Consider the following 72,089-nt stretch of genomic DNA (forward strand, 5'->3'; position numbering starts at 1 on the left):
CGTATCTGGAATCTGAAAATCACACGTGCTTTTTATTCTTCTTCTCTTATGAAGATTCAACAATAAAAATCCCACTATTTCTTCATTGACAAAGAAGCTGATGAGAATCCATCTCAGTCATATAAAGCACCAATGAGCCAATACAAATTAACTGGAGGGAAAGTAGTTGATTTGTTTTTGATTAAGAAGAAAACTGACCAAAAAAGTATATACAATGAGTGATGAAAAGAACACTTGTAAAGTCATTTGTTGTGTCTTGTTGTTGTCTTGAATTATTTTGTTTATACTTTCCTATTGGTTAATTTTTCTGCTTTAAAAACGTGTCATCATTCTTGCTTTGATTTATTGATTTATCAGTTTATTGTATTCCAGTTCTCTGGCATATAAAAAAGCTCACTACACTGCATAACATCTCTGAATCTAGCTCTGTCTCAGACATTGTCAAAGGCATATTGCTCATGTTGGATCCGACAAAAATATATGGCTGTAACTGTGTGACATATCACATGATTACAAAGCAGAGCTAACAGTTGTTCAAACTCTTCACAATGAAAACAGAGCTATAATCTAAAAATCTTCATATGATTTCAGGAGCAGTTTTATAGTCCAAAATCTGTAATCCTACAGAGAATTTCCTATCAATTTGGATTCTCCCATTTCTTTTAAAACCTTGAAGCTGTAGCGTGTAGTTTAAGCAAACCTGCAAAACTGTGTTAAACAGTACATTTTATGGACTTGCTGTATGCTGGGAACTCACAAGGAAGTCTGACGTCCTCTGAGCTAGGAGCTTCACAACCATGGCTGCAGGATAACAGGTCACTCTAACGGGTCACTCTAATGGAATCTACACATCATCTTCACAACACAGAACAGTTTCTGTGATCTTTGTTTGATGCACATAAACTTACGATTGATTAAAAGTTTCTTTTTTTAAAAGCTTTTATTAGATGAGGAAGAATTTTTAAAATTCTGAAAAACTGTTGCTCGTGGCACTTAATGACTTAACGACTGTCTGGTGAAATTACTGCAATAAGAAAATGTTTTATCAAGGTGAGCTGGCTGCATACAATAACAATGAATCTGTAGTTTGAGAACACCTCGCTGGAGCAGTTTTTTCTGTATCATAACTACATGCAGATTAGAAAATTCTAATAACAGAACCACAAGCAAATAAGACTTGTTCCCCTGCTCACAGAGAATTAACACAATCCCTACCAGAGCTTTGTGATCTTTCTGCTCTATTTGGGGAAAATGAAAACTGGAAAAGAATCCACACACAGTAGAAAACTCTACCACTCCTTAGTGCCCTATCCAAACCTCTCTTTCTTTCAATCACTGCCTTTTAGAATCCAGCCTCCTAACTGTTTTGTGGAAAGGAAGCTTCTGAAGCAGTGGTAACTGAAAAGATATTTTCCTCTGATCCAGCTGTTACTCAGCTACTATCTAATCTCTGTAGCTAGTAGATGGGGAATATGTTTTACTAAACAAACTGTATGTAGCTGTTTTCTTGTGTGAAAAACAGTAGGATTAAGTAGAGATGTTGAAAGCACTCTGCTATTAACAATACTGATCTTGCCTAAATGTAATTAGCCTATTAAAAGCAAACCATCATTTTAACTTATTGAAGTATATGAAAGAGATCAATTCCAGATATGTGATTTGGAGCTCAGCATGAAACAAACTCAGGAATTGAGAGCTCACTGGAGTTTCTGCTCCAAGGCGTTCAGATCATTTAGTAAGTTACTGCTTGCCTCAAGGTACTCAGTCACAGACAAACTGAAGAACATTCAAACTCAGAATACTCTTCTGGATCAGAATTGGTGCAAAAATGAAAGCATAATACACAAATACACAAAGTGATTGGAGATAGGCCATTTACTTTTTCTCTGATTTCAGTACTAAAAGCAGTTAGTTACTAGTCTTAAAAGGTGTAATTTTTCGTTTGCTTGTTTTTAACTGCAAATCCTTTTTATCCTGGGTTCTGGGTTTCTGAGGTCTGGAAACAAAGATGAAGCTTGCCTCTCCTCATTGTCAGGAGACATAATCAGATCAGAATATCTTCACAGAAAAAACAGGAGGCTGTCTGAACAGATTCATATGTGACAAAAAGAAAAAAACAAAACATTCAGAACTTCAAAGTTTTCTTTATTAATGATGGAGACAACAGGGAACTCAAAAACCCACTTGACCATCAGAATCAAAACTGACATTTCAAGAATTAAAAATCAGATTTTTTTTTTTTCTGTGAACTCACTGCTGAGTCACTGAGACACATAAGTATGGCACCTCTTTATTTTTTTCTGGTTAAGTCAGCTTTTTAACCCATCCACTTGATTTCATGTAATGGCACTGAAAAGGGAATAAAGAACACAATTGTATTGTGACCAATCATAATTTTACCAAAATAAGTTTTGCTGCCTTTAAAATAATAAAGAAGTAAAACATTAGAGTAATGGTAGCATGCAACAAGACAGGTGAGACTATTATTAGCACAGTTAAAAATGAAGCTAAAGCATTTTTGGTGACGTGGCTCAATAGCCCATTAGGGCTAATATGGTCTCATTTAATAATTAATAGTACAGTAACCAATTTCACTAGAATCTGTCTGCAGCAGGCTGTGAAACTGATGAAGGAATGTACCTTCAACCATTCAGGAAAACCTATAGGCAGAATAAAACAAAGCTTCCTGGCCTACTGGTCAGACAAAAAAAAAAAAAAGATTGTTTCCCATGTGTTGTGCTGAAGCCACACCACAACTCTTCAGATTTGCATTCCACTGAAATGAGACTTACAGTCATCTAAAATTAACCTTCTTTTGCCATTTGCAGGCACACTGCATAAATATTAATGTGTGAAAGCATTCCATTTATAATCAGTTGCCAAAACTTGGCATTCGCACCCCCACTCATATCCTCTCTTGACAGTCCACTGCTAACCTCACTGGCAGGAAAGGAGCAAATCGGAAACCTGCTGAAGACAGAAATGGCGCTTTGCTCACATTCACATCACTTTTCTTAATTCAATCCTCTCTTTGCGCATCTTCTGCTACTCAGTGTGGCCGATTCTGTTGGGATGTGTATTCCAGAGGCTAAACTAAAGTCTAAATGTCTTTGAGGACACAAGTGCAAAAAAGCAGCATATGGTTGTTCTGAATGTGAGACAAAGTGCAGACAAGACTGAATGGCTGCCGGAAGCTTATCAACATCTCAGTGTTGGCCATTTGTCCTTGCTTTTTGGATTGAGAATGCTTATGTAATGTGGTATCTGTGTGGTGGTATCATACCAATGACAGCTAAGAGTCACCACACTACTTTCTCACTCATCATCCTCAAAACAATGAGGAGATGAAAATGTGATAACTCACTGGTTGAGATAATGACTGAAAGATAGCACACTAATTATCATTGCAAGCAAAAAACACTCAGCTTTGGGAGATTAATGTATTTTATTGTCTATTGCTAGAAGACAAAATGAGTGAGAACTAAAATCAAACTACAAACACCTTTCCTTCCAACCATCCTCTCTTTCCTTCTCCCCACAGCTGCACTCAGTCCATAACACTTTGTTTCTGCCACTCCTCCATGGTCACTCTCTGCTCCACATGGAGGTCAACCTTCCCCAGATGATCTCACGTGGCCTCTCCCAGCGCTGCTCCAACATGGCTCTGCACCATGGGACCCACCCTTCAGATACTGCTCCAGCACAGCCCCACAGGTGGCAGCGCCCTCAGCCCTCCTGCTCCGTGCACTGCAGCTCCAGCCCAGGGCTGCTCCTGTGGGAGTATCCATGGGCTGTGCTTCCATCAGCCCTCATCCTCTGCTAGCTGTGGGCTCCTCCATGGCTGCACATGGAGATGTGTTCTATGTGGTGCCCACGGGCTGCAGGTGGATGGCCTGCTCCTCCATGGGCCTCTCCTGGGCTGCAGGGAACTGCTGCTCCGTGCCTGGACCACCTCCTGCCCTCCTCCTGCGTTGACTGTGGGGGCTGCAGGGACACTTCTCCCCATCTCTCACCCCTCCCAGCTGCAGATGTACAGCACTGTTTCCCTCTCTTCAGTCTGCTCTCCCAGAGGCCCAGTGTTGCTCACAGCTCAGCTCTGCCCAGCAGCAGGTCCCTGTTGGACCAGCTGGAGCTGCGCTGCTCTGCCATGGGGCACAGCTGGGCGCTGCATACCTGAGCCCTGCAGCCCCTCTGCTACCACAGCCTTGCCATATGAACCTACTACATACTGATGGATTACTAAATATAGTAGGGTAACTGAGTAAATTTTCTAGAATTTCAATGAGAAGCAGCAAAATGAAAGAAAAGGGAAAAAATATTTTCACAGGATCAGACTGTAAGCATAAAACACAGTAAGCAATCACTGAGCACCAAAGGAATGCTGCCTTGTGAGTGAAGAAAAAAATGAAAATGCCTTAAGGTATGAGAAAAAAAAAGGAAAAAAAAAAAAAAAAAAAAAGAGGTTGATTTGGTAACAAATAAGGGAAATAGGGAAATGTCACAGGCTGAATGGATGTATTGCATTGGGAAAGTGGGCTCTATATCCTCTCCATCCCAGTCATAATTTTGTGAGTGCTGCCCCTCTGGTTCCCATAGCTCATGGTTAAATCATAGAAGCACAGAACTGAGCCACTCGAGAATGCCCACCATTCCAGTAGAGTTAACAAGCGATCAGGAAACTGCTGGATACTAGCACATCCAAAAATGTAATACAGAAACCTTCAATAATCAGAGCAGGCTGTGCACAGTGCAATCAAGAAAGCTATGCTGATGGAGTAAATGCAATAATTGAATTAAGTTGGCTTGTTTTCTTGTTTGTTTATTAGTTTTAAAAAGAAGGAGCATACAGAAGAGAGGTTGAATATTCCATCAGAATGAGCCAGGAGTTTGGAGTTGAACACAGAATGAGAGAAACACACAACGGGCCTGAAAGAATAGTTCCAAAGTCATAAAGGGATGACTACAACTCTTTAATAAAGAGACCCGGGAAAAGGGGAAGATCCAGCCCATCCGGGCCAGAGGCTGATAATGATGATTATGCTGGGGAATCAGAAGCAAAGCAGTTACTCATCACAATATGCAGTCTTGCAAAATTAGCTCTGTAATATAGACAGCCATGCAGAGAAAACCAATAGCTTGGCCAAACATTTAATTGTAAGACTGTGGTAAAAATGGAAGAGCAAGGATGTAAATGCAAATTGTTATCACAAAGAACTGAAGTCCCAGACAGACTGAAGCAGTAACAAAAATGACAGTGCTTTTAAACAGAGATTATCTCCACCAAATCATAGAATCATAGAATCATAGAATCACTAAGGTTGGAAAAGACCTAAAAGATCACCCAGTCCAACCGTTCACCTATTCCCAATAGCTCCTACTAAACCATGTCCCTCAACGCAACATCCAGTCTTTCCATAGAATCATAGAATCACTAAGGTTGGAAAAGACCTAAAAGATCACCCAGTCCAACCGTTCACCTATTCCCAATAGCTCCTACTAAACCATGTCCCTCAACGCAACATCCAGTCTTTCCATAGAATCATAGAATCACTAAGGTTGGAAAAGACCTAAAAGATCACCCAGTCCAACCGTTCACCTATTCCCAATAGCTCCTACTAAACCATGTCCCTCAACGCAACATCCAGTCTTTCCATAGAATCATAGAATCACTAAGGTTGGAAAAGACCTAAAAGATCTAAATCCTAAGACCTAAGATCTAAAAGACCTAAAATCAAAAGTAAATGGAAAGAAAACAGCTAATAACAAACACCAATGAAGTGATGCTAGTATTTAAGTAAGAATTGGTGTTTACACATATGTATTTGCATGTAAGAGTTGACAGAGCAGTGATTTAGATGTGATCCTTTGAAGGAAGAGAGAGAAGGGGGACGAGAGGAAGTTGAAATAATCAGATGTTTTGCTGAACTCAGAGTCACCTAACCTAGTCATCCACATTGCTACCATAATTCAAAATGGCAGGAACCTCTTATGGTGACCTGCCACAGCTGCAAGAATCTTAAAAGTCCCTTTACATCCGATAGTTACCATTTTAATCATCTGAGAGACCAGTCATTGTACAAATTGTACAGTATTGTACAATTGTATAAAAATTCAAAGCTTAGCAGGTTAATATGTAACCAACACTTAAAGATATCAACAGGCTGTCCTCCAACCTTCACAAGTTATCACATCCCAAGAACAGCTAGAATGCCTTATAGAAAACCCGTTGCTCTGTCTGGATCCCATGTACTATAGTTTAGAGTCTTAATATTAAAAGCTATTAGTGTAATTATCTCCTCAATTAAATATTTGTTTTATATAAACATGATTTTTAGAAAGGCTTTGCTGACACAAACATCTATTTTAGACGTACATATATTCAGTCTTACATTTGATTTTTTCCAGATAAGAAAAGCTTGTTACAATCCAATTTTAACTGTGTTATGTGGTGTGGGATAGAAATACCAAATGTACAAGTAGGCAGCACACAGTTAAGTTTTATAGGCACTATTACTATGTGCTGAAAACTCATTGCAACAAAGTAGTAAGGATGAACTGAACTGTCAAAACACTCATATTTAAAAGAGTCAAGAAGAGGACGTGGGGAACTGTATATCCATCAAATTCACTTCTGTACCTAATAAGATCAAAGAGAAGACCCTCATGGAAATCGTGTTAAGGCATGTGAAAACTAGGAGATGACTAGGGACATCCAACATCGCTTCAGTGAGAGCAAATCATGTCTGACTGACTTGGTGGCCTGCTACAACAGACAGCACTGGTGGATGTTCCAAGGTGATATACCTGGATTTGGGCAAAGTCACAGTCACAGTCTCATAAACATCCTTTTTACTAAATTTGAGAAACATGGATTTGATTGATGAGCTGTTCAGTGGACAAGGAATTGACTGCATGGCTGCATCCAAAGAGCTGCACCAAGCTGAGTGGTGCAGCTGATACTCTATAGAAGGAAGGGATATCATTCAGAGGGACCTTCACAGGCTTGCGAGGTGGGCCTGTGCAAACCTCATGAAATTCAACAAGCCCCAGTGCAAGGTCATGCACCTCATTCAAGGCAATCTCAAACATCAGTACAGCCTGGAGAATGAATGGATTAAGAGCAGCCTTGCAGAGAAAGCCCTGGGGATACTGGTGGGTAAAATCCTCAACATGAGCCAGCAATCTGCACTTGGGACTGCAGTCCCAAAAGGCTACCATATCCTGAGCTACATCAAAAGAAGCATGGCCAGCAGGTGAAGGGAGATGATTATCCCACCTGAGACCCTGCATGGAGCACTCCACAGCCCTGGGGCCTCAGTATAAGAATGACACGAACCTGTTGGAGTGGCTCCAGAGAAGGTCCACAAAAATTCTTAGAGAACTGGAGCACCTATCCTTTGAAAAGAGGCTATGAGAACTGGAGTTGTTCTAGAGAAAAGAAGAGTTGGGGGAGAATTTAATGCGGCCTTCCGATACTTAAAGGGAGCTCACAAGAAAGATGAGGAGAAAATCTTTATCAAGGATTGTAAGGATAAGGGGCAAAGGTTTTAAACTAAAAGATTTAAATTAGATATCAGGAAGAAATTCTTTCCTATAAGAGTGGTTAGATGCTGTAACATGTTGCCCAGAGTAGCTGTGGACACCCTATCCCCAGAAGTGTTCAAGGCAAGACTGGATGAGGCTCTGGGCAACCTCATCTAGTGGAAGGTAGGGCTGGAATTGGATGGTCTTCAAGGTCTCTGCCAACCCATACATTTTATGATTCTATGTTTTTTTCAAGTTCCCTGTTTTCAATAATGTACTAGTCAAATTTTAAACTAGAAGTAGTTCTTTCATTTGTTCCCTTCCTAACATTCATCCCTGTCTTGTACCACTTCTCTGTAATGCATGCAGTCCTCACCTACTGCCAGCCAAGTTTCCCTTTATATGGCTAACTATTCTGACCTTTTCCTTTTTTGCTAGTTTTAAATATAGTGCTACTACAGCACATTCCAAATTGGTTCCTTAGTGCTTCATTTGATGTTCTGCTTTCAGTCATATCCTCCGTGTCAGCAATACAAGTCTGGAAGCACTTCATTTCTTATTGAATTAATAATCATACTGAGTTAAAAAACAATTTTGAACCACTTCCACAAACATACCTCCAGGCCTTTTGTCCAGTTAATGAATTCCAGTCAATGCCTGAATAGTTAGCATCTACCATAAAGATAACTTTGTCCTCTAATGTGATTTTGTCCTTTGTGCTATGGGAGTGCCAGAAGAAAAGCATGATTATTATTAAACCCTAGATGAAAACAATTTGAGAATTCATTCAAACCTTTCTGAAACTGACACACTAAAATACTAAACTAGATGAATAATTTCAAATTTAAGAAGAATTATGATGCAGATTATTTAATAAACCACATTCCACCTCAAATTTTTTCACAGATGAAACTCACCTAGAATGAAGACCATCACAAGAGCATTACACCACTTCAATAATTATAATAGTGTATTTCACTCTTGAACGTTACTGTAGTAACTGAAATGGTGTTTAAACCATTGGAGAATCATTGGAGAGTGCCACATGGCTCTAAAAGCATTTTCTCTAAACAGTAACTGTATTTAGAATGGCAGATAATTTAATGGGTCAGATATTGTTACTCAAGCTAGGCAATTTATCAGTGACATCAACAGTGGGATTGAGTGCAGCGTCAGCAAGTGTGAGGATCACACCAAGCTGTGTGTTATGGTCGACATGTTTGAGGGGCGGGATGCCATCCACAGGGACCTAGACAGGCTTAAGCAATGGCTCAGATGAACCTCATGAGGTTCAATAAATCCAAGTGCAAAATCTTGCACTTGGCTTGTGGCAAGTCCTGCTATCAGCACAAGTTGGGGGATATAAGGACAGAGCACAGCCCTGCTAAAAAGGACTTGGGAGTACTGGTGAATGAACATGAGACAGCAATGTGCCCTTGCAGTCCAGAAAGTCAACTGTATTTGGGGCTGCATCAAAAGATGTGGTCAGTAGGTCGAGGGAGGTGATCCTGCTCCTCTACTTGGTGCTGGTGAGACCACTCCTGGAGTACTATGTTGAGTCCTCATAGACATGTCTATGAGCTGGGGCTGTTCAGCCTGGAGAGGAGAAGGCTTCAGGGAGATCTGAGAGTGGCTTTTCAGCATTTAAAGGCAGGCTATAAAAAGGAAGGGGACAGACTCTTTAGCAGAGTCTGCTGTGGCAGGACAAGGAAAAATGGTTTCCAACTTAAAAATGGGAGATTTAGATTGGATATAAGGAAGTTTCTTACAGTAAGAGTGGTGAGGCACTGGAACAGGTTGCCCAGAGAGGTGGTGGATGCCATCCTCAGAGGCATTCAAGGACCTGCTGGCCCAGGCTCTGGGCACCTGATCTAGTTCTAGCTGTAGATGGCCCTGTTCATTGTAGGGGAGTTAGACTAGATGACCTTTAAGGGTCTCTTCCAACTCAAAATATTCTGATTCTACGAGTTAATCCAAACAATAATTCTCAATTTACATAATAATCTGTTGTTCTGTCTCTAAAGCCTGAGAGATGTGATCCATTTTATGCTGCAACTGAACAGTACCACACCACCATCTATTACTGACTGTGAAAGGGCAGACTGTTGCCTCTGAATCATACAGTAACAGTGAAAAAAACAAATCCAGTTAAGTATATTATTTGAACAATGTGAAGCTGGTTGTCAGATAATGATCTGTTCTAGTCCATCGCCAAGTCTGGCTTGGTTTGTATTCCTACCGATCCATCGTGTTCCCATTCCAATTCCAGTCTTTGTTTCCCTGGCTGGAGGAACAAAATGGATACAGCACCTGGTAGCCTAGATGGAATAACCCTAAGCAACAGCCCACACGTAACCTGAACTCCCTAAGCAAATGGGCTTTATGATAATCAAGCCTCCTATTAACACACATGTCCTTTTGTTAGTATTTCTCAATCACTTTCAAACCTTTGCTAAATTACACTAGATTTGAGCTGTGGTTTAAAGTCTCAAGGTTACTGTACTCAAAGAGGTTTTGTGAGTATCAGTAACTGGTTAGAAGAGTCAGAATTCCACTCCTTGTACATGTTGTGTCAGCCACTTGCTCAGTGTGCACACACACTGCCAAACCAACCTGAGTGTGGCATTTGTTTTTAGTTTTTTTACATTTTATCCTTGAGAATGAAAAGAAGAGTTTCAGCTGGCACTTTAAAAAAATCAATAAGGAATTATGGACAGGGTAATTCCTAGAGATTATAAAATCTTTGAAATCAATGGACCTAATCTGCAACTGAGACCCTTAATCCTCAGGAAATATCCTGCACCTCAGTACACATTTCTAACATCAGCATACAATTCAAATTCTTACTCTTTGTTCTAAACAATAAACCTTTGTTGTTAAATAAAATCTTAAATACAAATACTGTTGTTTTCCCCAATTCTGTACCTGATTAAAATGCTACAGGAAATTTATCTTATTAATTCTTGTAGTTTGGGAGATCTGGATCAAACAACTGACTAAAATTTCATCCAGCTGGCTACAGCATGTATTGAAGGGATAAACTCGTTACCCAATAGCCAAAAAGGAGTCTGTCACACATCAAGAAAGACCAGTGTTATATTCCATTCTCTCTGCTGATACTTTGACATCATGACAGAGCTCAAAGCAGCACAATTCATCCTGCTTTTGGGATAACATTGGTGGAAAGAGGTTGTGAAAAATGAAACTTGTCCTTTTTCCTTAGACACGCACACACACAAACAAAAAACAAAAAACAAACAAACAAACAAACAAAAACCAGTTGTGTTTAAGTTGTGACCTAGTTTGATTCACCATACACAGTTCTGCCTTCATTGGAAATTTCAGTTCTTCTCATGGTCAACCTTGTGAAGCAAATCATCTGTTACTGCTTGTATTGGCAGAGAACTACGGCCTATTTTTAAAGCAGCTCTGGTCATCCATGACTGCTCTGCGTTAACTTATGCAGAATACAATAAGCTGCATAGCGAAATTAAATACATTTTAAATCATTAACCAAGTAATTCTCAGTTCTCTCCTGAGACATACATAACAGTGTTTCCTTAGCCCCATTTCAATGTGAAAAAAGAGGAGAAATAATGAAATCAATAAGCCCCAGCACTGTGGCAAATCTGTGGGATGCTCACCACTAAGACTTCAGAATCTCCTGATTGCCAAGGAAAAGCTCTCTTCCCAACCCATCTTGGTCTTCAAGCCAACAAAACTAGCAGCTGCTTGTAAAACAAGCTGAAGGACAGAGATAACAACTTCTGAATGCTACATGAGCAAGGGATTGTGGTGGCTCCTTTAGTAATATAAGCCAATTGTTTTCTTCTGGCTCTGTCACCTTAAATGGGATTAGTCAAGGGTTATGTGGGATTGTGGAACTAGCCTTTCACTCCTGAAAAATATAAGTTCAAGTATAGGAATGGGTCAGGAATGAAAATCAGTTTCTTCCATGCCAGCCTAGTACTTTCATGTTAGAAAAGCACCGCACAAATTGGCAGAAGATTCCCAGAAGCCGAATAGTAACAGTTGCTTGTATGGAAGTATACAGAAAAAGTAATACATGCTTACACTGAACAATACAGAAAGTGGAATAGGTGGCATGGTTAGAGATCAGATGGCTTTGAAATGTTGACACTGAATCAGAATCAAGAGAACAAGGTTTTGTTTCAGCCCTGCTAAAGCTAAAGCTCCTCAGAGTGATCTTCAGCAAGAAGGACTTAAATCTTTAAACACCTTGCAGTCAAGTATCTGATCTAAGCTGGTCATAAAAGCTTGCCTACAGTTTCTGCAGAATGACTGGCACAAGGTAATGCATTCCAGATATTCAGTGATAATAGAACATGCACTGTCCTTTGGAATCACATTTCTTTCTCTCCAACTCTCTCCCTCCTCTCTCCCCACTCTGCTACAGCTCTCTCCACAACTCTCTCAATTGACATAGAGACAAGACAGATGACAACCTTACTACTTAGTAGCTAAAGAGAAATGAGAGCATCCTTCAGTCTTCACTTCTTTGTTTTGCCCAATTTATTTAGATTGAAGTTTTGAAACCAGAAAACTCTTTCTATTGACAGTTCATGACATAAGGATTCTGTTATGGGCCATGGAAGATCTATCCGAAAGAAATATCAATAAATTACTGAAAATTAGATGACATCTCATTTTATGAGCAATTTCTGGCAGGTACAAAAACGGGTTGGAAAATTATGGACAACAAAATGAACCTTTCCCCACTATTAGATTTGTGTCTAAAAATATTAACATTATGCATTGAAAAAATGAAATTTGCACTGAAAATACAAGTAAATCTCTGTTTCTGCAAAGACAGACTCTCCTTTCTTAAAGAGATACAAACTTTTCTGTACGGGCTCACAGTAAATCAGCAGTGAAAGAAAACAGGGATTCATTTAGCCAGTGGTATTGGGACTTGAAGTAGTTCAAACATGTATAGACAAATATTTAAATTAAAAAAAAAAAAAAATTGGATAGTAATGGAAGTGATGCAGGAGCCCAAACTCCAATATCAGCCATGGTGTACACTGTGAAAATGGTCAACTCAAGCTGATATAATTAATAGTAGGAACTGGGCATTTTAGTTCTAAGTGCCCTTCGGTCTTGTTGAAACGTGTGATAACATAACAAGCATAGCAGAACAATTTCTTCTGCTACTCAAAATTCAAGAGATGTTGCCTGCAGGAACGTCTGTCTTCTGAAATTTCATTCCTGTTCATGAAGAGTTTTTATTTCTGCAACCAATTAGAGATAAGTCCCTTCAAAAAAATCAAATCAAGACAACACAGAAAACAAAGAGCACAAAGGTATCTCTAGGAAGCAGCCACTTGTCTTCAGAAAGGGGAAAAAAAGGCAAACAAGAGAGCACAGTCTCTGGCTGCAGAATGATTCATGGAATATTTTGACCAGCAATTCCCCGTCTTAGCCTGCGGCTCAAATACAGTTTGATTTAGGAAATTTTTAGGATTGCTTTCAGAAATAAACACAAAACATAATTACTTTTCCTAGACTAAGAATTAGAAGAGAAAATCCCCAAACTTAGTTTGACATGGAGTGCTTTCTTCCATCAGTTCCATTACTTCCATTCCTTATTAACTGTAACAATCAATCTGTTTAAAGATGTATTACACTTCAGGAGATAATTTAGTTATTTAAAATGAGGTTTCTAAAATGCTAAATAGGAATATCCACTGTGTATTTAAGGCAGTTTAAGCAACCATTCAAAAAAGCAAATCAGACTTGTTATAACTCATCTTTATATAGGTAACACTGTATAAGAATTCCAACTTATGCTGCTGATAAAAATGAAGAGAGTGAGAGCTCAGATCAGATGAAGAACCCGCTTTTCAGAGATGCCGAGGCATTTGATTCCTACCTACCTGTTTTCGCACTGTCAAATGCCAGGGCAACCACAAAGGACAGACTGTTATTACACAACCACCAACACTTATTTTATTTCACATTTTGCAACTGGTTCATATTTGAAGCCAAGTTCAGACCATAGCTTTCTAATTTTTCTCTCAATCACTTGGCAAACTATAAGGAACTATAAAACAAAATGAACAATGATAAATAACAATTGTGTGTGGCAGGGAAAAATACAAAGCACTGTTCTTGGGTGGACAAACTCAATACCTGGAGAATGCCAGGAGTAAAGTCCATCTTTAAAAGTCACATTTATGCTCAGGGACAATTTAAGCATTTAACAGTTAAAGATAAATTCCGTAGTACTAACACACAGATAACAAAATGGTACATTTCTCCTAAAAGCACTTATATAGAACCTGGAAAGATGCCCAGAAAGAGCCCGAGGCATGTAAACCAATGATAATATTTGTATGTTCTCCAAAATAAGACAGTGCCTGTACTGCCTCATCAATAAGGCTAGAGTGGTGCATCGACAATGGGCACTGACAATAACAACATCCTGAAAAAGTAAATTAGAACAGAGGTAGATAAAGAGAGACACTATCATGCAACAATTCCTTTTACAGGAAGACTACTAGTCACTGGAGAAAAAAAAATGTTGCACTGATGAATACAGAAAATGGGCATTTCCTTGGATAAATTTCTTTTTACATTTCAGAAGGAAGGAAAAGAAAAATCAAGTAAACTGCTGCTTACTCAAGAAAGTCTGTTCTGTCAAGTGTGCAATTACTTTCCTCTAGCAATGATGGAACTGCAAAATAACTATTCAGAACTGATACTTCTCAGCAGATAGTCCTTCTCTGGTTCAAGCCATGAAGCCATGATAACTCCATCTGTACTTTAAAAAGGATCATGATGCTTTATGTACTTCATACTGCCTACATTAAGTAGAAAATATCTGAGGTATATATTTTTTAAAATCACTGCAAATAAGACTGGTGTAAAAATCTACATGAGCACTCTTATCTTGGTTCCAACCAAGACTACATTTAGCAATACATTTAATCAAACAACAAAAGACTACTTTAAGTTGGAAAAAGAAGTCTCCAGAATAATTTGTAGTATTTTAAATAAAGCAGGGCACACTTGTGCAGAGGTAAGTCTCAAAGAAGCAATGTGCCATAATACATTATGTGCTGTTAGAATAGACAGAAGCTTGCCCCCTGGTTTTTGCAAATAAACAGAGGCTGGCTATCTCAAGATCCAATTCCTGAAAAATGATAGGGCATACCTCTCTCTGTGATGAGTGAACACAAAGAGGCAGAATGCAGTTACCCAGTAGCTTCTTCTGCAGATGCTGATCTTCAACATCATTATCAAAAGTGGGGCAAAACTGGAAGCAGAAGGATCCAATTGCCCTGAAAATGATATAAAGTAGGACACAAGATGCTTCTCAGTTATGTTTGCTGTGAGCAGCCCTAATTGTCAGCACATGATGATAGCAACACTGTCAGTGGCGCCTGGTATCTGTGCCAGCCATGCTGGAAGCCAGACACAAAGGCATGCAGGTACGCCCTCCTTTGTATCACACATCTGATTCTTACTGTTTATTTGATGCAAAGGAGCATATGGCATCTGCCACTGGGGGACTTCAAATCAAACTATACATTTCAAACTTGATCTCCAATAGAAGTCCATCTGTGCCCCACTGAATACTCCTGGAGCTTGAAAGGAGAGATATCTGAAATGCATGTTTTCCAAAGCTTTGGTTGGTTTGGAGATATCACATTGCATGCGCCACCTGTAACTTTTACAGTCATTGCCACCTGCAGGCATTGTCCTTAGTTTTAATCTGCTAGACTTTTGTTCAAATGCAAAGCACAAGGCCTCTACAAAGTGTTTTTGTGGATGTTTTTTTTCACATCTGTAACCCAGATGCATCACCTTTATTAATTATAGGCAAAGCTAGTCCTATAAATTAAACAGGACTGCTTTATCTTCATGATGTGAATTTCCCAGGCCATGGTGCATGTCATTAATCATATATGCACCAATTTCTTTCATAGTGGGAGGGGCAGGAGTCTCACACAGCACCCTCAAGTCAAGATGGCCTCATAATGACAAACAGAGGAGTGGAGATTATAAATCAAGAGACTTGCAAGCCCAGCACCACCAGTTCTCATGCTTTAATGCTTGAATAAGTTTCAGTGTTCCTACTGCACATCAGCGAGTACAGGAATATACAAAAGTCTAGGTCAAATTTGACATTTTAGTATTAAATGTAGAGAACACAGAAAGTTTCATAGAACAACGAGGAGGAATTTACTGTGAGCATGACAGCACAGGAACAGGCAGCCCAGAGAGGTTGTGGAGTTTTCTACTCTGCAGATATTCAATACCCATCAAAAGCAGGGGGCTGGACTCGATGATCTCCAGAAGTCACTTCCAACCCCTGCTGTTCTGTATCCTTACAGCTTACTGTGCGTAGCAATGGAGCATGGAAATCACAGGCGCCGGGGGAAATCCCGCCTGGGAGCGCTGAGCCCGGCGGGATCGGCAAGGGGAACGGGGCTTCCCAGCCTTGACACACGGCACGGAGTAAAAACCCGCCACGGAGAGAGGAGATTCACCACAGCGGAGGCTGAGGGAACCGGAGCTGGGCGAAGCGAGCGGGGCTCTCATCCTTTCAGCGGAGTTAATAAGCGCGGCCACCTGCACTCGCTGCCGCCTCACAGCCCCCAGTGCGCAGCGGTACCCTCTCTCCCCTCTCCAGACCTCACCCCGGGCCGCCGCTCGCGCTCTCGGCGGCCGCCGGGCGCCGTGGGCGTGCGCCAGGTGAAGTGCCCGCCCCCGGGCCGTGCCCAGCCCCCTCGGGGCTCCGCTTAGCCCCGCCCCGGACCTTCCCCGGCGACTTCGGCAGGGAGCGGGAGGGGCAGCGCGCGCGGCGGGGCCCTTAAAAGCCTTCCCGCCTGTCCGCGCGTCCAGTCAGCGGGGCTGCCGCGCGGTCGGCGGGCGTCAGCGATGCTGGAGAATGGATCTCTGAGGAATTGCTGCGACCCGGGCGGGCGGAGTCACTTCGGCTCGGCGGAGCGGGAGGCGGCGGCTGGAGGCGCCCCGCGGCCCGCCTGGGTGGTGACGGCTCTCTCCAGCGTGCTGATCTTCACCACCGTGGTGGATATTTTAGGTAACCTGCTGGTCATCGTGTCCGTCTTCAAGAACCGCAAGCTCAGGAACTCAGGTAAGGCAGAAGTGGGAACCCGGAGCCGAGCGGGCGCCCTGCTCTGAGGGGAAGAGCCCGTCTGTGGGGCTCAGAAGGTCTCCTTCTGTCCCTGCGCGGACAGGAATGTGTGCGGGACCTCGGGCGCTCAGTGCGCTGCGGGTCCCTCCGGGCTGTGCTCTGCTCTAGCGAGTGCGTGTCATTGCGAGGCTCTTAATGAGGTACTGCTCGCTCCTTGTGGAGCTGCTGCTGCTGGGGGATCGATGTCACGTTTTAAACAGTGCTCGGAAGTACGGGGGGAAGAAGGAACTTGCCCGGAGCACTGAGGTGAGGCGTGTGGGAAGTGGAGCTCCGGCTCCGGACTGCCCGTTGGAGCTCGCCGCGGTCCTTCACGAGGTTGTTGTTCTATGCTCATGTGCCCTCCGACTAAAATAAAGTATTTTCCTTCTTTTTGAGTCATGTCTGTAGTTGTTTTCTTTTTTCCTTTATGTGCTGGGAAGTGGCTTTTTGTGCTTTGTGGAGCTTCTCATCTCTGCTGGGCAGGTTACACCTGCCTCCAACCACAACACTGCCAATCATACCCCTCGGGTTTCCCTTTTCCCCTCCGCCTTTTCTGTCAGATCCACGCACAGGGCTGTGACCTCGAGGTGCCCACAGCTCCCTGAGTAGGCTCTCTGAGGCATTCTGATACCAGGTCCTAGGAAAATGACCAGATGATCTCCTTCTGTGTTGTCTGCCCCCTGTTCTGGGCAGCAAAACCTTGCTTTGGGAGCTGTGAAGCCAGATGCACAACTGTATCATCTTGCATCTGTCCGACCTCGTGCCTAGCAGCTGCTTTACGAAGGGGAGGAGGAACTGGGTAACTGGGTGCTTGAATTTCCCGGCGTTTGGTTTTTTTTTTTGTTTTTTTGTGGATCACAGTTCCTTCAGAATTCTACATGCGGTGTTTCAGCATCTCCTACTACCTGGAACGATGCACTCATTCACCCTTATTTTTAATTAAATAATGTTTAAAGATCATCATTGTAAAGGAACGAGACCTCTCCCAAGGGAAGAAATGGGGAAGGAGCTGCTATATGCACTGGGTTCAGCGTTTTATCTCAAACTGCGTGTTCTGGAGAACTGAGTCATTATCGAGAGCAGCAGAGCAGTACCGAGGTGAGGACAGCGATGCCCGGTGCTGAACCGGGAAAGGGAGCACCGCCAGAGCTTCCCTTCCCCCGGTCCGTGCTCGAGGAGGCTGGCGATGGGACGTGGAGCCGGTCCCAGAAATCAACTCCCGGCCGAAAGGGGAGCAAGAGGGGAATTTCCTCTGGACTGCTTCCTTCACTCAATGACAGCAGAGGGAGGAGTTGGATGCTTGGAAGAATAAGCTTCAAGATGCTGATTAAAGTGCTCCATGTTGTCTGAAGGCTGATGAAATAAGACAGTCTTCTTATCTGAATAGAATATATACTAGTTTATTTCCTTTTAGTGTCATCCTTGATGTGATATCACTGACCCTGTTTCATTGATTTCTTAATCTTTGATAAGTATCCTGAAGAACAGCAGGGAGTTCCTTTAGTGTAGTCTTCATAAAGTTAAATACCTTAAAATTGCCAGTCTCTAGCTTTGCCATCAGGGAGGGATGTGTCTTGGGGATAAAGCTGAAAGGAGATAAGTTGATAAATGTTGTCAGAAAATTTTGTAAGTAGTGAGCAGAGGCAGGGAACAGTGCTGTTGGAGGAGTGGTGGAGAGAATGGGGAAGTTGTGGAGGACTGAGGCATTGCTCAGGAGCCCTCAGACAAGGAAAGATGTACCAGTGAGTGGACCTGGGGCTGCTCTTTTCTGAGCTGACTAGAAACATGCCACTACTAGCAGGATGTGGGGATGTGTGGAAAAAATGGAATGGTGAGGGGAAAAAGACATGATGAATTAGTCTTGTCTCTCTATGACATTGCATATTACAACGTGAAACCAGTAGAAAACCTGTGGGCAGCAGAGAAAAGGTCTAGATGACTGAAAGAAAAAGGAGTGATAGCACTGCAAATGCTTGATTCTCCCTTGAAGTAGCTAATGAGAGTGATTCTTCAGGAGGGGTGAGAGTAGGGATCTTTCAAATAAGCCACTGGTTTATAAGGAATAAATTAAGCAGCTCTAACCATTTCTATAGTACAAATAGTAATCCTCTATTCAGAGAGCAAACGAAGGCTTTATCGTATTTTCAGGACTTACCAATGCTGTTCCGTTCAGTGATTTACAAAGAAATCTGATTATTGCAAATGATTTAATTACACACCACTCTCCTGAAAGTTTGGTCAAAAGCAAATCTATTTTTCATGCTGATATATATATATATGAGGCACAGAGTGGAGTGGAATGAAATGACCCATTAACCTTTAGGTTGGTGAATGTTATGCTCAGCAGAAGAGAAATAGAGAATGGTTAGGACTGATGTTCTTAGAGTTTGCTCATTCACTCTTAAACAGTGGGAATGTTGCCAGCTGTACAATGGAAAGACTGTTTCATGGCGCACAGAATCTTCTCTCCTACATTTAGATTTGTTTTTGGAGGAGGGGGAGAATTTGTGCAGGCTCTTCCAAGTAGTGCATAGTATAATTGGTATGAATCAACACGCTTGTCTTCTTACATAACTGCACCCAGCCTTTTTGTGAGAGGCTGAGCAATTTCTGATCTCTAAAAGTGACTGAATTTACAGAAATTAATGCTTTTATAATTTCTAATTTTAGAGAGGAAGTAACTTAGTCCAACACTAGAAAATGAAAGAAAACTTTGTATGTCAGAATGAAATAAATTAGCCTTTCTATTTGACACTGTGTGTTGAATTTTCAAAAGTGACTATTGATTTTGTCTTCATTTAAGTACGCCCAATTGGAGGCAGCTTTTAAAGCACTAAACTTTTGCAGTGCTAAAGTTCATGTATGCTAAATAGTCACTGCTGAGCGGTGAAGCATCCTGAGGGTGTATCCAGTCACTGAAAATCACTAGATGCTTTCAAGAGTTTTGGTATGCTTTTGTGTAGGCATAGCTCTAACCACAACATTATAGCTGGAGTAAGAGCCCAGCGTGATAGAATTCAGAGGGGAGGAAAAGACAAGACGTCTCTTGTGGGAGGGAGATAGAGCAACCCATTTGTATTTCGTTGGCCTTAAAACTGTGCAAAATCAGTGGGAAATGAGAATTAGACGCATTAACTCAAATACCATTTCAAATAGTAGTGAAGATTTTGAGACCCTTTTGGTTCAGAAGAAGACCTAATATTAACCTTGGTGTGCTGCCAAAGAATGCATTAGCAGAAAGTGATATTTCTAGTATGTTTTGTCAACCCACTTTAATCTCTTCCTTTACTACTTTCTTTTTTTATATATAACAACTAGCACAGCACAGTAAGATTGATTCCCTTTCAAATCAAAACTCATGGTATTTTTCCCACGTGTGAACGTAGCTGCACTTGCATGTTAATTAAATTCAATGAGTGAGTTTGTGTGTGTGGCTCTAGAGATGGACATGCTACTCATATGCATAGGCACTGGTACAAAGTAAAACATTCCTGCACATAGATTTGTAATTTTGGAACTCGTCTTTCTACTAAATAAAAATATCCAGTAATATAATTAAGTTTTGCACTCTTTTTTTCCTTGCCATTTTCTTTTCTGTAGACTTCACATTTCTATCTGTGATATTGTTTTCCCCATTGTTACATGCTGTTTTCAATTATTCTTCATATCTTTGGATACAGCAGTTCAAGTTCCATGGGACAGAGGACAGCCATCTCCTCAGGTGGAATTTATATCTTCTGATTTTAGAAGACTACAGTGGAGATACCCATTTCTGAGCTTCTTCCTTTGGCTCCCTTTAGAACTTAAGAAGAGAAGTAAACATTTTTGGGGTACAATTCAGCCAACTTATTTTTTGGCATCTACATTAGTTTGGCATGATTCAGACCACAAAAGTGTTTATTTCTCTCTACTTAGAAAGAATCTGGAGGAACAACCTCAGCGTGGACATTAACCTTGTGGTAGGGTGAAATAAACATAAGAATTAAAAGTCATCATGTAATTCTTCTAGTAGCTTGCTCAGTTACATTTTTAAATTTGTACCTTTTTCCTCACTGCCAGTCTGCCAAAAGTTCCCATTGATCCAAATAAGACTGGTACAACTTAAATCTTTCCTGGGTCCTGAAACCACCTGGAAAAGTTGGCTTTGAATGTCAACACTGATGCTGAAAAGAATATATTTTGATGAGCAAAACATGGGTGCTTACTGTTTTTGATTTCTGATAGGACCCTGCCTAACAGAACATCTCTGCTCCTGACTTCTAGAACTCTGGATCTTAGCCCTGAAACTGTGAGTGTGTGTGGCTAGCAAGCCTTCACGTTCTCTCATATCCAAGACCTTTAGCCTTGAAGCTGCTTGGTACTGAACAATTCATGGGGACATGATTTCAACATTCACAGAAGTTCATCGAACCCAACACTTTGGACAGCCTGGTCTGGTGGTTGGCAACTCTGCACATACCAGGGGGTTGAAACTAGATGAACATTGTCATCCCTTTCAACCCAGGCCATTCTGTGATTCTCAGTATAATAATTCTGTAGTTCAAACTTCTTTTAAAATTTAAGTTTTTGCTTATTTGCTAATTTATAGTGTGTACAGTTATGGTATAAATGACTCTTCTTGGTACAGTAACTCACTAATACAGCTCATCTTTTTCTTCTGTATGTTCAGTCCCTGCTGTTCCTTCAGCACCTGCTCTTGTGCCTCATACTATTATAATTCATTCACTTTCCACTCTTTCGGTCCTCAAGAAAAAACAGATCTTGACATTTCCCTATATACAGGGAAATACAGGGTCTCAACTTTGCATTGTCACAGCACATTATTTCTCTCTTGTGTTCTGTGACCTAATACTTCTGAATCAAAGTTATTCCAATGAAGGATATCTCTGATACAATAGTTTTCTTTCATCTCTGTCCAGGCAATGGTAGTAGCAGACTGTGTGATACCATGGCAAATAGGCTCCCAAAGCTAGATCAGTTTAGAGCAACTTCCCAGGTACAGAAACTCTAGCTTTTATTAAGTAATTATGATCAGATTTGTACAGCCTCTTTATATTAGCTCATATTGAATTTTATTCCATTTTCCTTTACTTGCATCTTTGTTTCTTCTTTCCTACCAAATGTTGCTTCTATAGTTTTTCCTGCAGTTGAGATCTAAAAGTGTAGAGATTTCTTGATCCGTTCTTCCTCTCCGGCTTACTCCCTGCCTTAATTTCAGGTGCCATGTTAGCACCTAGTCTGTGATAGACAGATGGATCTTCCAGAGGTGAACTGGTAGAATTTTATTTTTTGTCATTACTCCCTGACTAATTGTTAAAGTTATGGCAAAGTTCATGCAAAAGTTGCTGATCATGCAATAAAAATGGAACAGCAGTTGTACTGCCATCACAGTAAGGAAGGGGGAAGTGGTACTAGAGGTGGGACCAGCACAGGTGCCAGGGAATCATGGCAAAGCTGCTCATCTGAGTGCAGCTCTTCCCTCCTGGGAAGAGTTGTCTTCCTGAGAGAAGAATGAGATGCCACATTCAGCCCCTTCTTAAATATCCCATCTGTAAATTGAAAGAACTACCAGCTATTCTGTGAATATTTGCTTTTATCTCCCTGAAATATCCAGTGCAAACACACCCTCAGAGACAATTAAAAGGACCTCTCCCTGCAGCTGTGTATGCAAATTCCTATGTGTCTTAGCAGCATTCCCTTTATAGCCAGCTCTCTTCTGGACTCTGGACATGCTTTTCCTTCTCAATACTTGCTGATTGCATGAGGCGTGACCTCTGCAGTAAAGCTCTATTCTTGGGTCAACCAGCAGAATCTCTTCAAGGATTCATGATGCTCTTTGATACAATCAGCCAATGAGCTAGAAGATCAAATCTACTCACAGGGAGCCAGCACAGCTCATTTTAAAAGGCTGTAATGTTTTTAGCTACTCTTAGTAGACAGATATTTACCCAGTGGCTTAAACCATTCTGTTGAGGATATTATAGGAGACTGTTTTCAGCTCACTGAATCAGTGACAACCTATTCTCTGTTTCTAGAAGTAAATCCTACTCCTATTCCAACTCACACTTCATCTGAGTAACAGAATATGTTCAGGTATGCTCCAAATTTTAGCTTCTTATAAATTATCCTTTGCAAGCAAATACTGCTGTTAAATACACTGCCTTGTTCTCAAGAAAACATATGAGAATAACTACATTATGCTGGGCTAATAAAACTAAAACTGGTTTTTTGTTTTTTTTTTTTTCCTTAGTGGAAAGAAAGAAAGAAAGATTATGGTAGTGCATTCTGAGCAGTTGCTCTGATCTTTAAATTTCCACCTTGATATGTGCATGAAGTTGATTTCCAGCAAAAGCTGATGAAAGTATGTCTAAATTACCGTGGGTGCAACTTTGTTCTTCTTCTTAACTACTCTTGTAGATCTGATATACTCTTGTTAACAATACTGGTAAACAGTGAGCTTTATCAGTCAGTGTTTTCCTGACCTGAGTGCAGATCTTGACATAACAGGAGGTAACATTAGCCTGAACACATTCAATGAACAACGTTCTTGATTGCTAGAATCTATATTACTGGGATTCTCTTTTAATATGTTACTAATTATGTATATATTTGATTATGTTTTTTAATGTACGCTGCTTAAATTATGTCTAGAGAAAAAACATTCTTCTCACAAAGTTACTCATTTTATTTGGCCACTGTTCATGGACTTTAACTGAATTTAACTTCAATTTTCAGTATTTAAGCACATATACGAAGACTATACCAATATTGCATCACTTCCACAAACATTATCTTCTTTCTGCCATTTCTGTCACATTTTTCACGTCACATCTGTCATTTGTTTTGTTAGACTGTCAAATTTGCACAATGAGGGCAACAACAGCTGCCAGGAAATATCACATGCAACCACTGGATTTGGCAGTCTGACTAATAAGATAGGGAAAATATCTGCTTAATGCATCAACCTTGTAAATATAATTATGTTAACAAATTACAAGTTCAGAGCTAACAGTGAAGGGGAAAATACATCCCTGCAGAAAAGACAGGAACCTATAAAGAATATCCTCATATCTCTAAGGTTTGCTTACACTGCCTGAAATTCTCAGCATCCTCTTGTACTAAAAGCAATTAATTTTTTCCAATTATCTCAGTATACACAACATTCAATTTGAGTTCAAATAATGAAAAAGACCTTACGTCAAATGGCTATCACCTACGAATATTTTTTATCTAACCAGTCTAGGTATTTTTATTTCCTTCTGCCTCATAGCTTGGACTGTCTTTATTAGAGTAAAAATAATCTACTTTACTGAGTATTAACTGCATAATGAAAAACCTGTGGGTATATAACAGCTCACAATGTGCAGATCCTGGCCCTGGTGATGTTCACCAACATTAAAGTCTTTGGTACTCTTTTATCTTATGTTCTTAGAAGTAGACAATTTTATTCAGTTTTCCACTGACAAGGATTTAACTAATCCTATAAACCATTTCTAAACACATGAAGGACAAGAAAGTAATTGGTAGTAACCAGATTGGATTTACAAGAAGCTAATTATGCTTATCCAATCCTGGTAGCCTTCTACAAATACATGATTAGCTTGATGGATCAGGTGAGAACAATAGCTGTTGTCTACCTTGACTTCATTTGGAATTTTGAAACTCTCCCATAACACCATCCTAAGACTACCTGACAAGGTAGGGCTTAGACAAGTGAACAGTGAGCTAAATTGAAAACTGGTTGAATGACTGAGTCCAGAGGGTTGTGATCAGTTGCACAAAACTCAGCTGCATACAAGACACAAGTGGTGTCCTCCAGGGTTTTTTTGGGATCAACACTGTTTAATATCTTCATTAATGGCCTGGATGATGAGACAGACTATACCCTCAGCAAGTTTACAGTTCAAGAAGATCATCAAAGTAGCATATGGAAAAGCGTTCTGCAGACTGGGTAAGTTGAACCTATCTTTGAATATCTAGATAAGGAGGGAAATTCTGACCCTGCTCAAGCCAATGGGAATTAGTTTTCAAAACTCTTTTTGTTAGGATCTGGTGCTTCTTCCTACTTTCTATGCAGCTGTCTCAACACTGTTCCCTGCCTCCCAGGTAAACTTTGTTGGCCCAAATTCTCTGTTTGGCTCAGACCATTATGTCTAGTCAGAGATTGTCCAGATTCTGCTGCCATATGGAATATGAAGACAGAATCTTAGTCAAAACAAAGAAACAAAGTCCCACCTGCTCTAATCTGACCAAGGAACTCTCTCTCTTTGTTAGTGACCATCTTTTTTCTACCTACTTGTTGGCAGATATAATTTTAAACGCCCCCTGTTATGCAGTGGTTCAAGTAGAATCCTCGTCCATGTGCAAAATCAACACAATCTTCCCCCTATTCCCTTGCAAAAAAAGTAAATCTGCTGTATATCTCTGCCTTATTGGAACAAGTTGCCCACAAGAGCCTGTTGAGTATCCACGGTTGAAAATAGTCAAAATCCAACTGGACAGAGCTCTGAACAACATGCTGTTACTGACCCTTCTTTGGGGTGACTTGGACTAGATAATCTCCAGATATCTCTTCCAACTTCAATGATCCCGTTGTTATATTCCCATGTCTACCACCCTTCATTTAACTTGCTCACCAAATCACAATTCAGCCTGAAGTGAGCTTTTTCCAGTCTTTTTGCAAGACTTACTGGTTCAGAGGGAAGAGCTAAATTTAGGAAATCATCATGACATATTTTGTTTATATTAAGTTGAAACACAGACCAGACAATGCCTTGGCAGAGCATACATGATCACTTTCTTTGAAACACTTTATTTATTCATCTATTTAAATGTTGTTTACAAACCTATGAGTATCATTATAAGATGAATCATGCAAGTGTACTTTACTTTAAGACCTTGTTTCTAAAAGAAGCAGATGGCACAGACTGACAACAGCTTCTGAAGACATTCAGCTCCATACGCATGTGCAGTGATGAGGCCTTCTAAAAGCTAAGAACAAAAAGGGTAAGACTGAAAGATTCATAATGGCTGTGCTCACCAAGTGTCATCTACTTACTTCTTCCACAAAATAGGAAACAGGGAGGAAAAAACAGAGATTTAAAAATAAAAAATAAAAAAGGAAAAAAAGGCTATTAGGAAGGGACTCCAGAGAATGTTACAAGCATTGGCAGCTTTTCAACCTGCACAATCTCAATATTGATGTTCCCAGGTGCTGTATTTACCACATTGTATCAGGTACCATTTTAAATAATTGCAAGACTGTCTTTGGATCCCCAACATGTCTGGGAGGGATCCCTTACTGTATGGAGCAGCAAAACTGGTTTATATGTACATGCTTCACTGCTGCTCTTACTGGTTGTACATCTCCCACATGCTGAAAATCCTTCACTGGAAGTCCTGCAGAACAGTTTAACTCATGATGTCTTCATTTCCACAAGGAGAAATCCCAACATTTTTACTGATTAAAATGCCTTGTTCTGTTTAAAGGATTTACAAGACTTAACTAAAAAATGCACCTTATCATGGCTAACTAAATCTCTTGACTAAGAAGAGCTGAATATCTCCCTTAGTCAGCAATAACCTCTATTTTATTCATTTGAAATATCTGATGAATTGTCTAAGCAACTGTGACATTTTCAAATTATATTAATTATATTTCAGATTAGTATTTTTAGTTTTTTTTCTTTTAAATTTAATTAATTCCCTAATGAATATTAGCCAAAACCATCAATCAGCTAGACAAAAATAAATGTTTTTTTTTTTTCACATTACCTATACATGCATAATTCAAATTTCCGTCCTCCTTTTTAAAAGAAAGTAGAAGTTATCCTAAGAACTTGAGCAATTTTTGTTGCTTTAAGGGAGAGAGAAAAAAACATTTTTATGTTTACATGAATTTGATACAAATTCAGGCTAACAACATTTAGCAAAGCAGTTATTATGTGTTTACTGAGCCTAAGAGTTTTTGGGAAGGTAACAGAAGATGAAGCAGCCTTTCATAGAATTGTAGAATGGCTTGAGTCGGAAGGGACCTTAAAGACCATTCCTGCTGAGGGTAGAGACACCTCCCACTATCTCAGGATGCCCAGGGCCCCATCCAACCTAGCTTTGAATGCCACCAAGGATAAGGCCTCCACAACTTCTCTGGCAATATGTTCCAGTGCCTCCCGAGCTCATACAACACCTGCCAGAACAGAATTAAGTTTTGTCCAGAGTTTTCAGTAGTGCAATTCCCTTTCTTTGTTTCCATACACCAGCCCTTTATAGTTAATCTGAATAAAATTTTAATTTTAAGGGTTGTATTTTTTTGTTTTTAACGAAGTAACAGTCTACAAAATGCTACATATTTTGCTTTTTGTATATGGAATGCAATAGAGTGTTGAGAGACTGAAAAAAAGAAGTATGTTATTAGCAAAAAGGTTATCTAGCAATTTACAGGATCCAACTAGATTGTACCCTTACTGTCCAACAACTTTTCATTTTGGCCCCTTTTTCAGCAGCAAATGACTTTTTATACTTGCAGCTTTTCCTATAGGTTTCCTATTCTCCCTCACTTGAAGCAATCAACAGTTGTGATTACTTCAAGTGAGAAAAATTAAGCTGATGCTGTGTACTGATAGATACAGGAAACACAACTCCTTTAAAGTACTAGTGAAAAAACAACAGTATTTTGTTGTTATTCAGTGATTGTATTCAGCAATTGGAGGTTTTTAAGCTAATTCATCAGCCCACAGCACTCAGAATAAGTCTGTCCTCTGTCTGAAAACCTATGGTCACCCTTGGTAATTCTCTTGGTAACTATGGGGGCTTTTCCCTTTCTCTGACCACCCCAAAGACAATATCTTTCAGTGTAAGGGCAGTAGTGTAACAGAACTTCACCACTATGCTTGCTGCATAGCACTATGCTTGCATCAATTGCAAGTAGATAGAAATGCAGAAAGTTATTCACCCTTCAGACCTCCTGTATGGGAACTGCAGAGTCCCAGCCTGAACCTCTGATTGATCACCTGAGGTGAGCAGTGAGTCAGCCAGAGGAGCACAGGTGAAGGCAATTCAGCTGTGCTGCTGCAAGGGGTGGAGCCTGGCTCCACCCCTCCTAGACCTATTTAAGAGCTGGCTACCACTGGGGAAGGGTCTCGTTCGGAGATTTGCTCTGCTGGAGTTTTGTAAGTGAGCCCAGGATAGGGGTAAGCTTTCTATTTATTCTCCTTTTGTTATCATAATCTGCTTTGCCCACCTCTCTTGTTTATTTCATAATTATAACATCTTAATATTCATTGATTATACACCTTCTGTCAACAAAAATGGTCTGGTTGTCCAGAGCAGTGGCTGGTAAGAATCTGAGTGAAGATGGTGTACCATACCACCTCAGATCAGTACAATACAGGAGATGTAGAGGAAGTTTTGCTTCCATCTAGTCTCACTGAAACTTAAAGACCTCTTCATAAAAACAGTTTTATTGGTACAGACCAAGGATGTAGTTAGCCTCATATTTTTTCTTTACCTGTAGATTTACTGACACTCATGGTAAAAAAACTGAAAATAGAACAAGCACATATGATATTTCCTGTGTTCTCTCTTTTTTTGCTTTCAGCTCAGAGCATTTACTGAATCTCATGTGTCATCTTTTTAGTGAATTTCCACTTCAACTATTTTCTCAATCATTCATTTAAGGCAGGTAAACCTTTTTGCCTCCTTGAATAAGAAGTTCTACAGGTTTATTGTCTGTTGCAGCAACCACCTGTCTGATTTGAATCCCATTGTCTTTGCTTAATATCTCTAGCTCATCTATTGCCCCATCCCTCAATACCAGCACCCCAAATTGTGTCACTTTGGAGCAGTGTGCTGGACAGGCTCTCACTTTTTTGCAAAGTATGCCTTACAGAGATGGTATTGTCCAGTGCAGAATAGTAAGGCCCATGAACCTTGCGTTTTCTTCCAAAGTAGTTTTCTGGGGAGATCCTCTGCATCTGTCTATCTTAATTTCAGATCTTTTAAATCAAAATACTTTGTTATTTTAAGACAGACTTATGAGGAGCACTTTACAATGTAAGTGATAACCTGCGCGTTCTGTTTCAGGGTGAAATTCTTGACCACAACCTAGAGACACACATGAGCTTAGATACACAGAGAAACCCAAGAAGACCAGAAGGGCTGGTGAGTAGGGCGTTTTGCTGGGACTATGAGAGACATAGGCTCAAATCCTTTTACAGATAAAAGGTCTTCTACCATGTCACTGCCCCAACTACTAGGCAACAGCAGGTTCTCTAGAAAAGACCGTCATGCATCTTCAACTTCCCCTTTTCTCTTGGAAAAACTCATAGTACCAGGAAAGTTCATTAAGTCTCAGAAATCATCAGAAACTCTAAAAATACTTATAAGCCCATAAACATGCTATCTGAGTAGCCACCAGACTTTACTTTGGAAGAAGGAGCCACTTGCTTTTGCCTTCTGCAGTTAGACGGTGCGATTTATTGTCTCTCGTTTGGCAAGCGCACTAGGTGGCAATAGAGAGTCACCATCGTCTGTGTTCAGCATGAATACTTTCACCAGAGGAAACCACGGTTTAGCTCTATTATAAATCTAGAGGTAACAAATCTGAAGGCTTTACAAAGTTCTTAACAGCACAGCATTAAAAACGTTTTTTGAACCTGGGATTCATGACAACAAACTTAAAACAGATGCCAACTATTCCATGTTTAACAAAACAAAAAAAACCTGAAGCTTTGCTCACTAAGGTATACATATATCAAGTTGCCAAGCACACCAAAGTCACAATCTCAAAAACGTATTAAAAAACAGCCCTTTTCAGCAACACTATGTTGAATGGATGTCCGGGGGAGGTTCTTTAGTTTGAGAGTGGTGAGGTGCTGGAACAGGCTGATCGGAGAGGTTGTGGATGGGGCCCTGGGCCACCTGGTTTAGTACCAGATCTGGAGGTTGGTGGCCCTGCCTGTGGTAGAAGGGATGGAACTTGACACCTGAGACCCACAGCCTAAAATTCATCTCCTAAAAATGTAGCTTCCAGCTTCAACTCTATGTTATAGGCTAGAAGACCAGGATCTGTCCCAGTCCAGCATTCTGCTAGTCACTAAGCTACAGTCTCAAGCTCCCTTTTACATTCTGAGCTTCTAGTCCTGTGAATCCTGTACTTTGCATTGGAGTTTAAGAAAGGGATGTACAAAGCATTCTCCACTAAGATATCTCAAAGTGAGGTATTTGTATCATTTTTTTCTTAAAATGAGGTATGTTTCTCCTCCTGCGTAATTTCATGGTGCTTTCATCCAGAAAACGGATGAGTAGGGTGTAAGCCCTCTTTAGTCTGTACTCCAGACTTTGAAAACTGACAGGAACTGAGACTTCTGATTTTCAAGGGTGTCTAGGCCTGAATTTCTTCTGAACAGAAAGCTCTCTCAAAGCCAATAGAGAGCTTCACAAGAAAAGGATAACTCCTATAGTAAATATTCCCTTTATGCTCTGTGTATAGTACTTCCAGTGACAGTAGATAATTTCCTTTAAACCTAGCACAGAATAACTCAAATTCACCAAACTCACCAAATATTTTGTACAATTTCATAGAACATACATTCCTAAAAAGAAATAATCTGAATGTTTAATAGGCCAAAGATTCAGCATCAATTCATCATTTACAGTACTTTTTTTTTTTTTCTCAGCATCTCCAAATACCTCCTTTCTGTCCCTTTCCATTGCATCTGTCTTCTATATATCCCAGAAGTGTCTGAAACAAAACAGCAAAGGAGTTTGTCAATGCTTTTCAACAGCTATATTCAATGAAAACCAAAATCCATCTGGCACTCTCTTGGAGCATTATGTGAAACCTTCTGTTAGTAACACATTGCTGAATGTTAGATTACATTAGTATGTTTTATCAAAGAATACCCGAGGTTCTTGCTTGTAGTGTCACAGGGAATCCAAATGCAAAAGACTTAATTCTGTGCTTCACCTGCTACTAGTGTCCGCTTCTGCTGGCTTCATTCCCACTGACACTGAGTGGATTTACATCCAAATTGGGCTGCCAGGACATGTTCAGTTCAGTGGATGAAGATCTGTCTGGATGGCTGGGCCCAAAGGGTAGTTGTGAGTGGCTTTCAATTGGGTGCTGTTCACCCATGGAGTTCCCCAGGCCTCAAGTTTTATTTTACTTTTTTTTGTCAGTGGTATGGATGAGGGGAATGAAGTACACCCTTGTTAAGCTTGTGGGTGATACCTCATTACTCGAGAGTGTTGATCTGCTTGAGGGTAGGAAGATTTTGGAGAGGGATATGTATAAGCTGTAGCCATGGGCTGTATCCAGTTGTGTAGTATTCAACAAGGCTAAATGTCAGGTGCTGCACTTGCATCACAACCACACTGTGCAGAATGATAGGCTCAGGGCAGAGTGGCTGGAAAGTTGCCTGGCAGAACAGGACCTCATGCTGTTCAGATGGATGAACGTAAGCCAGCATTGTGCCCAGGTGGCTAAAGAGGCCAATAGCAGTCTGGTCTGCATCAGAAATAGTGTGGCCAAAAGGACAGGATTGCATACTACACTCACAAGACTGCACTTCAAGTGCTGTGATGAGTTTTGGTCCCCTCACTACAAAAAGAATTGGAATTGCTGAAACGCATTCAGAGAAGATTAATGTAGCTGGTAAGGGAAGAAGAAAACAAAAGTTATAAGGAGCAGCTGAGGGAAGCGCGATTGTTTAGGCTGGAGAAGAGAAGGCTGAGGGGATGCCTCATTGCTCCCTGCCTGAACCTACCTGAAGGAGGTTGCAGTGAAGAGGGTGGTGGTCTCTTCTCTCAGGTGACAATTATAGGATGCAAGGAAATGGTCTCAAGTTGTGCTAGGAGGGTGTAGACTGGATATTTAGAAAAATTTCTTAATGGAAAGGGTGATAAGGTATTGGAACAGGTTTCCCAGGAAGGTGGGTATTCCCTGGAGATTTTAAGAGATGTGGATGTGGAACTAAGGGGCATAGTTTAGTGATGGGACTTGGCAGGGCAGGCTCATTGTTGGACTTGAACTTGAATGTCTTTTCTAACTTGAATTATTCTATGATTCCATGATTTATTTCTTCCTAATGGATTGTGAGGAAAAAATAGAGTGGACACAGGTGCTTTTAATCAGATTAAAAGGATCTCTATTTAAACCAACAGTGAAAAACTGCAGGAGCTTAAATACTTAAGTAATAATAATAATCAAAGAATCGTGAAGTAAAGAAAAAAAAAAAAAAAAGAAGACAGTGAGGAATGTGAGACATCCACATGCTGTTAATATACTCCAGTTTTATTTGCTTGGCACTGACCATGTGATTCTCCCACTTCTGTGATTTCTTATGTCCCAAATCAGCACCTGGCAGTCCAAGGTTATTACATAGCTGCAGTATCCCATGAACAACAGAGAATGAAATCGTGGTGCACAGTTAACACTCAATTCCACTTCCGTTTTTCTACAGCTGGGAGAAGCATCAGCCTTTCTCCAGGAGCAGGTAATACCTCCCTGCCTGCTCTTTGAGCCAGATAAGCTGGGACACTCTGGAAATAGAAACAGAAACCTATGCAATCCTAAATTCTGGCTACCTACCTGGTACCAGTTCTTCAGTCTCTCCACAGTCGTTAAAAAGCAAACTTTGGGAGGACTGGTCTCCTATTTTTCTGCCCTCAACCCAACCCTGAAATGAGCTGAAAGAAGTATAGAAATTACAACTCTCTGGGAAATTCTGATTGGTCAGAAAAAGGTAGGTTTCACTGGCAGCATCAAGAACCAGCAATCAAGGCCAGATCATCCATTTAAAAGCCACAATCTGGACATTCAGCAGAAGTTCTGGCTATCTCATTTATACAGTCCTTCCAGAAAATGTGCCAAAATAAATGGATTTTCTGTTAGGATTATCAGCTAAAGATAATCTCATATAATAATCTAATATATATATATATATAATATATAATAATTAATAATCTCAGAGCTATTCTCATAAATTTGTGAGTGGAGACATAGACTCATAAAGTTATTTTTATACCAGTTTATTCTTAGTTGAGTATGTTTCTGTTTTATCTGATACAGACCTTGAAACTCCTCCTCTGGAGCTCAGAAATTATTTAGACTTGGACCTAAAAAGATGCACTACAGAAGTTCCACGCAATAAAGTTGCATAGTTTTTATTACAAATCACTAATTATGAACAAGTGGAGTTTGAGAAGGGATTATTTTCAGTATTTCACATTCTTATTAATAAGAGCTTTTTATTTATTATATCTCTAATGGTCTGGTTAATGGATCTTTTAAATGTATGGCAGTTCTCCCATTTACTTCATTGTTCATTAAAAAGGCCTAACTGGCACATAAATTATACAAACATAATTTAAATAAAGGGAATAACATTAACATAAAAATTATATTTTATTTCTATTTCTGGTAGTCAGAAACAAAAATTTTAAGTTCTCAGATTTCATACTGAGCTTAATATTGGGATTTTTATTAGGAAGGGGTGACTTCACAGCCTAGGAGGGATGTCGTATGCATATCACTTGCAGAAATATCACTTGCAGAAATTTGAAGCTGTGATTGAGACAGTAAAACATACTTACCCCCTTTAATGTGTTACAATAATGAACTAAAGGGTTAGACTCACCTTGAGTATTTTGTGACCATTTTAAAAATCAGGGGAAATAAAAGTGCTGTATGTGCTTTTATGTTTAATGTTTATATGTAAGTAACTTACAGAATGAATGAAACCACACATCCCTGAATTGATACCTTTGACTAGATGGCTGTCTAGAAACTGAGCACAGAATCTGTTTTTATATGTCTATCACAAAAAAAAGCCATCTGAAGCCTTCCCGAACTTTTTTTTTTTTAAGGTTATTTTGAATACAAAGCAAGTGTCTGGCAGAGGAATGAACTATTTTTCTATGTAGTCATCACTATTAGCTATGCATTTTTGCCAGAGATGAACAAGAGCCTGCGTGCTGCTCTCACAAAAATCAACATGGCCACCTGGAGCATAGCTTGTCTTTCATGTCACTATTGCCACTGCTGAAATGCACCACCAACCACTTCACTGTGCTCACATCCACTGTTTGGGTCTCCAGAAATGTTCAGCATGCATCAATGAATGTCAGTGGGTGCCTTTTTTTCCACAGGGAAAATTCAATTAAACACCTTTACTTCTTATGTACTTCCACATCAGGTGCCGTTTTGTCAGATTGCTCCTCTGCTGCAATGTGTTGAATGGCAACAAAATGTAATGGAATGTTGGTGGGAAGGGTCAGCCTCTACTGCCATACCACCAACATCCGCCTCTGACATCGTGAGCCAACATAATGAAATAGGAAGCATTACTTTCAGAGCACTCCTTGTGTGTTCCACATGAAGACAAAATGAAGTAAGAAATCTGCAAGGGTAATTCTAAATTTTCCATAGAGGTCTGAATATGAAACTGGAAGGATAGAAGAAATATCCATAGTCATCAATTCTTGGTATTTCAAAAAATCTGCCACGAGGTTATTCGCTATTCATTCACCATCTGCCATGCCTCTCTTTTCTGCTTATATTGTTGCTAAACTGTTTCCTAGTTTGACAGGAGCAGAGAAAGAGGCATTGTGGCATTTGTACACCCTGATGAACAGACCATCAGTGGATTATTCGATTAGGGTATTTAGAAATTAAAGAGGATTACAAACCATCCAGACAGATTAGCTATCAAAATTTAAAACAGTACAGATATGTAACTTTTTGAGTCCTTGGCAAGATGTTTGATGTCTGGTAGGTATTTTCTGTAACTGAGTGGTCTTTCCATTCCAGTGAGCAAATGCGCTTCTTATAAAATGAATATAATCTCATGAAATTGAAATCTACTGGCTTATCTATTGGGTAAATTATCAAGACAATCATTACACCTAGAGGAGCTTTCTGTGGTTTCTATTTTGTCAGATAGCCCAAAGTTTCCCCTTTGATTACTCTGTGAATGTTGTTAAGGTCATTCAAAATGCTGTTTCTTAGTTGTATCAAGGAACACTTTCTCAAAGCACTTAAAAAGCATCTAAGAACTTCGATTTTCCAAAATTTTGATTGCATACTTTGTTATGAATTAGAGGAGTTTCTCTCTATTTTTGTAGGTTATTAAATTGCAGTCATGTAATATTAAACTTCATTCTACAGTCAGCCACGTAAAAGACAAAAACTTTGGATCTTACTTTGTGGCACACAGTGATAACACTCAAACCTTTAAACAGCTATAACAGTAAAAACTGCTTGAGGCCTTTAGAGATAATGTACTGTCTTTCTTCTACATCGTGAAATGGTATGTTATCTTTTTGAAAGATTCATTGCTAACTGTCCTTATTCAATACAGGTGAAATTTTCAAGGATTCGTAAACTACATATGCAGTTTTGATATTCACTTGCCAAATATACCTTCCAGTAAATTTCCAAAAATGATTGAAGGAGCTCAGTGCTCAGTTGATTTTAACCAAATAATTACATTTTAAGTATAAGCTGATGCTAGGAGGCCCAAGAGACTGGATTTTGGCACACATCCTCATGAAAACATAAATGTTTTCTAACTTTCTCCTGAGTATGAGGAAAAATGATTAGAGAAATTCTTGTTGTGGTGTAAACACATTCTGATAAAGATGCCCTTGTTCCTTTTTCAGTCTTCTCTTTTATCACAGTTTACCTAGAAGAGACCTTCAAAGTTCCTTCATCCTTCCTGTGCTCCAACCAGGACCAGTAGACCAGTACTGACAAATGTTTATTTACTTTTTTCTTACTATCTCCAACGTCAGGCACAAAGCAAGATGTTCAGCACCTCCTTCCTCATGCCATTAACATCTTTTTCTCTATATCTAGTCTGAAGCTTTCCTGTTGTAACTAAAGCTTTTTTGTGTTCAACACAAACCTGGGAAAGGATTATATCCTTCCTGACCCACTTACCTGAAGATTGTTACCAACTACCTTCCAATCTTCTCCCTAATTTATTTATTCTTTCTTCACAGATCATAAAGCTAATAAATATTCTTTAGGATAGCTCTAATCGGGGTTTACCAAGTCAGCTATCCATAGCTGTGAAAATACTTGTGTAAATTACATAAAGTGTACATAAAGAGTGAAAGAAAGGATGCTAAACTTATTACAAGAAAACATCCAAAATAAGTCCACCTGTTCTTGAGATGAGCCAAGTTTCTGTGGCTATGCATTAGTAATTCTACTCAATGTTAAGTTCCCTAGCTGGTGTGAGCAAATTCTGATGCTCATAGCCTTTTCTTAAAATAGATGAAAGAATTCCCCATTCCTTTGTTCTAATTAAGAAAGGTAGAGTTGCAGGAGCAGGTGGAGAGAACAGTGTACAAGTGAAATTCTGCAATTTTTTAAAAGTAATCCTACAAGGTTCTACGTTTTCTGTCCCCCAACTAATGGCATCCCTATTCATAGCAGTATTTCTGTGTTTAAAATTAAATGTTTTGAGAACTACTTTGCTAGATGAGGATAAAAACTCTCAGAATTTTTAAGATGAATCAGCTAATTGTTCTTTTCAAAAAATAGTTATACCCACACAATTTTAAAAGGTGTTATGTCTTTTGCGCTTCAGTACAACCAAGTATCTAAAGTTCATAGCTCTCTTGGCAAGTCTCTATAGAATTATTTCATAAAAATCAGGGGAGCCACTACTTGTCATTGTAAGGCTCTCATTTTTCATGAATATCACAGAATCACAGAATTGTAGGGGTTGGAAGGGACCTCCAGAGATCATCAAGTCCAACCCCCCTGCCAAAGCAGGTTCCCTACACCAGGTCGCACAGGTAATAGTTTATAGTAATATAGTTTATAGTAATATAGTAATAGTTTATAGTAATATAGTTTAATATATCACAGTTTTATTATAATTTTCTTATGTACAACATTTTGAAATTTCATCATTTAAAGACAGCACATTTTGAGCATATCACTAAAATTTCTTTGAACATAATCAGAACAAAAGGCCTAGAGGCTTCTTCCATACATGTAAATGCTTTCTTTCTCTTGCAATTGCACCTTTTTACTATGTGCAGATAATTAAATATACCTTTTGACAGAAAGTAGTGAAGGCAGTTCACTCTTTCTTAGTCAATGCAGTGACAAAATAACTGCAGTACAGCTATTCATGCAGAAAATTTCTGTTAGTCTATTGTGTATCCATTCAGATTACGTATAAAACAGCACATCCTTCTAATTCCAGTAGACATTGCTTTTATATGTCCTTCCCCTTGATAAATTTCAAGCCAGTTAGTATTCTACTCATAGATTAGAGTGACGTAATAGCCTGCCTACCTAGTGCAATTTAGACTTTTTTCTTTCCTTTTATTCTTGTTCTCCAGCTGTGGAGCTAGCTATACTGAAACAACTCAACACAAGCTTATGTAATGTCTTGCTATGGTTATTAAAGTACAAAATGGAAAGGAGGGTATAATACATTCACCAGCAATTTGAAACATCATGTTGCTGCAGCTATTTCTATGGTGGCCTCGGCTGAATGATAGAATTATTTACCCTACACACCCTAATGATATTATATACCTGCTGCTTGCCAACATCACCAATACTTTAATGTTGCAGATATCCAAAGTAAGATGGTTCATTTTCTTCATGTTCACAACTATGCTTGCTTTCAGACTTATGTCTATATGTCTCTCTTTTTCCCCAGGTAATGCATTTGTGGTGAGCCTGGCTTTGGCTGATCTTGTGGTGGCCTTGTATCCATACCCACTGGTGCTCTTAGCTATTTTCCACAATGGATGGACTTTGGGTGAAATGCACTGTAAAGTGAGTGGCTTTGTGATGGGACTAAGTGTAATAGGCTCTATTTTCAACATCACTGCAATTGCAATTAATCGATATTGCTATATATGTCATAGCTTTGCCTATGACAAAGTGTATAGCTGTTGGAACACAATGCTCTATGTCTCCTTAATCTGGGTATTAACAGTAATTGCAACTGTGCCCAATTTTTTTGTCGGCTCCTTGAAGTATGATCCACGCATCTATTCATGCACTTTTGTTCAGACTGCAAGCTCCTACTATACAATTGCAGTCGTGGTAATTCATTTCATTGTCCCTATCACTGTCGTGAGCTTCTGCTACCTTCGAATTTGGGTCTTAGTGCTTCAAGTTAGAAGACGAGTCAAGTCAGAAACAAAGCCAAGACTGAAACCAAGTGACTTCAGAAACTTTCTTACCATGTTTGTGGTTTTTGTGATTTTTGCCTTTTGCTGGGCTCCTCTAAACTTCATAGGACTGGCTGTAGCCATCAATCCTTCAGAAATGGCACCAAAAGTTCCTGAATGGTTATTCATTATAAGCTACTTCATGGCCTATTTCAACAGCTGCCTTAATGCAATAATATATGGACTTCTTAACCAGAATTTTCGGAATGAATACAAACGTATTTTAATGTCACTGTGGATGCCAAGGCTTTTCTTCCAGGACACATCCAAAGGAGGAACTGATGGACAGAAAAGCAAGCCCTCTCCTGCTTTAAACAACAATGACCAAATAAAAACTGATACCTTGTAAAGGGGTGATGGTTAATGCAAAAGTTTGTTACAGAAAACTCCGGTGATAGAGCTGCAATGTTCTAGTCATTCTTGCTGACTCTGGGGGACCTTCCACTTGGATGGTACTTTGTGACTGGAATACTGTCTTCTTGGTAAAGCACATTGCTCACAATTCATAATTTATACAAGATATCGATTGAAAATACATTTCAAAATTTAAGCAGCAGATGAGCACAAACTATTTTGTTTTTGAGAGTTGAATTCAACTTCAAGGCACATGAGGCACTTTTTTATTCCTGTAGGAACCTGGCATGCTTTATTCAAGGTCAGGATTCGGTTCTCAAAAGATTCAGCAAGGATACTGGTCTATGGGCACAGCAGCTCATCGAGGCTCCAGAGTGATATTTTATGTTCAATGATACAGAGCCAAAATCTCATCAGTGATGCCCAGTGCAAATACAAGAGGCAATGGGCACACACTGGAACACAGGAGGTTTGCTCCAAACACCAGGATGAACTTCTGTGCTGTGCAAACAATGGAGCACTGGCACAGGTTTCCCACAGAGGCTGTGGGGTTTCTTCCTTGGAGATTTTCCAGACCTGCTTGGAGATGTTCCTGGGCACCCTGCTCAGTGCGTCCCTGCTTGAGATGCGGTTGCATCAGATGGACCTAGAGGTCCTTTTCCACTTCCACCATTCTGTGATTCTAAGAGAAGGTGCATCAGATACTCTGTTTTCCATACATAAGGCAAATATCAGATTTCTGTGCAAATGCTGGTGGCAGTAGGAGTGTCTATGAATCACACAAATTGGAAAGAAGAGCACTGGTGTGAAAGTAAATATTAATATCAAAGCCTTTCCTGACCCGTTTCTTCTTACATGCATACACTGTATTTCTCTATTTCATGATAATGTAATATAATATATTTTTTTTCTTACATATGTACTTCAGGTAAAATTCTTTCTTTTAGAGAAAATTGAATTTCCATTGTGCTCCATTTATTTACCTCAAAATATACAACTAAAGTAAGTTGATGCACTTTAACATAATTGCCACATTTTCAACAGGCTGGAAATTGTGGCATATGTCCTGTAGTAATCTGGAATAGCAATTGGACACCAGGCATGATAGCTCAGATTGCTTCAAGTCACAGTAGACAGTAGTGAGCGACTGAATGAAAAAACCCTTTTAACTGTAATGGCAGCTGAGATACTTGCCTCATATGTAGACACCTAGTCTTGAATAAAATCCACCTTTGTTGTTTAATCTAATGTAAGCTTCAACCTTCCCTATGCAGAGAATATCTATCAGCAGAGATAGGATCCCTTTGATCTTTGATAATCATGCATCCAAAGATGTGATGAATTGCTCCAAGGTGGTGCTGGTATCATTGACTGTGGAATATTTATTTACTAGTTCAAACTAGTAAAGTTTGGGTAGTTATATCAGGATTTATTGTGCCTAATTTGGGATTTCTCCTGTGTAGCTGTTGGTACACATTCAAGTTTCTAAATTCCCACTGCAGTCCATGGAGGTCTAGGAAATAGTTCATTTTATCTTGGAATAGCTTTCCTTATTGGTCAGAGGAACTGACCGACAGACCTCACAATGTCTTCATTGATTGTAACTGAGATCAGGTAGCTCATATGTAAACACAGTTCAGTCAAAGATAGGTAATCTCAATCCCAACATTAGTGTAGCTACAGTTCATATTTATACAGTTCATGTAATGAAATTATGATTTTGAACTTTCTTTCCACTCAGCTCAAATTTATACCGGATTTCACCTTTTTTAGGTAACAGTGACCGTACAGGTCAGGTTATAGAGTGCATTATACCTCGCATCATTGCAGTCACTTACACAGTGTGATTTGCATTATCTCAAAATCAGATTTGGGGTCTTTGTGCATGCACCCAATGAATAAAGTTATCATTAGTTCTGAAATGCACATTACTCTTAGTAGCACTCATAGAGGAGAAGCAAGAAGCCCGTCAGCTTTTATTTCGATTTCAGGTATTGAAATAGGAAAGAAGGCTGCTGTCACACTCCAGTTTGTGTGAACAATATTCTGTTGTAGTTAATTTGTGAAACAGATGCACTGCTAACAAAGATGTAAAGATCTTAAACAAAATCCTTTTTTTGCACATACAGAAAAACTTCAATGAAGCATCATATTTTAATTGTTTTACTTGCTTGCCATGTAAGTTGCGGCACCATAACAAATGTGATGATTCTTCTAGTTTCATTCATGTTAACCAGCTAATTCCTGATGATTTCTGAAGCTCAGTATCCTAGGCCTCGTAAACTAGTAGCCTGATGAACACTGAAAAGTCTGAACAGATATGTGAGAGATGTAAATATTTTCTCTACATTACAGATCTATGGGTTTACTTAATTCACTACCAGTAGCAGTTAAACAATTGGGACCTATGATTATTTTACAGGTAAATTCAGAATCTTCAGTGGAACAACTTTAGCCTGGTCATAAAAATGGCTAAAAGTATCAGTCACTAAAATGTAGGTTCTTTGAACACAGTTTTGTAAGTCTGGCAGTTATGATTTTTGTATGTACTGTTTTTGCTTATAACCTCCAAATTACTGTCCTGAAGAAAGAACTAATATACCTGATATACCTATATAATATAAAATAATATACTTAATATACATGAAACTTGTCCCAGAGGACATAAGAAGTTTCAAGAGTCTTAAAAACTTGTAGGAACGGACATCAAGTTTTCTTCATTGACATTGTGGCTTTTTCTGACTTCTCTGAATACTCAAAATTTGTTGTCTGACTTGCACATAAATTAGTCTTAGAAGTGAATTGATCAGTCCTGTTTTATCGCTTATAACTTAAATCAAAATAGTCCAAAATTTTTATCAAATTCCTAATATTGTTTTAGCTCAGTGAAACATCATAACCAATTGCTTAACCACAGAACTAAGCAGCTATCATTCTGCATATTCATAGGAAGCAAATCTGAAGTCTTTGTGGAGTTATTTTACAATTTATCACTGTACATTAAAAATGAAAGATCACTTTCAAGAGTGCCTACTTCCTCAACTATCCTAAAAGAAGCTTATGCTAATAATCATTGAGTCATAGAATGGCTTGAGTTGGAAGAGGCATTAACGCCAATCCAGTTCCAATCTCTGCCATGGGATGGTTGTCCTCTAACTGTTCAGGCTGTCTTGTACCCCATCCAGCTTGGTCTTGGACACTTCCGGGAATGGTGTACCACAGCTTCTCTGGGCAGCCTGTGCCAATGCCTCACCGCACTCAGTAAAGAACTTCTTCCTAATGCCTAACATAAGTCTCCCCTCTTTGAGATTAGAACCTTTCCCCCTTGTCCTATCACATCTGCTTGTGTAAAAAGATTTCTCTTCTGTTTATAAACTCTGTTTAAATACTCAAAGGACACAGTGAAGTCTCCCTGAAGCTTCCTCTTTGCTGGGCTTAACAAGCCCATCTCCATTATCCTTTCTTCATAAGAGAGCTCCAGCCCCCTGAGCAGTTTCTTGGCTTCCTCTGGGTCCTTTCCAAAAGCTCCATATCTTTCCTATGTTGGGGAACCCAGACCTGGATGCACAAAGACAGAGCAGAGGGAGACAATCACCTCCTGCAACTTACTGGCCATCTCTCTTTTGATGTAGCCCAGGTCACTGTGGCCTTCCAGGCTGCTAGAGCATGCTATTGGCTCGTGTCCAGCTTGTCATCCACCGGAACTCCCAAATCCATCTCCACAGGGCTGTTCTCAGTGTGTTCTTCTTTCACTCTGCACTTACATCTGGGATTGCCTTCACCCAAATGCAACATCTTGCAGTTGGCCTTGTTGAACCTCATTCGGTTCATGTGAGACCACTTTTCAAGTGTGTTCAGCTCCCTTTCTATGGCATCCCTTCTTCTGTCATATCAACTGCATCATACAACTCGGTGTCATCTGCAGACTTGCTGAGGGTGCACTTGATCCCATCATCTATGTCCATTGATAAAGATGCTGAAGAGCACTGGTTCCAAGACTGATCCCTGGAGGACACTATTCAGCACTGCTGTCCACCTGAATATAGAGCTGTTGACAACAATCTTCTGGTTGCTATTACCCAACCAATTCTTTATCCACTGAATAGTCCACCAATCAAATTAATCTCTCTCTAACTTAGGGAAAAGGACAGTACATTGTTCAGAGAAGGACGTGTTTCCATATTTAATATTTTGTCAGAAGTGATAGGAATTCACTGAAACAATACTTATTATTAATGGATTCTACTACCAGGACTTTTCCTGAATGGGACCCTGCTCTGCATGGTGTCCACAAAATAAATTGAGATATTTAATGTGCCAGACACTGCTACTGAATGAGTCCTGACATGTGAACAGTAATTCATGTCTATTAAAGTAAGCTTTTGTACCAGGCATTACTCCACAGAATTGAATTTGATTTAATCTGAAAATCAATCCAGTGCATAAAATTTAAATTAAAGTAGATGGATGCCAAAACCTCTATAGGTGGCAATGTTTTATTTTTCTCTATAGCAGTGTATCCACTTACTTACATAAAATACTTGAAATTAATTTTCTCTCTGTACTTATTGCAATTAAAAATCCATTTTCCCTCAATTTATATTTGAAGGAAAAATATAAATGTAGTTTAAAATAACTCATCATCCATATAGGTTATATATTTATAACACTGTATGAAAGTATACTGAGGAAGAACATACTTGCCAACATGACTCCCATCTACAAGAAGAGGTGTAAGGAAGATCTGGGTAACTGTTGGCCCATCAGCCTAACCTCAGTGCCAGGAAAAGTTATGGAGCAGATAATCTTGAGTGAACTCACAAGGCACATGCGGGAAAACTGGCGGATCAGGCCCAGCCAGCATGAGTCCAAGAAAGGCAGGTCCTGCTTGACCAACCTGATCTCCTATAATTGAGTGACCTGCCTGGTGGATGACAGAAAGGCTGCTGATATATTCTATCTAGAATTCACCAAACCTTCGGCATTGTCTCCCACAGTATTCTCTTACAGAAGCTGGCAGCCCGTGGCTTGGATAGATGCACTCTTTGCTGAGTAAAAATCTGGCTGGTGGACCGGGTGGTGAATGGAATTAAATCCAGCTGGTGACCGGTCACAAGTGGTGTTCCCCAGGGGTGGGTACTGGGGCCTGTCCTGTTCAGTATCTTTATTGATGACCTGGATGAAGGCATCGAGTGCACCCTTGGTAAGTTTGCAGATGGCATCAAGATGGGTGGAAGTGTCAATCTTCCTGAGAGTAGGAAGGCCCTGCAGAGGAATCTGGACAGGCTAGATAGCTGGGCTGAGGCCAGTGGGATGAGGTTTAACAAGACCAAGGACCAGGTCCTGCACTTTGGCCACAACAACCCCAGGCAAACCTATAGGCTTGGGGCAGCATGGCTGGAAGACTGTGTAGAGGAAATGGACCTGAGGATACTGGTTGACACTTGACACTTGGAACATCAGCCAGCAGTGTGCCCAGGTGGCCAAGAAGACCAATGGCTAGCAGAAGCAGGGAGGTGATCATCCCTCTGTACTTAGTACTGGTGAGGCCACTCTTTCAGTACTGTGTTCAGTTTTGGGCTCCTCGCTACAGGAAAGACATTGAGGCCCTGGAGTGTGTCCAGAAAAGGGCAATGAAGCTGGTGAGGTGTGTGGAGCACAAGTCTTATGTGCCTCTGTGGGAACCAACCTTGGTGATTCTACGATTAAAAAAAAAAAGTTTGCTTTCTTTTGTAAATAATTTATTCTAAGGTAAGTACTACATTAACTGCAGAAAAAAAAAAAAAAAAAGAAAAAAAAAAAACTTGGAAAGCAACAACTAGAGCTGAAGGTTGAAACCGCAATGGATGTGACCTTCTGTGTTTCCTTCTGCACCTGATCACAGAGTTGGGCAGTCACAATCAGTAACTCTAGAGAACTGCATTCATCCCAGTTCAGGATTTCAGTCTTTGATGGCTGTTGAGAATATCCCATGGAATATTTTTGGTGTCTGCTCACAGAAAAGTTAATTTCAAGGTCCTGTGCAGGCAAAACTCCAAACCATAACTTTAACAACCCTCCACTAAATCACATCCCTGAGCACCACATCCAAACGGTTTTAAAAACATCCATGGATGGTGACTCAGCCACCTCCCTGGTCACCATTCCAGTGATTAATCACCCTTTCTGTAAAGAAGCTTTTTCTAATATCCAAACTAAACCTCCCTTGGTTCAACTTGAGGCCATTCCCCCTTGTTCTGTCACCAGTGAGAAGAGACCAATCCAGCTCTCACTGCAGTCACCTTTCAGGTATTTGAAGAGAGCAGTAAGGTCTCCCCTCAGCCTCCACCAGACTAAACAGCCCCAGTTCCTTCAGTCTTTACTCGTAAGGTATATTTTCCAAGCCCTTCACAAGTCTTATTCCCCTTCTTTGGGCCTGCTCCAGCATCTCTCCATTTCTGTACTGGTGCCCAAAACTGAACACAGTACTTGAGATGGGACCTCACCAGTGCCGAGTACAGGGGCAGGATGACTTCCTTAGTCCTGTTCACCTGTTCACCATTCCTGATACAAGCCAGGATGCCACTGGCCTTCTTGGCCACCTGGGCACACTGCTGGCTCATATTCAGACTACTATCCATCAGTACACTAAGGTCCCTTTTCATTAGATAGGTTTCCAGCCACTCCTCCCCAAGCCTGTAGGGTTGCCTGGAGTTGTTACGTCCAAAATGCAGGACCCAACATTTGGCCCTATTGAAACTAACACAGTTAACCTTGGCCCATCGATCCAGTCTATCCAGGTCTTTCTGTACTGCCTTTCTCCCCTCAGGCAGATCAACACCCCCTCCCAACTTGGTGTCATTTCCAACCTAATGAGAGTACACTCAATCCCCTCGTCAAGATCGTTAAGAAATAGAAGTGGCCCCTGTACTGAGCCCTGGAGGACACCACTCATGACCAGAATTCCATCAGCCTGTCCTTGTAGGGAAGGTGTTCTGGCTCTCTGGTCATCTTCATGACCCTCCTCTGGACCAACTTCTACAGCTCCATGTCCTTCTTGGGTTGGGAGCTCCAGAAGTGAACAACCTTTTTTTTTTTTTTTTTTTTTTTTTTAAGACAATGTTGCATACATTGTCTTGTTGCTTCCATTGTGTCTTCCTTTGAATTATGTGCAAGAGACCCATGTTGAATCAAGCACCATTTCTTTGAGAAACAATTATACAGATTCTGGAGTTTGATGTTCTGTTTAATTCTTCAGCTATTTTACAAAAAGATACAATTACTCAAAGAACAATTTATTATTATATTTTTTCCACTGCAGAACAAGTATTGTTTGAATTGAACTGAAATATATGAATAAAAAATGAAAGAATGTTGTGTGCTACCAGTGCATATAGTTCTGTGTCCCTTCAGTCCACCAAAGAAGGGCCAGGGCTTTGCTGCAACAAACTTTCATCCAGTGCCCTTCTTAGCCTGATATATTCTCCTTTATGTGCTCATTTGCTTGGAACAAAGAAACAGTTTTACAGCAAACTTGAATGTGGCTCTCTCAGTTAAATTTAACTAAAAACCAAACCAGAAACAGTGATATTTTTCATTGTTTCTTAATGTAAATCATTTGTAGTTGCGGAAATCACCAATAAAATGAATACAAATTATAACCCTTCTACAGATTCCCAGGATTTTGTTGAAATTTTAAGAATGGGTAGGTCTACTAGATTCATTCTAAATGAGAGAATATTACAATTTCAGGTCATCCACTGTGCTCGAAAATACTCTTTCCTCCACTTCTGTGATTCAATCAATTCTGTATGTCTTTATTCAGTATGCAAAAGATAAAGAATTTATCTTTTGTTCCTGTTAAGTACTATATCTGTGTCACTCAGATCTCTTCCAGAAAGGCAGTCTCTAATGAAAAGGGCAGCTAAATATCAACATTCTATTTATAATTTCCTTAAAAAGTGTAAAGGCATTGCATGTTATAGGAACCTCCTAGACATCACACACTATGCACATCCTATTACCTGTGCAAACTGAACACTCTCCAGAGCAGTAGGAATCTGTTTGTGTAATGAGTATTCATGTAATGAGTACCACGTGGCTGGCTGAAAAACAAACCCAGGTAAGCAGATTTTCTGCCTTTTTTTCCTCTTTTCACTGCTCTCTGCTGACACTACAAATCACACTGCCTTAGAGAGCAGAGACCTGAGTAAGAGGTCAAATCATACTGCTTACTGGAACAAATTTACTGTGAGCTAAATGGTCACACCAGCAACGTATTTCTGGTCCTCGAGATGATGAGACTATCATTCTCATCACAATTACAAATATCAGCACCTCAAAGTCTCTGCTGAGCCTCTCACACCCTGCCCTGGGAGGCAGGAGAACACCTAAAAAAAATCATTTCATAGACCACACCAGATTGCTCTGAAAATGGCCTCAGAGACCCACATGGCCACAATGTAGGCCACAATGGCCTACAGAACCTATATTTGTCCTTCTGCCTTAGTGCTGCCACTAACATTTTTAACATGAAACTACACGCTAAGAAAACACGTAACTATCCTGACAGTAGAGACAAGACCAGACATCTTAGAAGTAACCAGAATAAAACAGGAGATTTTTTAGTTGGGTTTTCTTTTTTTTTTTTTCTTTTCTTTTTTTTTTTTTTTTTCTTTTTTTTTCCAGTTTGGATACTTTGAAGATAATGATGAATAGCTAAATAATTCAGTATTTTTCTTGACTCTGTGGAATATGTGAAGTAGCGAGTACTGCTTCAATGTCTTACAAGTATTATTTTTCCCTGTGTAGACAAGGCTTTTCATGATCAAGTCAAGGAATAGAGCCAGCACTTCTGCCAGCTTTTATTTCTGCCTTCCTTAATATTCTGCACTGGGGTCCTGATCTCTGCTCCTACACAAGCCTTAGGGCATTCCATAGCCTCAGGCATTTCTGGTCTGCACTGGTGCAGCTGGGGAGAGGACAGAGCTCCAAACTGTGCAGTTCTTCATTCCTAGTGATTCAAAGGCACTTGAATGTTTCTGGGAGTTCTGCTCTTCTCTTGTCCTCTACTGCCTGTGGGTAAAGGAAGACTCAGTGCAAAGATGCTGTGAGAGTTTGTCATTGTGGCCATCAATAAATATAAAAGATGGTTCTTATGTTATAAAAGACTTATTTATTTAGATAGAAAGCCAACATAAGCTTTTACAGGGGATGCAGTTAGAAAATCACAGAATCATCAAACTGGAGGGGTTGGAAGGGACCTCCAGAGATCAAGTCCAAACCTCTGCTAAAGCAGGTTACACAAGTTACACAGGAAAGCATCCAGAAAGGTCCTGAATATCTCCAGAGAAGAAGACTCCTCAGCCTCTCTGGGCAGCCTGTTCCAGTGCTCTCACCCTCAGAGTAAAGAATCATAGAATTACCAAGGTTGGGGAAGACCTCCAAACTCATCCAACCCAACCATCCCCCTATCACCAATATTTCCTACTAAACCACGTCCCTCAGTAAAACATCTAAATTTGTCCTGAACACATCCAGGGGTGATGTCTCCAACACCTTCCTCCGCTCCAGCTCTCAGAGAAGAATTTTTTCTTAACATCCTACCTGAATCTTCTCTGGTGCAACTTGAGGCCATTCCCTCTCATCCTATTACTAGTTACATGGGAGAAGAGGCTGACCCCCACTTCACCCCAATCTCTTTCAGGCATTTGTAGAGAGCGATAAGGTCTCCCCTGAGCCTCCTCCAGACTGAACAGTCCTAGTTCCCCCAGCTGATCCTCGTAAGATTTGTGCTCCAGATCCCTCTCCAGCTTCACTGCTCTTTTCTGAACACACTCCAGGGCCTCAATATCTTCCTCTTCAAGAAGTTCTTCCTCATCTCTGAATGAAACTTCCTGTGTTTCAGATTGTGCCCATTGCATTGCTCTGTCACTGGGCCTTGAAAAGAGCCCAAACCCATCCACTTAATCCCTGCCCTTCAGATATCTATAAGCGTTGGTGAGATCCCCTCTAAATCTTCTCCAGACATACTAGATCTTCTCGTAGGTCTTCCACTTGTCCCAAGTGTGTGGAAATCCCACTTGAAATTTTACCCTTCATATTGCAATGCAATCTTCTCCATTTTATGGTATAATGGACACTACTCTGTAAAAATGGGTTAAAAGTATAAATAGTTTTGTAACACAAACGGCACATCTCAATGAACGCAGATTGAAATATTTTTTTCACTGCAGACACAAAGATATCAAAGTACATTTGTAGTCACGACGGTAAAAAAATAAACTCTTCACAAATCACTTTTTATATATACAAATATGTATAAACAATGCAGACCTTACATTTATGCAGCTTTACCTATTAAGAAATCAGTTACTTCTTCAGGAGTTCTGTATAGAAGAGATGTGTTGGTGGTTTAGTATAATTTTCACTCACTAGGCCATAAATAGTTAACACAGTCTTTGTTTCCAAGCGATAGACAAAATGATCTGGCTCTTGTGTTTAGGGAGGTGCTTCAGAGTGGTAACTGTGTAAATTGTAACAGAGTATTTTAAAATTAAGGATTTTTTCTTTTTTAAATGAAGAAAAATCTTGTGAAGCAAGTGGCTTTCTTTGCTCACATTTACCATGAGGTTCCTTTTGCCTGTAGTAGATCTGCGGATAGACATATTCATCAGCAGTGTGATGAACTGGTGAAGAAGCAGGTATCCAAGTTCTCTTCAGGAAAGCAGGATACAATTTTGTTTGCTTGCTTTTCTTTTCTACTGTATGTGATGTAACAGTAATATGGGCTGAATCATTTCATAGAATCATATTATATAATCATAGAATGAGAATCACAGAGTGGGTTAGGTTTTAAAGGAGCTTAAAGCCCACCCAGCCCCAACCCCTGCCATGGGCTGGTTGCCCTCCACCAGCTCAGCTGCCCATCCAACCTGGCCTTGAGCACCTGCAGAGATGGGGCACCACAGCTCTCTGGGCAGTTTGTGCTGGTGCCACACTGACCTCTCAGTAAAAAATTTTTTCCTAAAAGAAGAACCCCCTCCCTCTCCCGGCTGCCACCCCTGTATTGGTACATCCCAGGACACCATTGGCCTTCTAGCTGCACAAGCACACTGCTGGCTCATGTCCAGCTTCTCATCCATCAGGACTCCCAAGTCTTTCATGGGAGAACCATGTGCTGTGGTTCTTCAGAGATATTAGCTGCTGGAAAGAGAACGGTTATTTATCAATTCATTCAGAGACAAATGCTGGAGATCTGATTGAGGATCCTCTGGTCATCCATGTATTAAACTAGCTTATTTTGAATGAATGAATGAACTAAGCTTGCAGCCTTTTTCAGATTCCTTCTTTCTTAGTAACTGTAGCATAGCTTGTTATGGAATCCTTGTAATTCTGCATCACGGCCCTTTTCACTTATATTTACTGGACCAGCATATAATGCAAGACTTACCTTATGGCTTTCATAAGCCCATGATTCTTTCTTTGAAGATGCAAATGCCCTTTGTAAAAAATTCTCATCCTTAACTTTGAAGTTCAGCAGCAGACTATTATTTTTATGCTTCATGGAAATGTTAATGTGTTATTTTCTACACTTTAAACTTCCAAGCTGTTGCTTGATTTCCTGACTTCATGATGAAAGTTTTAATGCCAAAATGACATTTCCTATATATTACTCAAAGAGAAGTCTTCGTAGTTACACAGCGGAGAAGAGGAAGACATTTTCAGCAGAAGAAAATACACCTGTGGTCACAGATGAGTAGTTAAACTGATTAATCACACACACAGAGACCAGTAGTACTCAGTCTGCATTTACCATTTATGGAAGGCTCTTGAAAAAGACTACTGCAATCCCCTATGCAGCCACTAAACAACTACAACCTATGCTGCATAAGAAACGTTATTCTATTGGTGCAACATATATTTATGCATGACACACCTTTTCAGTGTACAGTCCCAAGATGCTGAGTAAAGTTACACTGGCTTTAGCTCGTTTTGGGTTTACTATGCTCCTCCTTCTTAAAAATTTCTTAGTATTTTATATATAAAATGTTATGTCCACTCTTCCTATACAGATGAGCAGAAGCTCCAGGGAAGTAAATAATATAGAATCAGTATCAGGATCAAACTTCTTTCTTTCTTTCTTTCATCCCAATTCCGAGTTTTTGAACTCAAGGATGCATATACTCTAATCTTAAACTGAAGGAAATTCACATATATCAGTTTCATGAAGATGACTGGGTTTCTTTTCAGACTGAAGCACTAATTCACCATTATTACCAAAAGACCTATTAAGACACTTAGAGATTTCTATATCTCTGCCTGACATAGTCTGAGGGTGACGGAGCACTGGCACAGGTTGCCCAGAGAGGCTGTTGGGTTTCCTTCTTGGAGATCTTCCAAAGTTGCCTGGACATGATCCTGGGCACCTTGCTCTCAGTGCCTCTGCTGGAGCAGGGGTTGGAGCAGATGGACTCAGAGGGCCCTAACATTCTGTGATGCTGTGAAGACATCATCAGGACTTGGACTCAGTGGTCATAGAATCATAGAATCACAGAATCATAGAATCAAAGGATCGTAGAAGAGTTTGGGTTGGTAGGAATCTTTAAGATCATCTCATTCCAACCCCCCTGCTATAAGCAGGGACACCTCCCACTAGACCAGGTTGCTCAAAGCCCCGTCCAGCCTGGCCTTCATAGAATCATAGAATAGCCTGGGTTGAAAAGAACCATAATGATCATCTAGTTTCAACCCCCTTATGTGTGCAAGGTTGCCAATCATTAGATAAGGATGCTCAGAGCAACATCCAGCCTGGCTGTGAATGCTTCCGGAGAGGGGGGCATCCACAACCTCACGGGGCAACCTGTTCCAGTGTCTCACAACCTTGTCATACCACAGTAGTGATTTCTTCTTAATATCTAGTTTAAATCTACCCTCTTCTAGTTTAAGGAACTTGTTCCTTCCAACACAGGACATTCTATGGTTTTATAATTGCCTTGCATACTTAGGTGAATTGGGCCCTTAATGGCTGGCCAGCTGATTGCTTTCAGTGCTCAACAGATTTTATGAGCAGTTCTCCACTGACCGTAGATGTGAGCTTAGGCACATGGATCACATATGACAATTTCTAAATTTAATTGCTGTCAGCTCTGATCCCAGCAGTGTCATCACCATGCCTAGTCTAACAAAAGTTATGCCTATGCAATAGAAAATTTTCTGGAGAGCAAGAGGGGTCTGGCGGACAGGCAGCAAGACCCCTCTAAGAGCTATTTGTTTTCTTTAAGCAAAAACAGTACCACAACCAAAACAAAAACTCACTAGAAGGGCAATTATTGCACAGAACTAATAGGGAGGTGTAGTCATTATTGGAAGAATTACAGAGTCATTGGGAAGTTAACTAAATGTTTTTCAACATACTGTGTGGTTGTAATTGGGGTCTACTGGGGCAAATAGGGTTTGAGCAATCGTTATTTACTGACTAATTACTTACTAAGGAAAGGTCCTTTTTAATGACAGCCATTCCTGCTTATTAAGCAACTACACAAAATATTTATATTATCTGTAATCTGTTCGTTATTCATTTGGAAACAAGCACAGCACATCCAAGATAGGTAAGTTAATACCCTGTATTATGTCATCCGGATAAAGGCAAGAGCCTTCCACGCAGCATTTAAAGACAGTCCCACACGTATCTGAATCACAGTGTGTGCTGAGAAGTGGGCAGCTCTCCCTGTCTGGATCAAAGGGGCTTCTCACCCCCAGAACAAGGAGGATTTTCTGCTGGGAACCCAGCAAGGTATCAGGCTACATTAGGAAGTCAACTGACATATGGAGAAAGATGGGCGTTTCTGAGATTTTAAAGCTTTGCAACATTAATAATGAATGGTTGATACCAAAGAGCACATTGAATTTGCACTTCTGTCTTGTAGGGCTGTGAAGATTAGGAATGTGATAGTTAACTATGGATCACAGATTCATTCTGAGCATGGTCAACTAATTGGCAGTAATAATTATATAAGAAAGGAATATAAATGCTGGGCCTGTAAGTCAGTGGGCTTTCAAACTTTTTCTTCTGAAGGAACATCAAACTTCTAAAAAGTTTACCATGGGCCCCTACAAAACTAATGAAGTTAACTGAGAGCTGTCTTGTTTCTGCAGACCACAGTTGTATCTGGTGGGGCAGAGACCTCAGGCTGAAAAATCACATCCAAAACCAAAGCAAGTTGCAGGGTTAAAAAAAACAGAGCATAGGCTGAAAGTTTGATAAACTTAACTTAGCTGTCCATTGGGGATAGCACTGATCTGTGGTGGAGCTGACACATAATTCAACAAGCCATCATTTCTCTGAGGAGGAAGAAAGAATGGATTTCAAAGTAACTATGTGAAATACTTCCATTCCTTATAGAAAGGGAACTAACTTAAAGTTGAGCCTGAAGTTTAAGTTACTTGTGCTCACTCTTTGAACTACCTCTTAGGCTAGATTAAATTCCAACTCAGCTCTGATTTTTCAGTAATTTGTAGCTCAAAGTCAACTCGAAGCCTTGCAGGGTATTCAATTATAGGACCTGTTCTCCAATGGTCCACATACATAACCTGATGATAAAAATTATGAGATTGATGTCAAAATCCTGTCCATGGCTGACCTTGGTTTACTGTCTCTGGCCTAAGCCCAACAGCTGGTCAGTGCTCCTCACATCCATTGACATAACTGTCTGTGTAATTGCTTCCTAGCAGAATACAGTCACTACAGTTAGGGATACAAGAGATCCACTTCAAGGAGTTTAAGAGAAGATAGATTGTGTCTAATGAATTGGATTAGACAGTAATTTCACCAACATGGTGGCAGATCTGAGACATGATCATCTTAGTAGTGAGAAGGGCAGATGAGCACAGGCTAGAGAGGGAAAACATTTCTATTTAGCTCAGCAGTGGCCACACCTGGATGAGTGAATTTAAGCAACAGCAAGAAGTGGAGAAAGTATTTTACTCTGATGATCTCATGCTGAAGATTTTCAGAAATGTGCTAGAAGTCAGCAGGAATGAAGAGTGGAGGAGCTAAATTTTGTTTTCAGCACGTACAGGGAACACCTTGCTCAAAAACTGGAACTAGAGCATCAAGGAAGTTTTGTTGAAATCAGCATCAGTAGCTCACTGATAAATGATGCAAGCAAATCTCTTCTGAGATCTAGAGGTATCTGACCTCAGATGGCAGACAACATGGGAGCAATTTTCTTTGTATTCAGGTAACCGATGTAGTATAATGTCACAAAGGACAATTTCCTTTACTGCCCTTCTTCAAGAGTAAGAATCTGAAGAGTGAGAGCTGGCGTATGAAACTATGGCAGGAAGAACTGATGTCCTTCCTGATGCCTACCAGAAAGGGAGAATGCTTGGCTTGGTGGCAGCCTTGTCCTCCAACCCGGTACTTTTGCTTGAGAAAGGGAAGGCAGAAGCAGAAATATAATTAATTGCTGTTGATTAAAATGGTTAATAAAAGTTTTTCAAAATTCTGCTTAGTGTGCAGCTGACTGTTCTGGTATCATTTAATCCTCTCAGATATTCTTCTACCATCTCCCTACATTTAAAATGTGATTCTGGAGGAACCATAACGTGTATTGAGAGCCTTGCTCTCCTTCACCTCTGAGAGGGCTCATTAATAACTAGCTCTGCTCTTGGTAAGCAGTAAATGGAGTGTATTTTATGTTCAATTCAACCAAAATCTTTGAACGAATTTCATTTCAGGAAAAAAAAAAAAAAAAAAAAAAGTTGTTATTTCAAATGCTCTGTACCAGGACACATACAATGCTTCTCAGGGAGTTTAGCATCTTTTCGTAGTAAAGCCCTTTGCTTTTCCTCAAAACTGAATGCCACACTGGTGGATAAAACCATGGTCTTTACACAGCATTTTGCCCTTTGACCGTCTTGCAGGTTCTTCAAGTTGTTTTGTTTTTTTTCATGTATTTATGACATAAGCAATATCTCTTGTTTTGTCAAACAGAAAACATCTTCTACTGCAATAAAATACATCCGATTTCGGTACATTACAAAAAGCTGTTGACATACTATCTAATGCTGCAGTTGTTGAACTTTATTAAAGACAAATTTACTTCATGACATATCTGATGTACCAAAGGGTTTGTCTGATGGAATTCTGCTTGCGTACTTGTCCCATCCTCTTCATCCACTAGATATTAAATATCAGGCAGACTTTCAAATTCCCTTCCAGAGTGAAAACTCTCATTTTGTTCTCATGACTAAGAGGTGCTCCAGCAGTGAAACCAACTAGGTCAAATCAAATTCTTACTTGCTGCTGTTCACCAATGAGACAGAGATATCCTGAGATCTTCAAATGGCATCAAATACATCCGTTTTTCACCCTTCTGGAGATGGGAGTGGGCTGTAAATCACTATCATCTGCTCCAGACAAGACTTTCCAGGTCCTACTATGTAAAAAGAGTCTTTTTCCACAACTTTTAACTCAAAAACATTGATTACAAAGGAGATTTAGGGACAAAAGGCTGCAACGAACAAATGATGTTCTACTGGACTGAACTGCTAGTGATACAATAGAATGCCATAGATCTTTTTTGTCTCTTTGGTGATAAGCTAAAGACAGAGTTCAGGTCTTCATCCAAACTCCAATAATTAACATGTATTTGTTTTAAAGATAAGCTGAGAGATGAAACCTGGATTGCAAAGGTGCCAAAATGCCATGGCTTTGAACCTCTAAAGGACAGCACAAGTGAAGGGGATGCACTGCCAGAAACAGGAAGAGCAGAGAAGCTGCAGTCCTGTAGAGGAAAGTGATTGCACTTCTTCCCCAGCTCTGACATAGAAGCAATAAGTGGCTTGGAATTCTTATAGCAAAACACAGAAGTAAATGAGATTTCTAGTCCAACATTTACATCCTTCTGTTATGACCATCCTGGAAACCTTTGAAACTTGTCTTATTTTTGTGACTCCTTGGCCTTTACAAGATTTTTTTCTTCTATTTTTGCAGCATTCAGGGGGTCTAGTTATATCCAGAAGAGAGTAAGGTGCTGCACTACAAACAAAGAGCAAAAGAGAGCTTTGTCCTACAGAGCTTCCTGCCAAATTAACTTTTGAGAAAGGGAAGAAATAACCTCTTACTATGCCTACATTTTTTCTTCTTTGGGCTTTGTTTAGGTTATTAAAATAGGATAGTGGCTTTATTCATATTAGCTATTTATTAGAAAAATTCATTAGCCTGAAATTAACCTGAAAGCCCATAACTAGTGGGTAGAAAGCCCTCCTGCAAAGCAACAGAACCAATACTGGATGAGACAGTAATGATTAGACCAGAACCACAAGTCATGTGCAGGGAGGAGATTGCACCAGACATCTGCAGATATCTACAGCTGGGAAAACAAGAAATAGTTGCATTGTCTTGGCAAACATCTCACTGCTTAATATACAGCTGGTTTGATTTTAGAAACCTAAGTTTCTCTTCTGCTCTCACTATGCAACAAAAATAATGTACTGGTGGTACACAGGATTGTAAACTGCTCAGTGTTTTCATACTGCAATTCGAGCGCTCATTTACATCTCTGATTTCAGAGCAGTTCCTTTATCTTGCTTTTTGTCTGATCACTTCCTTAGATTGCCAACAATGAATGTTCTTGCTAGTGACTATAAAAATACTTGTGATCATCCAAAGAATGCTCTTCTCACTACTAACTATTCAAAAAAAATGAGACAAAATGGAAATTTAGAGCATATTTCTTTTTATGAAACTTCCAGTAGCTTTGGGCAGGGTGAGTTAGCATAAGAACAGTTCTCTCTCTGAACATACTTCACATGCATCTGTCTGCACTGATAAAAACCATGTTATCCTATCCCAATCTGAATGACTCTGTCCAGACATTGAGGGAAAAAAAGGATAATTTTTCTGACTCCACAATTCAGGCATCTCAGTACTTAAGCAAAAAAGGAGTGTTATTCATTGTAGCTCATAATCAGGACATCTATTTAGGGACCTGGATATGGCAGTAAGATATAAATTAAGTGCATACAACAGATTCTTATGTGCTTGGTTTTCAGAAATCTTCCAAAGGACTAAGGGAACACATGCCTGAAAAACAGATGCCCGGGCTACTGAATCTTGTCCCTCATTATCCCACATGCTTTGCCATACGCCTTTCAAGGAGACATATGTGGTATTAAAAAGACTTGACTCATACATGTCTGAAGGCTTTTATGGGTTGTGCTGGTGGCGAGAGGTCCTCCCATCTGACCCTATGATGCACACTAGTTTCTAACCTCTTGTTGTGTTTGGGGTTGTTGCTCAGTCAGCAGTCACTCTGGGAAAAGACTTTTCAGATCAGCTCGGTTATTGAGAATGCTCAGATGTTGTAGTCTACTTTTGAACTGAGTAATATCAGTGTAAAACTCCTTGTACTCCAGTTGAAGCAAGTTGGGAAGTCTTTCTGAAAATTGCTGTCTCCAAATTTTAAAATCTGGTTGTAAATGTATGATAGTCTGACTCCACTGAAATGGTCAAATAATGTGCTAAACCATTAGGAAAACTTAATGACCTTCACCCCCTTCAATACATGCATTGAGGACCTTTTCTGATTGTATAAGCTCAACTTCATTCTCTAATAGCTCTTTACCTATTAACTATGGAATGGGAGTTGTTATGTTGCACATTTTTTCCCTAGTAATGGCATTGTACTGAAAAGTTAATATCCATATAGACTTTGTTACTTCTTTTGTGTTTTGTTTGTGTGTGTTTTCAGGTGTTTTTCTTTTTTATTTTATTTTATTGTAAATTTTTTTTCAACAGAAAGACACAAAGTGGAATAAACAATAGTATCCTTAAAGCAGATTTCTTTTTTGTCTACGAATTTAACACCTTCATAGGATTATAGAATCAGAACCATAGAATCATCCATCATCTGGATGACCATAGCTCTCAGATTGCTGTCATTTGCAAAGTCAATGAGTGTGCACTCAATCCCACTGTCTATGTCTATGCCTATGTCTATGCCACTGATGAAGATATTAAATAGCAATGGTCCTACTACAGACCCTTTGAGGGACAGTCCACAAAGGACTGAGGATGAGACTCTGCCAGCCCAGCTCAGCCAGAAGCACCATCTGCACCATCTGAGACAAAGCCAACGCCTACTCACTGTGAATAAATACGTATGTTTTACAAATAAAGATTTTTGTTTGTTTATTTGTTTGTTTTTAAAGGCTTTGCATTCTGCTCAATTCTCCCTGGGGACAAGTGTTAAATCAATATCTTAATTAGCTGTAATATGTCATTTGCTCTTTCTTCCATTCAAAACAATTGCTTAATTTCCTTATCACTGACAGTGAGGGAGGAGGGCTGGCAGAACCAGCTCTTTTTATAAGGATAGGTAAATTACACTGTGAGTAAAGATAATACTTGATTGCTTTGACCTTTTGTCATTATAACACTGAATTAGAATGTGTGCTTCATTTAACCAAAAATGTGATAAAAAGTAATTCCTTCATGGCATTTTTGTACATCAGAGATAATTGAGAATGCAACGAATGAGTGATTTGCCATTTTATTTCCTGCTTCTACTTTTGTCATTATATTTTAATTTCAGCTTGTAGGAACTATGAATTTAGGCCAAATTCTTGCATTCTTTTTCTTGACAGATTGAAAGATATCTTGAGGATCATTTAGTCTATCTCCCTAGAATCATTACTTGGGACAGATAAGACACCAATGCTTATAAATGATGTAGAGGAAGGGAGCAAATCAGAGCATGAAAAAGGTGCTCCACACACTGGTTTAGTAAGGGAGGAATATTCAGTACTATCACAGAGAATTGTGAAGGTTGGAAACGACCTCAGGAGATCATCTAGCTCAACCTCCAATAACAGAAGGAGCCTCAGATATACAAGAATAAATTTGGTCACTTGTCTAAAAACTAAAAATTCACCTTCTAGAATGATCTTGTGAATTTGGAAATTTGCTTTTCAGTATGTTCATCAGTGTAACAATTTGGCAGGATGTCTGTCCCAAGCCTTGTTTTCTAGAAGTATACCTGCACAAAATTGTTTAGAAATGTGGAAAAGCAAATTGGACACTTTCCCGTGTTTCTTTCTTGTATCTCTTTTCTCTCCAAACAGCTTTTTGTTTTGTTTTGTTTTGTTTTTTGTTTCTGGCTTTGCAGGCAGCAAGTTCTACACAATAATAACCTTATCTGTCTTTGAGGCAGAGGAGTAGGAGTAATAATTACTATATGGATATAATGTGGGCCAAGCATCCTTATTCTTCATGTAAACACAACTGTACTTTTCCTTTAGCTTTACTTTCAAATATTGTGTAAGTACAACCCCATAAAGAAAACCCTTGTTAAAGCAAGAGATTAGTTCTATCTCAAATGACCAGACACAAACAGGAATAATATGCAGTTTTGAGACATGAACTAGCAAATCACTGTGCTTATAGCACTCCATTTAGACGTGTCTGGTTTGTGTATGTCAATTCTAAAACTGTGCCTTGAAGCAAAGGTACAGTGGAGCCTGTAGAGTTTATCAGCAAAGCATAAAGTGTTGCATAATCTCCAAGGGGTGTATGCATGTTCTTTCATAATTACCTTGCTTTAAATGCACACAAGTCAAGTGTGCACTTTGCTCTGCAAGAGGCATTATCCTTAGTAGCAGACAGCGGTATCGTAGCCTTTACGCTCGAAAGAAAGCATTGAACCAGCAGCAATACTCAGCAAGATGTTTGCCAAATGTGAATCTTCCCAACAAAATATTGAGCTTGCTTCCCTACTGAGTGTAGAAATATAGTTATTTTAATGACAATAAAATACTCTTCACAGAAGAAACTGTTAAATAATCTGTTCTTCAGACTACTGCACTATGGCACAAAGATACCAGTCACGTAAAGGATTGTCTCAGTCTCTTGCTAAGAGAGGAAAGGGGTGGATTTCTGCTACTGTCACTGCAGTTTGTGTTAGCCTCAATCACCCAGTTTCTAAAACAGGGAAAAGCATCTGGTGCCACAGTCTGAATTATACAAATTTTCCAAAACACAGGCTCCAAAATTGAACAGATGTAAGACTGTCATATACTAAGAGACACACTCTTTTCTGCAAAGCCTCAAACTGAAAGTGATGTTCTCTGCCATGGATGGTACAGATTTTCTTGAAGAAGACTAAACAATTTAGTAAGGAATTAGATATCTGTCATGCAATGTACGTGAGATAATTTTAAAAATATGGAGATAAATCTGGAGATTTCTCACCTGGAAAACTGTTAGCGAAAGCAGGGTTGCCCTTTCATCCAAGGAATACATTGACCCTCTCAAAAGATAAGTAGGTTATTAAAGAGTCACAAAAATGTCACACCCACACGTCTGATGGCAGATGAGCACATTGATGTATTTTAAGCTACTTCCCAGGGCTGCCTGAGCATCAGTAAGAAGACAGCCTTGGGTGAGAAGACGTGCTTTGGGGAAGGCAGACTCCAGACAGTACAGCAGTGATAGCTTCGAAGTCTCAGGGTGCCCATGGACACTGTGGGGTGGGCAAAACAAAAAGGCTCTCAGAGGAGCACTCCAACTGATTCAGTGGTCCCAGTTCTCTTCTAGCACACAACAGTCCCGTGCAGGCCGAGGGACGGCGCTTTGGCAGCAAGGGAGTCCAGGGAGGTGAGTCGGTGGGAGTTACACTCTTACAGAAATGGGCATTTGCTGTGCTAATGGAGAAAGGACTTTCATCCTCTGAAAGGAGGATTAGTGTGCTGAATGGGAGCCAAGCCAATTTCCATTTATTTGAAATGAAGGTGATTGATAGTTTACTTTGGAGCTAGGAGAAAAATCCATTGGTCTGTAGCAGTACTGTGCAGTATGATTACGTGAGGAAATATACCCAAGCCTCGAGGGATTTGATCATACTTCAGTGCTCCACAGTAGCTAAATACAAAATCACCTCTGGTTTTCTTGGTTCCTCTATTTAGTTAGTTTATTTATTTGCTCAGAATTATGGAAAAATAGTAAAGCTCCCCTGCGGGCCCTATAGACACTTTGGCTGCACATTAAAAATAGAATAAATGAACATAGCAAACTGCAAATTCACCAAACACAGACTGAACTCCCAGACCCTGGTAATCATTCTTTATCCCCAAACCAGGAAAAGATGTGGGTTTTCATATGTCCTATTTCGAGTTGATAAGTTGGGTCAGTTTTCTGACATCCTGCAAGAAATGCAAGTATACAAAACTTAGAAGAAATTCAAACTAGAAAATGTTCAAAGGGTAAACTATGAAGTGGGAAAGTAAGTATTCTTCACATTTTAGGGACATTCATATCTGCATGTTGTTTGAGGGTTTCCAACCAACGTAATTTCCCACATAAATTTGTTTACCAAAATGGTTTTGTAGAAAATCACCTTTTTTTTCCCTTTTAAAATGTGCCACTGAGCAATAATTAAGTGTATTTTTATTATTTGCTTTTTTATTTTTATTTTCAAAGATGATTTAAAATGTTCTTTCCTGTCTTATCTCCCTTTACCCCTTCTTTTCTTGTCAGTAAATCACAGAATTTCAAGAAAACAATGCTTAAGAATCCATCTGGATTTTGCTGTTCTTCCAATTGAGGAAAAGGCTAACCTAAACCCCATCTGACAAATGACTCTGTGCTCTGTTTTTGACAGCCTCCACATTCCTATGTCACCTGCAGGGTAAGCAGCATGTGCTCTCATTTTCACGCTATAAAAGCACCAGCCTAGTGAGCTATAGCTCAGCCCTTGTATTATTTCAGACACACTGGACTGCAAAAAAAGATGCCATATGGAATCCCAATTATGCCTTGCACCACGAAGGGTTAAAGTGGACCCAGGGCCAAGTGCAGTCAGGGCCCATCTGTCCTAAACAAGGCCTGTCCTCGACAGTAAGGAAGCATCCAGTGTGCATTCTTGTCCTTAGATCCAAAGATCAGTCCTTGTCTACAACTGTTTAACAGAGCAAATGTCACATCTGTGTTTTCCTGTATTCCTTTCACGGCTTGTGGAGATTTCCCAGCCTCAACAGATTTGTGCTTGGATGATTTATCCTTGTTTCTCACTAAGTCTTATCCACATTGCCCACTGGGTAACCCACTTTTGTGTCATCTATAGTTTCCTGAGAACTGGCTGACTGGCAGAGCACAGAGGGTCATTGGTGGTGGTGCAGAGTCTGGTTGGAGGCCTGTAACCAGCGGTGTTCCTCAGGGGTCTGTGCTGGGTCTGGTCTTGTTCAACATCTTCATCAATGATCTTGATGAGGGGATAGTGGCCACCCTCAGCAAGCTTGCTGATGATACGAAGTTGGGAGGATTGGCTGACACGCCTGAAGGCCGTGCTGCCATTCAGCAAGACCTGGACAATAACCATATTCCTAAGTGTCACATCTACCCTTCTCTTTAACACCTCCAGGGACAGTAACTCCACCACTTCCCTGGGCAGCCTGTGCCAGTGCCTCACCACTCCTTTGGAGAAGAATGTTTTCCTAATATCCATCTGAACCTCCCTTGGTGCAACTTAAGGCCATTACCTCTCATCCTAGATACACACTTCAGGGCTATGCATGTGCATGCTCTCAGTGGGTATTTGGAACAAGTGCCTCTCCCTGCAGCAGTTAACTCCTCTGCCACTTGACTTGCTGCTGACCCTGCAGCTTCTTTGACACTTCTTTGTCTTTGCAGACCCAGAGTTCATGTTGTGTGGTACGTGGCCAGAGCCACAGGAGATGTCAAACCCTCTGTTCTTAATACAGTCTATTCAGGCACTTATGATTCCCCTTGTATTTCCATCTTTAAATGGCAGACTGACCTCTTGCTGAGCTTCCTGGTCTGCCAGGGTTCGGTTCTTGTTTTCAGTTTGTTTTTACTGCAGAATCCCATTCCCTTGCTCAGTGACATAAATAAATCAGAGATCTTTGATCCCAAGTTCTCAAGCTGTAAATGAACCTCTCAGGCTAGCAGCTGAGCTCACACTAATCATACCACATTCACTCCCCCCGCATGCAATCATAGAATGGTTTGGGTTGGAAGGAACCATTAAGACATACAAACAGATGTTTTTTCCTCCCATTTATTTTGCTATCACATTATTTTTGAAGTTTCTCCTTTCTGAGTCCAGCCAGTGCAAACTTTGGAAAATTTTAAAAACTGAAAGGGGAACTGAAGAGAAATGAGAAGAAGAAAACGAGAATAAAACCTGATATTTGTGATTTCTCTCCCTTCCTATACCTGTCCGGCCCCCATTCTTTTGCAGTTTTTTTCCTGCTGATTTTCCTCTTCCAAAACTACCCATTTAAATGAACAATCTACGTTTTAAGAAAGGGAAAGAAGCAAACCACTGCACTTCAGCACCTACAAAATGAGTGCTATAAAGAAATATAATTGCTTCAATGTCTTTTTCCAGCTCTCATCAACCTTGCAGACTTCCCAGTCACAACCATCCGTCACTGCAGTATGGAGCAGTGATGTGCACAGTCAGCAGTTCCCTGTGGCTGTGTTGGAACAGTGCAGAGAGAGCACTGACAGAACAGTGGCCTGCCTTTACTACAACATTATTACACATTATTACATTATATTACTTATATTACATTATTATAGAAAGGGTAATAGATACTCATTGATCCAGAGTTAGAGATAAGGATCTGGCATAACCTGTAGTATCCACAAACTTCAGAATTTGAAGAGTGAATAGAGAGAACTTCCTTGAAATACCGGTTTTGCATGTATTTCTATTGCATTTTGTTTTCTACCGGTTTCTCTGGCCTCATGTCACTGAGTTATTAAACTGTAAAAAAATGCTATCAAAAATAATCACGTTATTACTGGGCAATTAACCAACCAACAAATAAAGCCTCTGTAAACCTTGTAAGCAGTAAGATTGCTTCTGCAAGTCAGCACATCCACCACGCAACCCCTTCACACAAGGAATTTTCCTAACCCTGATCTTTCCTAATTTGCATTTTCAAAATCTAACACTCCTTGGTAGAAAAGAACATTTTCCACAGGTGATCAGTTGAATGTCCAATGAATGTCTACCATTTCTTCCCTTAAAAATACTAGACTTATTTTTCTGCTTTTTATTTGGTTGGATGGGGCCCTGGCCAACCTGGTTTAGTACCAGATCTGAAGTCTGGTGGCCCTGCCTGTGGAAGGGGGTTGGAACTTGATGATCCTTGGTGTCCTTCCAACCCAAGCCATTCTATGATTATATGAGCTGATACAACTCCAGTATCATTTAACACAGCCTACAGTCTTTACTTTTTTGAGAGCGAGATCTCATATCTACTGTTGTACACAAAGTTTGAAGATATTTCAGACCAGGAACTGGTCTGCGTGCCGATAACATTAAGGGTCTGAGCATCATGACTGGGCACTGGTTCCCTGTTAGCATAGATCACCAGGAGAGACAGGAAGTCTAGGCAGTAAAGCCCGAGTAATCAAAAGTAGGCACTTCTCTTGTTATATCTTCTCAGTTTTATAAGATTCCCTTCTCTGTTAATGAGTCTGAACAACAGCTAAATGATCCATAGTCCCTACCAGACAATAGCATTGAGTAGCTCCAGAGATCCTTTGCATGAGGAGAAAGATGTGCCTTTTCAATTTAGGACATTTTCTATTCCTATTGCTTCCATTATGTGGTTTTAATGGACAAGAAAGTGTTTGTTATGTCTTTGTTACCTTGCCAACAGTCCCTCTAATTTATTACAAGGTCTTAGATCTGCTAAACAGGAAGGCACAAGTAAATAACTTTGTATTTCTTGAATTAAAGCTGTTGCTTCCCATCCCCGTTTGAAGGAGGACAAAACAAATAAGCTTCAATTTGCATTCAAAGCTTACAGCCTTGCATATCTTTCCAAAGCTGATTTGGTGACAATTGAAAGGACAATTATGTCCTTTACTCCAGAGAAATTTTCAGATGAAATTCCCCTTGAAATGTCCTTGTTTTATATACATCTTATTTTATATACTCTATATTTTGAATTCCCAACCTTTTTTTTTCCAAAATGTATCCTTTGAACAACACTTTTAAAGATGCTGCTGTACTAAATTCTAATGGAACAACCAAATAACCTATTTATACTGTCAGCCAAATCTTTATCACCATATTTTGACCACGACTTTATTGTATATTACATTTGCCTTCTACTCTATTGTTAGCCAAAAGCAATTCTAATGAACAATTCCAGCTTTATTTTCTGCAGCAAACAGGCTCTGTCGCAGTAAACTGCAAAACTTCTGTGGGTAACATTACAAATTCAGTGGATTGTATCCAGAATTCAGTTACATCAAGAAACTAGAGGTTTAATAAAAGGGATTTTTCAAAGTCTGCTTCTTTTCTGTCTGCACCTCTCTTAGCCTTAAAAAAATGTCTTTACAGTTAATGTATCAAACAGCACATATTGAGAGCACCAGCCTGCATGCAGTACAAAGCTAAATGATATATTTTCTGCTATTGGGAAACTTTCTATGCAATTAATCAGAAGAACAGGTTGAATTTAAAGGTACGTTTGTAATGCTGCTAAGTTCCTTATATCTAATGTAGCAGTCTTTCCTCCCAACAGCAGAGGGTAGACGTCCATGCACATCCCAGCCAGTGAGTGAGTCATGGCTACATGAAGCTCCTGCCTAAGAAGACTCAATTTAACTCCTGAGAAAAGACAGACAAATGAGCAGTGATCGCTCCTGACTTCTCCAGACAGAGGAGATGGTTTCTCCAGGATCTTCCCATCATCAAGGAGAAAAACAACAGCCCATAACATATGGTTAGGTCATGGTTGGACTCAATGATCTTTAAGGTCTTTTCCAACCTGAGCAATTCCATGATTCTATGATTCTATGATTCTATGATTCTATGATTCTATGTTCTATTCATTACTGTTGCAGAAACATCAGATACTCATCTACTTCCTTGTGCAGTTTTGAACAGTATGCAAAGATATCTATGAAAACCAAGGTTTTCATGGCCTCTAATGTATATAATTGACCATTATTTTTCTGTCTACAATGTATTTACCTTCAGCATCCATCCCACAAGTAAATAATCTTTTTCAGTGCCCTCCAAACTCACTATTGGTGTAGCATCCTCTAGTTACCTTTCAGCAATGAGTATTCTCCAGTTTTCATTGAGGTGCTGTCCTCTTATTGCACCCCTTACAAAACTCTAAGGTACCAGATTGTTTGAACACTTCTTGGGTCACTTATAATCAGAGTAGGGCTTACATTGGAGGGACCTCAAAGCCCGCCCAAGTCTAACCCTCTGTAGGCTGTAGGCTGGTTGCCCTCCACCAGCTCAGGCTGCCCAGGACCCCATCCAAACTGGCCCTCAGCATCTCCAGGGATGGGGCACCCACAACAGTGTCACCTCCAGCAGTGACACTTGCAGTAAGCCAGTAGTAACGATGCTTCTGGAAATTCCTTCAAAAAATGGAATTTGTCACAGTATTGTAGAGAGATTTTGGCCAGAAAGGAACTTGAGGTCACCTTGATTTATCCTCAGCTCAGAGAAGGACTAGTTGTCAAGACCATAAATGGAGGTCACTCAAGCACTCTGAGCTGCAAATCCCTCAAGGTGATCTTTTTTCTTTATACAGAATCAGTTTCCTCTGTTGCAACTTACCTCCTGTCTTTTCACTGCAAACAACTGAGGAAATGCTGTCTGCATCTTCTCCACAACTCTACTTAAGTGAGTGGACAGATGCAACTAATTCACCCCTTAGCTTCCTTTACTCCAGTCTTAACACAGCCAGTTCTCCTACCCTCTCCTCATGCATCATATCTATTTCCATGCTAGCTGTCTCCCACTGAGTTCTTTCCTGTTTGTTGATCTTTGTTCTGCCCTGCAGGTCCCAAAACCAGACGGTATACTTCAGAGTGATCCCTCTGCTTCTCTAGCATGACTGCAAAGTCTCACAGGTACAATGTCTGGAGTTGCTTCTTGTTTCCATTCTGCATTTTTAGAGCACCTGCACCACGAGGCTCTGCACTTGAGTGTGTTTTGCCTTGAATAAGGAGGGGTACAGGATTAAAGATGGCAGGATTCAAGCCTGGAGGTGCCTGCATAAAAAGTGCCTCCAAGTTTGTTGCCACAGTCAAGCAAAACAGACTAAGAGAATTAGAAGAAGTTTGGGTAAGAGACAAAAGATTCACGCTGAAAGATTCCTGAGCCTTTTAGCAGCCAGGCAGAGGCTCTGAGCTCCTTCCACAGGTGTAGGAGAGCAGGTGAGCCCTGCAGCTACACTGGAGAACTCGGAAGTGAATGCAAGCATGATGAGCAGTCCAGAGGTGGCAGGAGGTAGCTAAGGATGGCAGCTGCAGGCCTCCTGACCCACATGCAGGCTGTCAAAATGGGCGTATGTATGGCTGCTGTTTAAAATCTGCATTCAGAGATGGAGCATGCACGTAAAAAATACATCTTTTTCTTTTCCCATTATTTCACCGTGATAAGATGGCATGCACACAAAAAGGGTAATTTTAAAACTTGTTTCCTTATTACTGTAATTTTCGTTCTTTAAAAAATAATATGTTTAAACATCTCTTACCCTTAAAATTGACCCTTTTGATCCATAATAAAAGCAGCCCACTATGAAAATTACAACAATTGCGGATGAAATGGATGTTAGCATAAGCTGTCTGACTGTGACTGACAGAGCCAACTGTGGAAGGGTTCATTTTCTTCTATGGAATGAGATGAAAAATTATTGTCATCACTTGCCTGCAAACCAACCACTATAATTTCTATTTCATGAGGATGCATTTATTTGGAGACGTTAAGTCCCCTCTAAAAGATGTTTGAACTCACTGAAGGACCGTTAAATTTGTTAGCATCACATCCCAGAGAGCTTGATGATTTTCCTTCCTTTTGTTTCAGCTAGGATGGCCTCAATGACCTCAACTTTCATTTAAATGTCAGATTCAGGTTAGATCCACAGCAGGGCTAAATTCTGACCACTTCAATGTCAAAATACGTGGCTTGGCTGATACGACTTACATTCATCAGTGTATGTTATCATTTTAAGTAGCCTGAGGAGTAGCAAATTTTGTTTAGGAAAACAAATAGGAGCTGGTAATGGGAATCAGTTGGTGACAGGAACTCATGTCAGTGGTTCAGCTCAGAAAAGAGAGAAACTGCAAAGAACAGAGTATTTCTTCACCTGTGTTAGAGGATAAGAGTGTCATTTGGCCCTTTTTATACTCAGTGCACTTATATATGCTTAGTGTGCATACGGTAAGCCTTCACTGGCTAACCATGCTACTGCCCCAAGGCTCTCCCAGCAGACATCCCACAAACCAGCAATTTTTTATAAATGAATGAAGTCTTGCACATCTGAGAGAAAAGGATGAGTGCTTTGCAGCAAATGGTAGCTTAGCTCCATCAGCACGTGAGAAATATCCTTTGTCCTGGCAGACAGACCTAATATGAACAAAATACCTACCAAAGTACATACACCAACACATGTGATTTCCTCTGCTCACTTCAAAATCCAGGTCTGCTTCTAGTCTAGGTTCCGGTTTCTAGTGCTCAACTTTCTGACTAATCCCCATGTAAAGAAATCACGGGTCACATCCCCCCAAAACTGCATCTTAACATTCATGAGATTCCCAAGGCAGCACTTGGATGCCCTGCAAGTTTTTTTTTTTTTTCCAGGAGCCTTCTGTCATTTAACTTTCAGGATTTATACACTGGAGTTTATCATGGAAACAGAAAGTCTCCCTTCTGCCAATTGAGATAGGTGTGAATGCGTTCACCAAAAAGTAGAGGTTTTCTCCTTTAAATCTGTGGGGAATAAGCATTCAATATCCCTCAGATATCATATAAACAACAACAACAAACCACTTTGTAATAATTCCCACAGACATTCAAAGTACTTTGTATAACAAGATTATTAGGGAAGACCTACGTTTCCCGCTGCCAAATCATAGAGCCCCTGGATCACAACCCCAGGAGCTGACAGACTGGAAGTTTGCCACCAGAAATGATATTCAGTATCATCCTATTATTCTTCTTCCTGAGGATATTTGACTCTGGGGACACGTAGCTTAGATTCTTCAAAACCAAAATTTCATTCCATGTAGCTGTCTCTTACCATGCTTGACTGTATCCGTAAGGGAAGTTATCACCTTGCACATGATGTGTCTTCAAAGCAGACAATAAAAGTGTTCCTGCAGTGCAGCTGAGATGCTCGGATAACCCTGCAATTGAGCTTCTCTCAGCCCCAAATACAGCCATCGCTGTTACAAAAACAAACAAACAAACAAAAATCAAACTGCCAGATGCTGCTGGCTTTTCACTGTTCTCATTGCAGGCAGCCCTCTGATACTCACTGCCAAGGTAGATGTTTGCTACAGGATTTTCTCTTATTCACTGTAAGATCTTGCTGACCATGCTCACTTCTAGCTGAGGAACTTTCCAGCTGTGTGTCACTGTGCACATCAGACACCTCTGGGACCAAACTCTGAATGCTGCTCAGCCAGATTATGGACTCTATCTTAATTTACAGGGGCAAAAGAAAAGGAGAAATCCAGAAGCATGAGGAACAAGGACAGGTGAGAGCTACCAACCGTATAACAAAAGGCAGTGGTGGCACCATACCATAATGGCTTTGCACTACAGAAGGTCACACCAACAGCTTCACTCCTCACACCAGGTCAGCTGACTTTCCTGTGGTTTGTCCAGTGTTCCACCAGGAGCAGCTTCTTCTTATTCAATTTAACAGCATCCTACACTTGTGTTTCAAAATAATATGTCAGCTGTTGTCTGAAAGGGAATAGTACCTTATTTCTATTACAGCATCTTTCAACCAGCATAAGCATCAAAGCCAGAATATCTGGTCCCTGGGAAGGATAGGATCATTGCAGTAGGAAATTACAGGTGCTTCAGTCATTGGAAATGTGTATTGCTTGCATTTGGGATGAGATGAATTGGGAGTGATAGATTATACATCTTCATCTGTTGCTCCCTTTATCATAGAGCCATTAAAGTTGGAAAAGACCTCAAAGATCATTAAATCCAACCGTCCACCTACCACCAATATTGCCCACTAACCATGCCCCTAAGTACTACATCTACAGGTTCCTTGAACACCTCCAGGGATGGTGACCCCACCACCTCTCCCAGCAGCCTGTGCCAGTGCATTACCACTCACTGAGAAGAAATGTTTCCTAATATCCAACCTGAACCTCTCCTGGTACAACACGAGGCCATCACCTCTTGTCTTATTGCTGTTGGCTGGCAGCAGACTGACCTCCACTTGGACACAAATTCCTTTCAGGGAGTTGAAGAGAGTGAGAAGATCTCACCTGAGCCTCCTCTTCTCCAGACTAAACCATCTCAGCTCCCTCAACCATTCCTGCCAGTGCAGTCCAAAGGGTCCAGCAAGCTCTGTACCTCTTGATGGATGAAACAGCTTAATCTCTCTATGCCTTAATTAATCCACATGAATAATGCAAATGCATTTTATTCCCCTATAAAATTAACACTAGATGAGGCTTATCAATTAATGTCCTTAACATGCTTTGAGGTCAATATTTGAGAGGCATCACATGTACTTATAACATCAATTACTGACGTGGATATATCCCCAGAGGGAGAGATTAGCAGGAGAGAAACATTAATGACCACTTTAATATGTGGCTTTACTGACTGTAGAACTAGTTGCCACAAATATTAATTAAATACAGGCTATAGAAATTGGAATGTTATCTTATGGATAATGACAAATGCAATGCCCATTTGAAGGAGGCACAGGCTGCCTCCAAACACAGAATCATAGAATGGCTGAGGTTGCAAAGAGCCACAAAGATCACTGAGTTCCGGCTCCCAGACCTCAGAATAGGCAATGGAGTCAAAGTATAATTCTGATTATAATCTCAAAAACTTAGTTATTACCGTTAGTCTTCATTAAGGCAGGCTTCCTTGTGCAGTCATGTTGGTCTTCTTTCCTCTGACCAAAAATCAGCAGTGTTGTTTCAAAATAAGTAGCTGAACATAAATCATTACAGACTTTTCTTAAATGAACTGTCATTTTCTTCCAGCAAGCCAATAAATTTCAGAGTCACTCAGCCAGTGACAAATTCAAATTGAGGAAACAGAAAAAGAAAAACAAAACAAAGCAAAAACCCCACAGCAACAAAGAAACAAATACAAAACCAAAGCAAAACCATGGGAGGTAATGAAAGGAGAGTTCAGCATGGTTTTGAAGCTCTATTTCCATCATTAACCAGTTTCTGTCACCACCCTAAATCACTGGCTCTACATTTCTAGCAGTGCAATCTTCACGTTTTGATTTTGTCATCATTTGGCTGCGGTTTTGTCCCCAGTGAGCCCCCCAGAGAGGCAACACTTGGTTAGTTGGTTAATTGGACTTGAAGGTGGAGCTCTGTGCAACAGGAAGGATAGAAATGCTGGTAAGGAAGAGAATTCCTTTATCCTATTCTGCTGCTCTCTTTCAAAATAACTATCCCAGTATTGATCTTGAAAGAAGATAGTGGCTTTTCACTATCAAACTCTAACACCTAAGCTGAATTTTTGAAAATCTGTCACAGTCCTTCATAGATTGTATTGCTTGGTTCATAACTACTTCTAGAATCTCTTGACAATACACTTGCTGACACTTTACATAGCAGTTAAGACTGCAGTGCTTTCATATATTCCCTCTATCATTGCCTGAAAGGAGGACTCAGCCTTATAGTCAAAGCAGCATGCACAAGAGAGCAGTAAGGAGGCCATTTCCTCTCATCCTATTGCTGTTACCTGGGAGAAGACACCAATGCCCACCTCACTACAGCCTCCTTCAGGTAGTTATAGAGGGCAATAGGGTCAGCCCTGAGCCTCCTCTTCTCCAGACTGAACAATCTCAGTAAAATTCTGGAATCTTTTTCAAGGTCCATGTTTCTGTGTCTACTGGCTGTGCACAAATGTACTTTCATTCACTTTCAAGTCATTCTCTTATGAAGCACTGAAGATTTTTAGTTGGCTATTTTTTCTTACATCTGTGATAAAGGCTTTGTCCAAGATGGCTCTTGCAATGGAAACCAATCCCTCTGAGATTAAAGGCCCCCGAATATACATTTTTGAGCCATATGATCTCTAACGCAGGCACAACAGTAGTGGCTGCTGCAGGCTTAACTGAAGAGCTCAACAAAGAGCAGGTAATGCTGAGCTGGATTCCTGCTCAAAAACACGTCAAAGATTAATATTGAAGTACTGAAGTTCACTCACCAAAAGGGAAAATACTCTGTATGAGGCAGCCTGTATAGCTTGTATGTATGTTACGGGAGTTGTGTGCTTAAAATTAAACCCTAAAGCTAACACAACAGCTTATCAGTTATTATAAATTTAGGCAACCTTAACCCTTGGTAATACTTAAAACAGGTACGTTGGGACTTTGTGCAAATCTACTGTAATTCAGAGTTTAGCTTATATTTAATGAGAAAGAAGGAAGTCTACAAGCAACTGTACTTGAGGGGGTATGTAGAACTCTATATCACCTGTTATTCATGATAGTTATAATTTAGCCTAAGTAAGAATTATGAAAGTTTTAAAAAAATGAATCAGTATTTATGTAATGCATTGTGCCATACAGAAATATGCTCTTGGAAAACATTCATAGAGACACTGACCATGAAATAATTTTACTTTTTAGGATTCAAGAGTAAGACTTGTGAATCTTCTTAGGTCAGAGTCCAGGAAATGCTTATGTGTTAAATTAAAACATTATGCATAAAAATCATTAATTTAAAAAGTCCTAATTGAATATATATATTTCTTAAATCTTTCATTATTTGTTTTCTATTGCAGAGGTGCTATCTCATATAATTTCAGATAGTTTGCTTTCCTTATCCATCCAGGGCAAT

General features: G+C 40.1%; 1 protein-coding gene across 1 annotated transcript; it reads left to right on the forward strand.

Annotated features, from left to right (window-relative positions):
- Positions 1-16,431: 16,431 nt before the first annotated feature.
- MTNR1B (melatonin receptor 1B) lies at positions 16,432-38,243 on the forward strand (the record flags this gene model as incomplete). Its single annotated transcript, XM_079538335.1, has 2 exons — positions 16,432-16,648; positions 37,375-38,243. 2 exons carry the CDS (start codon positions 16,432-16,434, stop codon positions 38,241-38,243), a joined length of 1,086 nt encoding a protein of 361 aa, XP_079394461.1.
- Between the last annotated feature and the right edge of the window lie 33,846 nt (positions 38,244-72,089).

The sequence above is a fragment of the Tetrao urogallus genome (assembly GCF_951394365.1).
Source record: "Tetrao urogallus genome assembly, chromosome: 1".
Taxonomy (NCBI): domain Eukaryota; kingdom Metazoa; phylum Chordata; class Aves; order Galliformes; family Phasianidae; genus Tetrao; species Tetrao urogallus.